Raw genomic sequence first — 72089 nt, 5'->3', positions numbered from 1 at the left:
GGTGCCTCTGCAGGCAAGATGCCCAAAGCTCTCCCCCCCCCCCATCATTCACTGGCACTGTGCAAATGCTACACCCTTTAGATGTTAGGCTTGGGTTCAAATCCTTTCAATACTTTAAACCACCTGGAATGGTGTGTGCAGGTTTGAACAACCCGACTTCCCCAGACCCAGCTCTATCCTGCCAAAGACCAGTGGTCAGTGTGTGCATCTTCCAGGTGCCCGATAGAAACATAGAAAATAGGTGCAGGAGTAGGTCATTCGGCCCATCGAGCCTGCACCGCCATTCAATATGATCATGGCTGATCATCCAACTCAGTATCCTGTACCTGCCTTCTCTCCATACCCCCTGATCCCTTTAGCCACAAGGGCCACATCTAACTCCCTCTTAAATATAGCCAATGATAGGCACAAGGTATTGTTCTTCAGGTGCAATAAGCTGTTATGTCTAACATGTACTCACGAAAACACAACAAAATCTGAACATGTTAGTCAAGAGCAGAATACCGGACAGGTGCTTAACTCTGGAACATGTCTCATGTATTCAGCACATTCATCTAATCAGGTGAACAAAACCGCCCAGCTACTGTATGTGAATGATGACTTAAATGCCAAAACCACAGCACTATCTCCAAAGAACGGGTTGAAACACAGAAACAAGGAACTGCAGATGCTGGTTCATGCAAAGCGACACAAAGTGCTGGAGTAACTAAGCAGGTCTGGCAGCATCTCTTGACAACATGCATAGGTGACGTTTCGGGTTAGAACAACTTTATCTGAAGGGTTCCCACCCGAAACGTCACCTATCCATGTTCTCCACAGATGCTGCCTGACCCGCTGAGTTACTCCAGCACTCTGTGAAACGTCACCTATCCATGTTCTCCACAGATGCTGCCTGACCCGCTGAGTTACTCCAGCACTCACTCTGCGTCCTTTAATGGTACAAAACAAACCTAGCATTTCCAGCCTTTATCCAGAGATTCCAAAGGCATGCAGCTGCTGACTGTCGCTAGGCTGCAGGAAGTCTTGTGGATGGAGAGAGGTCACCTCAGTAGGTGAATTTATAGCCACTCCAACAAGACATAAACCTGGTTAGTGGGGGCAGCTAAACTAATACTGGAATCAACTGCGGCCACCAATTTAAGACAAGGTATCAAACACCAGGACTCACTAGAAATGCGTTTGTCAGAATCTTCCTCCTCTTCGTCTCCACTGTCATCTGGCACGGCATCCTCGGGGATCGACTGCATCTGAACACCCGGCGCATGTGGCAGCATCCGCAGGTTCTCAAACAAACGCTGCCTGGAGATTTACAAACAATTATTGTAGGATGCTGCCTGACCCAGTTACTCCAGCACTGTGTGAAACGTCACCTATCCATGTTCTCCACAGATGCTGCCTGACCCGCTGAGTTACTCCAGCACTCTGTGAAACGTCATCTATCCATGTTCTCCACAGATGCTGCCTGACCCGCTGAGTTACTCCAGCACTCTGTGAAACGTCACCTATCCATGTTCTCCACAGATGCTGCCTGACCCGCTGAGTTATGGTGCAGCAGCATCTATGGAGCGAAGGAAATGGGCAACATTTCGGGCCGAAACCCTTCTGGAAATAGGCAACGTTTCGGGCCGAAACCCGGAAGGGTTTCGACTCGAAACGTTACCTATTTCCTTAGCTCCATAGATGCTGCTGCACCTGCTGAGTTACTCCAGCACTCTGTGAAATGTCACCTATCCATGTTCTCCAGATGCTGCCTGACCCGCTGAGTTACTCCAGCACTCTGTGAAACGTCACCTATCCATGTTCTCCACAGATGCTGCCTGACCCACTGAGTTACTGATTTGTGTTCGCTGGAAAAGTGCAATGTGAATGATCTAAGCCTCTGTCCGTGCATGCTGCAAACTCCCCACTTGCAGCCTTTTGCACAGCCATTTTTCTCCCATATCTTGAGTGTTTTTTGTTCAGCTCTGTGTGACACAGGCTAGGTATCAGTCTTTTACCCTTTCTGCATCACCATGTTGTTTCTATAACGTGGTGCCAACTGTCCAGCGTTCAAGCCTTCACCCAAGAGGCATCACATGGAACTTTGTACCACTCACTGCTTCACCTTTCCTTTATCCTCATCACTTGTTCTATGTACTTTGTCATATCTCTAGTTCCCTTCTCCACTAACTCTCAGTCTGAAGGGTCTCGACCTGAAACTTCACATTCTTTGTCTCCAGAGATGCTGCCTGACCTACTGAGTTACTCCAGCAGTTTGTGTCTATCTTCCCTGCTTCTATACCTGCACTCTGAATATGCCATGTTTTGAACCCCCTGGTCCTTCAGTCAATAGACAATAGGTGCAGGAGTAGGCCATTCGGCCCTACAAGCCAGCACCGCCATTCAATGTGTTCATGGCTGATCGTCCACAATCAGTACCCCGTTCCTGCCTTCTCCCCATATCCCCTGGCTCCGCTATCTTCAAGAGCCCTATCTAGTTCTCTCTTGAAAGTATCCAGAGAACCGACCTCCACCACCCTCTGAGGGAGAGAATTCCACAAACTCACAACTTTGTGTGAAAAAGTGTTTCCTCATCTCCGTTCTAAATGGCTTACCCCTTATTCTTTAACTGTGGTCCCTGGTTCTGGTCTCCCCCAACATCGGGAACATGTTTCCTGCCTCTAGCCTGTCTAAACCCTTAATAATCTTATATGTTTTAATGAGATCCCCTCTCATCCTTCTAAATTCCAGAGTGTACAAGCCCAGCCGCTCCATTCTCTCAGCATATGACAGTCCTGCAATCCCAGGAATTAACCTTGTAAACCTACGCTGAACTCCCTCAACATCTTGAATATCTCAGTATCGTCCCATACAATACTCATGGGGTTTGCCGTTACAGTCCAAGGCACAGATAATAAGAGCAGGGAAGCCAGAATCATCAACGATAGTCTAATGTTATCACACATTTGCACCAGAGACATTTTAACTGCTCTATCTGAGACACAGTTTGCAACTTATTAAGCACAATGCGTTTAGAAAGTGCCGCTGATACTGCTGATGCAAATAACAGGTGTGACACAACAGCACCATTGATTGGGTACATACTTGATCTTCTCCAGATATTCATTGGTGTTCTGGTTGGTCATGTTGGATGGGCTGATGTGCAGCTTGAAGTCAGGTCCAAAGTATTCAAAATAATCGTTGTATGGCAGTTCTGAAAAACAAACCACAATGTAGTCTCCAGCACAAGGTTTAGAAACTGACACCACCCTCTGCTTTTAAACTGGAACAACGTGTTCACAAAACTGGACACACGTCTGGAGAAAATGAACGGGTGGTCCGGCAGTATTTCTCCTCTTCAGCTGGTCAGTGAGAATGAACTTACTGGGCCAACCATCAATCTCTCCTGGCACAAAGTCAAAACATGGCATTATTACAGCATCGGCTAATAGGACATTCATTTTCACCCAAAATCAATAACTCAGGAATTCACAACTCATTGAATGGTTGGAGTGGAGTAAACAGCCATTCTGCCCATCGGTGCATTCGCACCGTGCAAAGATGAACCAGCCTATCCCAATCTCCTGCCCTGTCACAACAACACTGCAAATGCTTTCCCTCCAGAACCTTCCACAGCTCCCTCAACGAACATCAATGGGGTCCGGCTTTCCATTGCACACTTTCACAAATCAGACTATTCCACCCCCACCTCCTCCATACCACCCTCCCTGCTACTGACCTGGAATGAAGCAAGCAAGCAGAGGTGAGGCAGCAGTGGGCTGCACCAACACTGCGACTCACTGGGTTACGCTGGTAACGCCTCTAACTCACTGGAGCGTTTCGTCAGATGATTACAGTCAGACAGGAACTGACCCTTTAGCCTGTTGAGCCCAGGCTGACCATCCATATCCATCCTACTTTCCTGCATGTCCAGTGTTCAATGCTATGGTGTGCATGTGCCTGTCTGGATGCCTCTTACATGTTGTGACTATGTACAATGACCTCACCACCTCTGGCAGCAGGTTCCAGGTGCCCTGTATCCTGTATGATCTGATCCCCTCCCTCACCTTAAACCAACACTCTCTCATTTTAGACACCATTGACTGGGTAGCACACCGATATATTGATCAGATGCCAAACAGAGCTAGTCACATACATGGTGGTCAGTAACAATGAGCAGATAGACAAGGGTTGGTCTTGGCATTAAGACTAGCATGGACAGCGTGGGCTGAAGGGCCTGTTCCATGTGCCAGGGAGCTTGGGGCCATGAATATCCAGATAACTTGCTCCAATCAAACCGGCTTACCATTTGGAATCTCAGAATCCAAAGCAACGGAGGTCTCGTATGTCCAGCAGCGAGCTACATTGCGAATCGTATATCCACCTCCTCCCAGCATCAACAAAGGCAAGTTAAATGTCTTGACAAATTCAACACACTTGGCATGTCCTGGGTAGAAAAACAGCAATTAGCAGTTTCTACTAAACCAAGTGATGTTTCGTTTTCATGAAGCCACACAACGACCTAATGATGATGAAGGCCGTAGTAATCAGCAGCGCAGGTGTGATAAAATGTTGTCCTGATCCACAGGTAGATCAGATACGTCCACATACACCCAGCCCCAGCAAACCTCACTCAGAGGATGCAGCTGCAATTACCTCCAATAACTCACTTACTGGAGAAACTATTCTAGGAACACAAGGCAACAAATCCTGGTGGACAATTCAACGACACCCCAAAATAACTTGCTCTCCACAAGAGCCACAGCAATATATTGTGAACAGCTTGGGATGAATGATAGAAACATAAAAATTAGGTGCAGGAGTAGGCCATTCGGCCCTTCGAGCATGCACCGATAATGATCCAGGTGAGTGGCCACCTTCACAAATACCTGTGGCTGCAAGGTACCTTTACACAGCTCTCCTTAACCACCATGGTCCTGTACTTACATCCCTGGCTAAATAAACGATGGACATCAGCCCAGTATTGCCTCAGCTCATTCATTCATGTGGAACCAAACATGTACATTAAAAAATGATGATGGTACCTTTAATAGTAAGGTTAAAACAACCCAGTCTATCCCCAGACAAAGAGTCGGACCCACACTGCAAGGCAATGGCACTGGGTTGGTACATCTCCATCACCTTGCATATAATCTGGAGAGGAAGAGAAAGGTTTAGGTTTATCATTGTCACCTGTACCAAGGTGCAGCTATTTAGATCAGATAATACTCTACATAAATACAATCGTCCAACCCGAGTTAAATAGCTATACATGCAAACAAATCTCTCATAAAGAAAAATAGCGTTGGAAAATTGTAGTTGGGATTTAATGAAAATACTCACAGGTCTGAATATGGCTTCATACGATTCATCATCGATTCCATCTCTCAATGGGAAATTCACAGCATAGTACTTGCCTTTGCCAGCACCAATATCCTATGCAACAATAAAACCGCAAATCAGCTTCACACAAATGCAGAATACAATCAGAGAAGTTGTCTAGATGCACCGCTAACAAACGTGAAAAGGGATATTCATGTTCATATTAATAAAGAGGCAACACGCTGGGCAGCGGTAGAGTTGCTGCCTTACAGCGCCAGAGACCCGGGTTCGATCCTGACTCCAGGTGCTGTCTATACGTTCTTTCCGTGACCTGTGTGGGCTTTCTCCGGGTGCTCCGGTTTCCTCCCACACTCCAAAGACGTGCAGGTTTGTAGGTTAATTGGCTTTGGTAAAAATTGTAAATTGTCCCTAGTGTGTAGGATAGTGCCAGTGTAGGTGATCGCTGGTTGGCACGGACTCGGTGGGGCCGAAGGGCCTGTTTCTGCGCTGTATCTCTCAGCTAAACACACTAAGTATCCCAGCCAACGTGGAGCACACATTTATTTTTTAATCTAGACCATCCATTTATAAGATCAGATTTCTTTATGGCTATTACACACATACACAATTTTAATCGTGTATTTGGTCTATTAGTTTAATTATAATCTTTTATCATCCATTTTTCCCAGTTTTTCCTCACATATTTCCATGTACATGTCCATTCATTTTAACCTGCAGTAAATATCCTTGTAGTCCCTCATGGCATGTCAACTCCATTACTCTAGCAATCTGGTCACACACCATCCTTCTACCAACCCACTTTCAAAGCATCTGGCCACTCAATTAAATGATTTAAGTTTCCAAATTATTTTCAAAGGATGGATAAAAATTGATATTGGACTTTAGTTATTTGGTTATGGATCACATTGGACGCCCTGGATTTACAGGAACAAATATTTATTCAAAAATGAATTACCATTTAATAAAAGCTAAATATATCCCATCTGCACCGACCATAATACCAAATCAAACTAAGCCCACCTTTTTATAATCCATAATTCCCAGATGCTAGCTAACTGAAATAAAACAAAATACTAGCAAAAAGATTGGCCAGGCAGCATCTGCGGAGATGTACGTACACAGATAATGACGCAATAAATTGACAACTCCCTTTCTTGCTCCACAAATGCTGCCTGACCTGCTGAGTATTTCCAGCATTTTTGTATAATTTCACCTTTTTCTTATCAGCATTATTAGATTCACCTCAAATGTGTAACGTATTGCCCCATATATTCAGCATAAATGATCCACATTTATCATATTTACACCCTGATGCACTCTAATTTGCAAAGATTGGACATATCTTTCACTTTCAAATGACACCCTCTCCCTTCATCTTTCTGTTTCTCCACGCCTATTATTTCACTCGGCAGAGTTTATAACAGCATCTTTTTAGGATTAGCAAAGCTAACTCCTATCAACACCCCTGTCCCCAAATCTGTGCCGTATTTGAAGCAATGGTATTCCTTAAAGAAAGTTACCAGAGGGAAGGAACGGCAGTGCCCATTGAAGAGATTCCAGTGTGAGTCTGAGGCACTTCCCACAATGGTGCTAATATTTATCCATGAATGAGCCAAATGTTGATGTTGTGAGAATCAGCGACAGCACATATGGATGGGACACACATGTCCCATTTATTTTTATATTATCTGGCTATCTCTTTCAGTTTAATCTGAGTTGGATGATCAGCCATGATCATATTGAATGGCGGTGCAGGCTTCAAGGGCCGAATGGCCTACTCCTGCACCTATTTTCTATGTTTCTAATCCTCACCTCCCTCTCCCTTCTCTACTATGCTTTCAGCAGTCCTGATCATTCTCACCACTAATTCTTTAGTGAGAGCTTTAATTTCCTACTTATTCCATGACAGTGAAAAACAACTTTCTGACACACTACAAAACCTTCCATGGTTTAAACCCAGAAATATCAGTTCCCTGATCCAATGGAACTTGCTGTAATATCCTGGGTTTGACATGAAAATGCACACTATGCAATATACTTCTTACCCTGAGATCTCCTGTACCAGGGAAATATTCACCATATTTATGGAACGAGACTGTCATCACTCTGTCAGTTGTATAAAAAGCCTCTTCAACGCCATCGCCATGGTGAATATCAATGTCGATGTACAGTACTCTCTGATGATACCTTCAAAGGCAGAAAATAATTCAAACAAATTGGTTTGATATAAAAAATTGTTTAAAGAGCCTGTCCCACTTACGTGACTTTTCAGCAACTGTATTCGACCTTCAAGCACAGAGGCACTCGCCTTAAAAACCGCGAGCTGGATCGACCATCAGCACACGCACGCACACACTCACACACACACACACACGCGCGCACACACGCACGCACACACTCACACGCGCACACACACACACACATCGCAAAGGCGGGGGCCAGGGAAATCGGGGGAGCTCTGTCTGAAATTCACACGCTGCAAACCCAAGGTGATACCCGCGATGAACAGGAAGGTAAAAGATGGCTGGCACAGTGTACGGTAAGTCCTTTAAAAGAGCGGGGAGAGAAAAGGGGGGGAGAGAAGGGAGGGAGAGGAGTGGAAACACTTTTAAGAAGCCAGACAAGTTTTAATAAAGTTTAGCGGGCATTTAACAGTACCGGTCAGTTTTCCATGGTTCTGAAAACTCGTGTTTACGTTTTTTCCCCCCAATGAGCCAATTAAAATGCCTGGTCAGCAAAGGAGATTGCCTACAGCTGCCTCGACTGCCTATAACTACATGGCGACCCCACTACCACTGCACTACGAGGTCAAAAGAACCATGCCGACCAACTTTTACTCGCGGAAAATTTTTCAGCATGTTGGAAAATTTTCCTTGACCAAACTGAGGCCGCGAGTATGCCAGCCAGTTCCATCATTGGCTGATAACTGGCCTGACTGTGCTCCTATCACTTATTAACGTGCACTACTGTACACAAGTCAAGCACTGGGACAATTCCCATTTTATGCCAACTGAACTGAATTCAACGGATGTTCCTGATGAGAACCGGATGTGGGACTGGCCAAGGAAGGATTGCAAAGTACCTGTAGTTAACACAATACGTGATGTATCAGAGTCCCAATTACATGATGTACTCACTTCAGTAATTCAAGAATGGCTAGGACAATGTCGTTCACATAACAGAAGCCGGACGCCTCCGATTTCTTTGCATGGTGAAGTCCACCGGCCCAATTAACAGCAATGTCTGTTTGTTGCTTGTTCAGTTTGACAGCTCCAGCTGCAGAAATTAGCAAATGTGCATTTATTCCATTTAATATAATTGAACATACATCACACTTGAAATAACAGTAGTTTGTTGATGCAATATTAAATAGGGAAAGAAGTGTTTGGAATCACAATGTTTCAGAGAGCTTCATTCATGAAATCTCTTCAGGCCAACGGATTTATATTTTGACATACACCCTGTCTAAACTAGTCGAGAAACGGCACTGTTCAACGATTAGTTAGCACTAAGTTAATCATTCTTAGAATAGATGTTCCTTTGGGCTGAGTGGAGACAAACAGGGAATTGGTCCAGAGTTCCTGCTCTGCTGGTGGGTTGCTGGAGGGGGTCAATAAACACGAGCAGCATGTTAGCGGTTGTACATTTAGTTCATCGAGCTTACCCAAGTTAGTCCCACTTGTTCACATGCGGCCCATATTCACCCAAACTTTTTCTATCCATGTCCAAGTGTCTTTTGAATGTTGTAATTGCATCTCTGCCACTTTCTACATACATTTCATCTCTGTGTGATAAAGTCGCCCCTCGTCCCTTCTAAATCTTTCCCCTTTCACCACGGCTATTCATCTGATCTGTCCTCTTGTTTAAGAAAGAACTGCAGATGCTGGAAAAATCAAAGGTAGCCAAAAATGCTGGAGAAGCTCAGCAGATGAGGCAGCATCTATGGAGAGAAGGAATAGGATCTGTGCTCTTCATGATCTTTATATTCCTCTGAGAGAGGATGAGGGTGAGAGCGAGATGAGAGGTGAGATGATATGTGCACAGAGCTTCAAGCTGTGTATAACGGCACTTACCGACTGAACCTCCAGTGGACAGCTGACAGAACTCAAAGAGGCCATCAAACACCGGGCAGTCCTCTCCCACATTGACTGGCAAAACACAAGTTTTAAAATGCACTTTTACAAGAAGCTGATCTTTTTCAATGCTGAGCGATAAATATTATAGAATTGGACAAAACACCTCCATTATATTAGTAAGCCACATCTCCTGCCAGAAGTTGGCAGCAGAATTTACTACAAGGCAGATTTGCAAGCCACTACCTCAATGGAAAGTACAGATAATTGCAGCATGAATCAGATTCAACAGGACAACTGATTTGAGTAAAGAAATGGGGAATAATGAAAAGTGCAAGGATTCACTCATCTCCTGTCTGCAGTTAAACGCTCACTCCATATGTTAATTTCCAGGTAGGGGTGAGATGGTGAACTGGCCATTTGATCATCACTTGCAAGATGCAAAATCAAGGTCTGGAAACAAATCCCACATTTCAGTGACTTCAAAAGGAAAACTAAAAACACTGATCATTCTTATACAATGAAATGTTGGCATTCTCATTAATGTTCTTTTCAAAGCTCAGTGAAATCTTTCCAAATCCACAGAGATGATCTGCATACAAAATGCAACTATGCAGAACAATGGTTGGGTAAAGGCATTTTAAATGCTGTTACCATTAAAATGTACTTCAATATTTTATAGAAGCCACTAATTTTGTTGCTATGTCAATAATGACAATTTTAACCGATAGTCACAGGCTGTAATGGAGCAGTATGGAATGGACACCAATAATAAATATAATAATCAGAATGAAACAGAAATGGCACTAGGATGAAAGGGGCAATAATAGCTTGAAACTGTAAAACCGGTCTCCAATATACAATACACAATACAATTTATTTGTCACTTGAACCTCATAGAGGTTCAAATGAAATGTTGTTTCTGCAGTCATACACACAAGAAAAAAAGACCCAAGACACAACACAATTTACACAGACATCCATCACAGCGCATCTCCTCCTCGCTGTGATGGAAGGCAAAAAAACTTATCTCTCCCCTGCACTCCCCATTCCCCTCCCGATGTCAGAGTCAAAGCCCCCAGCGGGCGATGGCAATTGTCCCGCGGCCATTAACGCCGCGCTGGGTGATGCAAGGCCGCGCTCCGGGTCTTGTTGTTGGAGCCCCCGGCGGGCGCTAGCAAAGTCCCGCAGCCGTTGAAGCCGCGCCGGGCGATGATGTAAGGCCCCGCTCCAGGTACTCTTCGACCCCGCGACTCGGGCGGGAGAAGTCATCGTTGCGGAAGCCCCGAAAAGCGGTCTCCCAGCAGGGACCCGCGGGCTCCCGGTGTCACTGTCCACCAGACCTGCGGTTGGAGCCTCCGAATCCTCGGGGTCGGGTCGCAGCAGCTCGCCACCACAGCTCCACCCGCTCCGAACTCGGCCAGCTCCGCGATGGTGAGTAAGTCCGCAGCTCCGCGACTGGAGCCCCGGGTCGTTCCTGCTGGAGGCCGCTCCACGTTGCAGCCCCAAACACAACGGAGACCCGACAGGGAAAAGCTCGGGTTCTCCGTGCAGGGGAAAGATTTTGAATAGTTTCCCCCCTCCCCCCCCGCCCCCCCCCCACACACACATACTCCATCAAAAAATAAAATAAAAACTACATTAAAACGGGACAAAAACTAACAAAAAGACAGACGGACTGCAGAGGCCGCTGCCACCCACCGATCCTTGCCCTGGGCTCCCACTGAAAAATGAAAGCTAATAAGCCACATTTATAAACTGAAAATATTATTCAAATTATCAGGTTTATTTACATTTCCTTGCACCAATTCAATGCAAAATCCTTGAGCTGAAGTAGACAAAGAAATAGCAACGTACATCTCTGCATCTGCTTGCTGTACTCAGACATGTTGTCTGGACGGATGGATCGCAGGAACTTTATGTAGTCATCACTGTGGTACTTTGTCATTTCTTCAGCTGAAGCTTTGTGTGGGCGCTTTGGAAAAATAGAAACGGAAATCTTTGTAATTCAATTACAATTCAAACTTTTTGGATTGTTAGGATCACAAAGGCAGCAAGCAGGGCTTTACTGGTAAAGTTTAAAACATAGGAAATAAGTTTGTTTAGTGGTCTGACAATGTCTTTGCATAAAAGGTAATGGGGAACATAGATTGGAGGGCATTACACTGTTTACCATTCACCCACAACCGATTTGGAATCTCAACCCAAACATTGCACTGGCACAAATTATAAAGCAGTAGGAGTAACTCAGCGGGTCAGGCAGCATCTGTGGAGAACATGGACAGGTGACGTTTCACAGAGTGCTGGAGTAACTCAGTGGGTCAGGCAACATCTGTGGAGAACATGGATAGGTGACGTTTCACAGAGTGCTGGAGTAACTCAGTGGGTCAGGCAGCATCTGTGGAGAACATGGATAGGTGACGTTTCACAGAGTGCTGGTGTAACTCAGTGGGTCAGGCAGCATCTGTGGAGAACATGGATAGGTGACGTTTCACAGAGTGCTGGAGTAACTCAGTGGGTCAGGCAGCATCTGTGGAGAACATGGATAGGTGATGTTTTGGGTCGGGACCCTTCTTCAGCAATATCAATCCAAAAGCTCTTGAAGAGATACAGTATTCTCACAATGGACTCGGAGGTCTTTATGTCCCGACATGGTTCACGACAACAAATCAATCAATGCATTTACCTCCAAAACGCTCATAATTACTGCACCAGAAGTTGCACAGCAACACACGAGTCTGAAGAAGGGTTTCGGCCCGAAACATTACCTATTTCCTTCGCTCCATAGATGCTGCTGCACCCGCTGACTGAGTTTCTCCAGCATTTTTGTGAACACACGAGAAGGCCCTAGCTAGTAGATCATGCAACTCTGTGGTGTGGCGGCACCTAACGGCAGCGGCTCGACTGCAGTCTGTCTGTCTTTTTTTTAATTTTTGTCTCGTTAAATTTATGTGTTGATTCTAGTTTTTATTATTTTTTAGCTGTGTATATGTGGGGAGTGGGGGAAACCGTTTAATCTCTTCCCTGTACGGGGACCGGACTTTTCCCCTGTCGGGTCTCCGATGTCGTTGGGCCTAACATCGTGGAGCCGGCGGCGGCCTCCAGTCGCGGAGCCTGCGGACTCACCATTGCGGAGCTGGCCGACTTCGGAGTGGGAAGAGCTGTGGTGACGCGCGGCTGTGACCCGACCGGAGCTTCGGAGGCTCCGGCCGCAGGTCCAGTGGACAGGAACATCGGGAGCTCGCAGGCCCCTGGTGGGAGACCGCTTTTCGGAGTTCCCGCAATGGCAACTTCTCCCGCTAGAATCGCGGGGTTTAAAGGGCTCGGAGCGGGGCCTAACATCGCCCGACGCTGCTTAAATGGCCGCGGGACTTACCATCGCCCACCGGGGCCTTTAACATCGGGAGCCCCAGTCGCCTCGACGCTGCAGTTGGACTGCTGGACAGCGGGAGAAGAACAAGGGAAGAGATAAGACTATTGTCTTCCATCATAGTGAGGAGGTGTTGGAGATTCACTGTGATGGATGTTTATGTAAATTGTGTTAAATGTGGATCTTGGTTTTTTTTGTAATGTTAAGACTGTAGAAATGCAATTTCGTTCAAACCAAACTGTTTGAATGACAACAAAAGGCATTCTATCCTATTCTAGCTACTTCACTGTGTACTGCTGCTACTATTTAAATCTTTATTGCAAGTAGTAAAACAAATCAAATGCAATTAATTGTTAACGGTGACATGAAGAAAACATGACATTTTGCCAGCTATAAAACCGGTCATCTCCTAAATACTAGTCTCCCTCTGGATGCTTGGCTGCCCTCTGGTCTCAAGAGGAATCCTGCCATTAAATGGCAAATAAATGATGACGGATTAATGGGTAAATGTAATATTTCTGTCACATACATGGTACGACATGGCTAATCAACAACTCAGAACACACTATTATTATTATTATTCATTAGTCTGCTTGTTGTACTGCCCAGTTCGTAAATACTGGGGCAAACATAAATAGGATTACAGTTTAGAAAACTTACATTTCCACTTACCTGATCCACAATTAACCAATCTACGCAAGGAACTGCATAGATTAACCAATTGGACACAAGGAACTGCATATGCTGGTTTACAAATAAAGACACAAAGTGCTGGAGTAACTCAACTGGTCAGGGAGCATCTCTGGAGACATGGATCGGTGACGTTTTAGGTCAGGGCCTTCTTTAAGATTGGTTGTCGGGGGAGGGTGGGAAGCTGGAAGGAAGGAGGGACAGGACAAAGCCTAGCGTGTGATAGGTGGAGACAGGCGAGGGGGAAATCACACTTCCCTTCCCTGCGCTCACACCTGTTCCATCTGTATTCCTGCCCCTGGCTTCACAATCTCTTCTATCCGTATCTCATAGTCTTTTTGTCTTTTCATCTCTGGCTTTTGTCTAACCACCTGCCTCTCAAAGTCCCCTTTACCTATATCCACCTATTACTCACCAGACGTTGCCCTGCCTCTCCTCTCTCTCAGCTCCCCCCCCACCCAAACAAAATCAGCCTGAAGAATGATCCCAGCATGAAACGAGACCTATCAATGTTCCCCAGAGATGCTACCCGACCCAGAGTTACTCCAGCACTTTATGTCCTTTTAAAAATCTACACAGTTGGTTGGACAAACAGTGATGATTTCAATAAACCAGCTGCTTAAAAAGAAAAAAGCTTTTGATTGGGTTTGTAAAAGAGATTACAGGCTTTTGTCTGACGTGACTTAATTATTAGTGTATGGTCAGATTGGTAATGACTTTGTGTGTGTGTGTGTGTGTGTGTGTGTGTGTGTGTGTGTGTGTGTGTGTGTGTGTGTGTGTGTGTGTGTGTGTGTGTGTGTGTGTGTGTGTGTGTGTGTGTGTGTGTGTACGTGTGTGTGTGTGTGTGTGCAGGTGTGCGTGTAAGCGTGTGTGTGCGTGTGAATCTGTGTACGTGTGTGTGTGTGTGTGTGCGTGTGTCCGTGTACGTGTGTGTGTGTGTGTGTGTGTGTGTGTGTGTGTGTGTGTGTGTGTGTACGTGTGTGTGTACGTGTGTGTGCGCGTGTGTGTGTGTGTACTTGTGTGTGTGCGTGCGGTTCCATTTTAAACTGTTACAGCTCCAGCAGCAGTTAGAACAGCATTGTGATCCTTGTGGGCAGATGACTATCTCCACCCCATATCATTACACAAGATGGAACATGGAGTAAGGATGTATTGCACAAACAAAGCTAACCAATTTCTAGATAATGATACTTACATAGATTTCCATTTTTCTGTACAAGCCATAATTTAGCAGCAGGTTGTGGGTCATTCGGATTCTATGTGGCTTCATTGGGTGACCCTGCCCATAGTAGTAATTTCCAACATCACCTGCATGAATAAAAGTAACATTATAACAGGCTCCATGGATTTCACTGCACATCTCGTATGTGTATGTGACAAATAAACTTGACTTGACTTGACAAATGGAAAAGCTCTTCAGAAGCAAGGTTGCAAAAGTATTTTACTGTCATGGGGCGCCCAAATAATTGGGGGTGGGGGGCAGGGGGCGGTGAAGAGAGTCATAGAGTGGTACAGTGTGGAAACAGGCCCTTCTGCCCAACTTGCCCACACCAGCCAACATGTCCCACCTGCCCGCATTTGGTCAGTATCCCTCCAAACCTGTCCTATCCATGGACCTGTTGGGATAGTTCCTGCCTCAACTACCTCCTCTGGCAGCTTGTTCCATGATTATAAGATCACAACTGATAGGGGCAGAATTAGGCCATTTGGCCCATCATGTCTACTCCGTCATTCAATCATAGCTGATCTATCTCTCCCTCCTAACCCCATTCTCCTGCCTATCTCTCCATAACCTCTGATGCCCGTACTAATGAAGAATCTATCTATCTCTGTCTTAAAAATATCCACTGACTTGGCCTCCACAGCCTGTGGCAAAGAATTCCACAGATTCAACACTGTGTGTGAAAAAGTTACCCTCTCAGATTCCTATTAAATCTTTTCCCCTTCACATTAAGCCCATACCTGGCCCTCGATTCACCTACCCTGGACAAGAGACTCTGTGCATCTACCCAATCTAACCCTCTCATATTATACCTCTAGAGAGAGGAACAGGAAAACAATTGTGACTGCAATAATTAGTTGGAGGAGCAGGCAGGCGATCTCATCACAAGCAATTGCATGGTGGTGTGGTGATACCAGTGACAAGAGTGCCTGCAACATGGAGCAATAAGGGTGCATAACTAGACCTCGCCTCTACATTACTACTAACAGCAGGGATGAGTCCAGCCAGCAAATGGCAGACGGCAGGAAACAGTCAGGAGAAGGTACTTTATGAGAGCTGAAGCATCTAGTCTGATTGCTGGGTATTTTCAACGTTTTGTTTTGATTTTGCAACGTCAGGATTGCTTTTCCTGTCTTGCATCACGGAGTACAGGAATCTGACGATAATCACAGTGAATATGTGGGTAAAGGAAAGATGACTAGAAATTCATCTGATAACAGGACCACATTTTGGAGAGAGAAGGATGGGGGGCTGCACAAGCCAGGTGGACTACAACATCCACACCACACAACTGAGCTCATAAAGCATGTCATTGTCTGAGGTTCACCTGAATACTTGAATAATCAACTTATTTACTCCAACATCGCTTGTTAAAATTTCAACCAAATAACAACTCAAAGATTAGTTTATTGTAGGTGGACACAAAATGCCGGAGTAACTCAGCGGGACAGGCAGCATCTCTGGAGAGAAGGGATGCGTGACGTTTCGGATCGGGACACTTCGTCAGACTTCAGTTTAGTTTATTGTCCCGTGTACCGAGGTACAGTGAAAAGCTTATATTAGTGCCAACTACTCAGTGGAAAGACAGTACATGATTACAATCGAGCCATGATAATGGGAATAACGTGAATACTGTTTAGCGCAAGATAAAGTCGAGTAAAGTCTGATCAAAGATAGTCCGAGGGTTTCTAAATGAGGTGGAAGTAGCTCAGGACGTCTTAGTTGATGATATGATGGCCTGATTACAGCTGGTCACTGAATCTGGAGGTGTGCTTTTTCACACTTCTCTACCTTGTGCCTGATGGGAGAGGGGAGAAGAGGGAGTGGCCAGGGTGAGACTCATCCTCGATTATGCTGCTGGCCTTGTCGAGGCAACGTGAGGTACAAATGGAGTCAAGGGAAGAGAGGTTGGTTTGTGTGATGGTCTGGGCTGCATCAACAAAGTATGAAAGTACTTTGGAAGAAAAGGGCATCCCAACCATTTAAGTCCATTTCTGGCACAAGCTATTGACTCTAGACCAGTGGTTCCAAACAGGGGGCAATTTGATTTTTAAGGGGGGCAATTTCCACCTAATGTTTTTTTCTTTTTTTTTAAATATTTTTTTAGTAATTTCTTGCTCAGAACTTTAACTGTCTTTTGTTTATTTCATTTTTCTTTTTCCTGGATGCCATGTTCTTTTGAAGCTTGTTTAAACGCAAGGTATTGGCGTTTTAAGCTTCTTCAGCTGAAACGGAGTTCACTTTTTAAATTATAAGAATTATATATCACCACTGTGGGGGGGGGGGGGGGGGGGCAAACGCCTCCGGGGCCATCAGGTAAGAACGGAGAGGTGATTAGGGTGGGGCATCGGCCAAAAAATGGTCTCACCAGGAACCACGAACGTTTGCTCTATTACCCAGTCGGCCAATGTGTTCAATAGTCTCCAATTTGGTTTTTCCAATCCCTGAACATCTCAGCACTTTTTCCAGCTCTCTCCACACAGCAGCTCAATACAACACAGAATCTCCAGCAGCATGGATGACACCAACTCAAGCACAATATCTCAGCAAAAAGAGACTGCCGATGCTGGAATCGTGAGTAAAACAAATGGCTGAATGAAATCAGCAGGTCAAGCAGAATCTATGGGGACAGGAACTGCTGATGTTTCAAGTTGAAGCCCGGTATTAGTCTTGATGCAGGGCCTTGACTTGAAACATTGATAATTTCCCCCCCCCCCCCCCCCCCCCCCGCCAGATGCCCCACGATACACTGAGTTCCTCCAGCAGTTTATTTTGTGCTCCAAGACTCCCAGACACTTGTAGCGGTATCTCAGATTGAATATTAGCAGGCTCTACGACAAAAAGTAACACAGCAGGAACACGCATTTCTCAATATCAATCACATATGGAAATTTGAGCTCTATTTCTTCATTTGGGACCACAGATCCTGGGACCAATCTGAATCCATCCAAATATAATCTTTTGGAGGAACTCATCTCTGAAGGGAGATGTACAAGGTTATCAGGTCAAGACCCTTCTTCAGAGGGGTCGTCTAAAGAAACATTCTGTCCCAAAATAACGTTTCCATTTCCCTCCCACAGATGCTGCTTAGCTTGAGTTCCAAGTTTGTTTTTGCTTAAGACTTCAGCATCTGCCATCTCGTGACTTTCTGAATCTCTATGAGTGACAACAGCAAGCACTGCTTTTACCCTCAGTGCCACTACTTTGCCATCAATTAAACACTGACTAGACAAAATATTGCTCACATTTGCCAAACTCAAAACCGTCAAAATATTTTACTAGTATCTCTGTACATTCCACAGTTGACTCCGAACCAGAAATAATCTAAAGGCACAAGGGCAGGAGAAAATTCAGTTACATTTAAGACTGACACTAAATATCTAAAAGAAATCCAAACCTGCCAACAAGATGAAAGAAAATTAGATTGTTGCTTAAATTTATCTTCTTGAATTCATGTCCTTCAAACTTTGTCCCTTTCACCTTGAAGTGGAGTCCTCTAGTCTTTGACATTTTCACCAGGGAGAAAGGTTCTGACTGTCTACCCTAACTTTACATACATCCTCAGATTTCCCAAAACCTCCGTCGCTCCAAAGAAAATATTGCAGATTTATCCAACCTGGTGAGCATGTACTGTGCCCTCCCCAAAGGCTACACATCCGTGGTCCACCGCTGGTGAACACAAACCCATCACGCTCAGCATTGTGCACCAGCTTTAAACGCCACCATTTGCTTCATTCATCTGAACTAGAAAGGTCAGAACAAGGGTCTCAAACCGAAACATCATCCATTCCTTCTATCCAGAGATGCTGCCTGTCCCGCTGAGTTTCTCCAGCATTTTGTGTCTATCTTAATTAGAAGCAAACTTTGGCTGAGATGTTCTTGAAGCAGGCACTCCAAAATATGAGGTAGACGAGGTACAATTTAGTTGCTGCAGTGTTTGCTTATGTGTCTTTAAGAGCTAGATAGGGCTCTTAAAGATAGCGGAGTCAGGGTATATGGGGAGAAGGCAGGAACGGGGTACTGATTGTGGATGATCAGTCATGATCACATTGAATGGAGGTGCTGGATCGAAGGGCCGAATGGCCTCTACTCCTGCACCTATTGTCTATTGTTCCAGCTGCCCCTTAAACTGTTGTCCTCATCTCATCTTCTCTCTTGTCCCATTCTATTTCTCATTCACAGACCAATGTCCCCATGTGTACCTCTCCTCACACGGACCCACACACACGGACCCACCCACAGACCCACCCACGGGCCCACCCACGGACCCACACACACACAGACCCACACACACACAGACCCACACACAGACAGACCCACCCACACACACACTATTATTTACCTCGACCCTAACGTGATTGGCACTGAAGAGTGGATCAAGGAAACTCCTTCCACTACACTTCTGCGTTATCTATCTATCTATCTGCAGTTCATAAGTGATAGGAGTAGAATTAGGGAATTCAGCCCATCAAGTCTACCCCGCCATCCATTCAACACAACTTTAATTTCTACATGGTGAAATCAAAATGTATAAAAATGGCCTTTATTAAAATCTGACAATGTGCATTTTAACCACATGTGATTTTTTTTCTATTACAAATCTCAAATTGTGGAGTACAGAGGCAAATAAATAAATGATGGGTCTTTGTCCAAACATGAGGAGGGCACTATATATCTTTCACTCAATTCCCCACAGGCAGAGATCGTCTTTCCAGGGCTTCCTTGATTAAGAAACCAGGAACAGCAGATGCTGGTCTATACCAAAGATAGACACAAAGTGCTGGAGTAACTCAGCGGGTCAGGTGCCTCTCTGGGGAGAGAGGATGGCTGCCGTTCTAGGTGGGGACATCTTCAGCAGGAGCCCAAGCTCCGGACACACTTCACCCAGTAACAAAACTGTAGAAGGCAGCAGACTCCTTTAAATGCAGCGCAATATTCAAACCTGCTCAATATGAATATTGTAGACAAAGAAAGGCAGCCCACACCTGGGGCCCGGGGGAGAGGGGGGTGGGGGGCGTGGGAGGCATGGGGAGGGGTGATGTGGGGGGGGGGAGTGTGGGGTGAGGGGAGGGTGGGGGGAGGGAGGGCGTGGGGGAGAGGGGGGGTGTGGGGCATGGGGGGGGGGGGGGGGGGAGGTGTGGGGGGGGGGGGTTGTTTGTGGGAGGGGGGTGTGGGGGAGGGGGAGTGTAGGGGGTGGGGTGTGTGTGGGGGGGTGGGAGAGGGGGGGTGTGTGTGGGAGTGTGGGGGTGGGGTGCAGGTGGGGTCCCTCTCTGCATCAGGCCGTCGTGCTCGTGCTCGGGCCCTGCTCCTCACCCCCACCCCCACCCCCACAACCGGCGGCCTCCATTTCCCGGGCTCCATCCCCCGGCCTCACCGTCATAGTAGTAGCAGACCTTCTTCTTGCCGCCGCCCGCCAGCGTGAACGCCATCTTGCCGCCGCTGCTCCGCCCGCGTCCGCTCCACGCCTCCTCCCCCCCCGCGCGCGCGCAACCAACAACCCTGCTGCCCCCCGCCCCGCCCCCCCTCCCCGCGCTGAGTGGCGGCGCCTCCTCCAATCCCCGCCCCAACCCACCTCGCCCCGCCCCGCGTCCTCTGTGACGTCAGCCCCCGGTAACAAATGGCGGCAGGGGGCGGGGCTTCGGCGCCAGCGAGTTTGGTTGACGGCGCAAAGTTACCGCCCCTCCCCCCCACCTCCCTCACCCTCCCCCCTCCCCCCCCCCCACACCTCCCCCTCCCCCCACACACTCCCCCTCCCCCACACACTCCCCCCCCTCCCCCACACACTCCCCCCTCCCCCACACACTCCCCCCTCCCCCCCACTCCCCCCCCCCCTTCCCCACCCCACTCCCCCCCTACCCACTCATTTCCCCTCCTCCCCACCCCCTTCCCCCTCTCCCCCCCCACCCTCCCCCCCCCCCCCCCCTCCACCCCCCCCCCACTCCCCCCCCCCACCCACCCCCCCCACTCAACCCCCCCCTCCCCCCCCACCCACCCCCACCACCCCCTCCCCCCCTCCTCCCCCTCTCCCTCCCCTCCCCCCCCCCTCACACCTCCCCCCCCCCCCCCCTCCCCCACACTCCCCCCTCCCCCCCACACCCTCTCTTCCCCACCCTCCCCCCCCCCTCTCTCCCCCCCCCCCCTCCCTCCCCCATCACTCCCCCCTCCCCCACACTGCCCCCCCCTCCCCCACACACCCCCCTCCCCACCCCCCCCCCCCACACTGCCCCCCCCCCTCCCCACACACCCCCCCTCCCCCACACCCCCCCTCCCCCACACTGCCCCCCCCCCCACACACTCCCCCCCCTCCCCCACACACTGCCCCCCCCCACACACGGCCCCCCCTCCCCCACCCCCCCCCCCCCTCCCCCACACTGCCCCCCCCCCCCACACACCCCCCCCCCTCCCCCACACTGCCCCCCTCCCCCACACCACCCGCCCCCCCCACACTCACCCCCCCCCCCCCCTCACCTCCCCCCTCCCCCACACCCCCCCTCCCCCCCCACCCCCCACACCCCCCCCCCCCACACTGCCCCCTCCCCCACACTCCCCCCTCCCCCCACACTCCCCCCTCCCCCACACACTGCCCCCCTCCCCCCACACACTCCCCCCTCCCCCACACTGCCCCCCTCCCCCACACTGCCCCCCCCCCCCCACCCCCTCACAATCCCCCCCCCCACACTGCCCCCTCTCCCCCTCACCCCCCTCCCCCACACTGCCCCCCCTCCCCACACACACTCCCCCCTCCCCCACACACTGCCCCCCCTCCCCACACACCACCTCCCCCCCCTCCCCCACACTGCCCCCCTCCCCCACACTGCCCCCCCCCACACACTCCCCCCCCCCTCACACTCCCCCCCTCCCCCACACTGCCCCCCCTCCCCCACACAATCCCCCCTCCCCCCCACTGCGCCCCCCCTGCCCCCACACCCCCCCCCTCCCCCACACTCCCCCCCCCTCCCCCACACTGCCCCCCTCCCCCACACTGCCCCCCCTCCCCCCACACACTCCCCCCCCCCCACACCCCCCCTCCCCCACACACTCCCCCCTCCCCCCACACTGCCCCCCCTCCCCCACACACTCCCCCCCGCCCCACACTGTCCCCCCTCCCCCACACTCCCCCCTCCCCCACACCCTCCCCCCTCCCCCACCACCACCCCCATCCCCCCCACCCCCCCCCTCCCCCACACCCTCCACCCCCCCCGCCCCCCCCCCCCCCCCCCCCCCCCACACCCCCCCCCCCCCCTCCCCCACCCCCCCCCCACCCCCCCCCCCTCCCCCCCCACACTCCCCCCCCCCCTCACACCTTCCCCCTCTCCCCCCCTCCCCCCCTGCCCCCCTCCCCCCCCCCACACCTCCCCCACCCCCCCCCCCCACACACCCCCTCACTCCCCACCCCCCCCCCCCCCACTCCCCCCCCTCCCCCCCCCCCCCCCACCCCCCCCCCCCCCCCCCCCCCCCCCCCCCCCCCCCTCCCCCACCCCCCCCCACCCCCCCCCCCCACACCCCCCCTCCCTCCCCCTCCTCCCCCACACACTGCCCCCCTCCCCCACACCCCCCCCCCTCCCCCCTCCCCCACCCCCCCCCCCCCCCCCCCCCCCCCCCCCCCCCCCACCCCCTCCCCCCCACCCCCCCTCCCCCCCCCCACACTCCCCCCCTCACCCCCACACTCCCCTCCCCCCCCCCTCCCCCCACACCCTCCCCTTCCCCCACACACTCCCCCCCACACACCCCCTCCCCCCCCCTCCCCCCCCCCCTCCCCCCCCCCACCCCCCCCCTCCCCCCCACCCCCCCCCTCCCCACCCCCCCCCCCCCCCCCCCCCCCCCCCCCCCCCCCCCCCCCCCCCCCCCCCCCCCCCCCCCCCCCCCCCCCCCCCCCCCCCCCCACCCCCCCCCCCCCCCACCCCCCCCTCCCCCCACCCCCACCCCCCCCCCCCCCCACCCCCCCCCCCCCCCCCCCCCCCCCCCCCCCACCCCCCCCCCCCCCCCCCCCCCCCCCACCCCCCCCCACCCCCCCCCCCCCCCCCCTCCCCCCCCCCCCCCCCCCCTCCCCCCCCCCCCCCCCCACCCCCCCCACCCCCCCCCATCCCCCCCCCACCCCCCCTCCCCCACACTGCCCCCCCCCCCCCCCCCCCACACTGCCCCCTCCCCCACACTGCCCCCCCCCCACCCCCCCCCCCCCCTCCCCCCCCCCCCCCCCCCCCCCCACACTTCCCCCACACCCCACACACTCCCCCCATCTCCCGTCCCCCCCTGATTGCTCTGGACTAGTGAGGAGTGATCCCACAATGTTTGTGCAGAACACTATGCTGTTAAACTGATCTTATCAGCGTGTACATGATACATATCCCTCTAGTCCCAACCTATGTGCCCATTCAGAAGCCTCTTCAACACTACGATTGTATCTGCCACCATCACCCCCACCCCCCCTGGCAGTATGTTCCAGGCTCTCAACAATCTTTGTGTAAAAATACGTGCACACACTCACATCTGCTTTAAACTTCCCCCCTGCTCACTTTAGAGCTCTGCCCTCTACTGTTGGATATTCCCATCCTGGGAAAAAGATTCTTCTGAATTCTCTTTCTCTGCCTCACATCTTGAACCACTGCAGTTCCCATCAAAGATACCAGAGTTGCCAAGTTGTTGGGGGGGGGGGGGGGGTTCCAAAGTCTCGACCAGTGACAAATGAAGATGTGTAGGAAGGAACTCCAGATGCTGGTTTAAACCGAAGATAGATACAAAATGCTGGAGTAACTCAGCAGGACAGGCAGCATCTCTGGAGAGAAGGAATGGGTGACGTTTCGGGTCGAGACCCTTCTCCAGAACAGAAACAAATCTAGTAACAAAACCTCGACCAGTAACAGATGTGGATGTGATGGGACCAACAGGAAGAGAATCTCTGGTTACCAAGTGGATTGTGCTTAAAACTGCAAAGATGTTTGAAAACCTGGAAGGAGCTTTAAGAACCAAAGGGCCATGAGTCCCAGAGAATCAACATGAGCAGGAGGAGCGATTGGGAGCACTGGGCACATGTTGACCTGTGTCGGTCGAGTGTTGCTACATTGTGGGTGAACACCAAGCAGAATTTGCTCTTTATTTCCTTTATTTATTTTCTTAAAAAAAGACTCAAAACTACAAAAGATTTAAACTGAAATATAATTTCACAAAATCACTAATTATTATTTTGCATCCTTATCTGTACAAAACGTATATGTGCGAAAACAAAAATGAAAACTGTCGTTTTAGCAGAAATCTGACATTTAATTCTGTTTAAAAGATTCTATAAAAGAGAAAAAAAAACTTAAAACATGTAAACTATCAGCTGGCACTGATTGTGCCCGGCTATTGATGCCAGTCAGAGCGGCATTGGAGAGGGTCTGCAGGAGGGAGAGATGGAAGGGCAAGGATGGAGGCATGGAGGGCAGGAAGAGGGATGGAGGCTGTAGGATGGACGGCAGGAGGCATTGTGCAGGAGGGAGGAATGGAGAAGCGAGGATGGAGGGAGGGAGGGAGGGAGGGAGGGAGGGAGTGTGCAGGAGAGAGTATGCAGTGCCATATCACCAACCCAAGCATGATCATGCTCCTGCCACAAACTGGTGCAACTTGCTACACATCAGATTATTTCCACATATTCATACAGAATGGAAACAAACATCCATAATTTATTTTCTCATGAAATACGATCTGCAGAATAATAGGAGTTTAGAAAGACGATTAGCTATCGATCATTGTGACATCCTCGTTGTTGGTTTGCCTTGTGGTGAGCAGGTAATTGTTTGAATTGGCACAACACGTGGGTATTTCTGGAAAGTGGAGGAGCACACCTGAGACAAAAGGTGCAGCAATGTACAGGTTCACAATGCGAATAACTGCTTTTGATCAAGAATATTGTTCCGATTGATGTAATCCCTATTCCCCACAGATAATGATTTAATGTAGATAGACACAAAATGCTGGAGTAACTCACTGGGCCAGGCAGCATCTCCGGATAGAAGGAATGGGTGACATTTTGGATCAAGACCCTTCTGCTGACTGAGAGCCAGGGGAGAGGGAAACGAGATATATGGAAGGGTAAGGTGTGAAAACGTGGGATCAAAGGGAGAGAATCGAGAAAAATGTAGAATCGATAATTGTTAGCTAGGGGAAGCTGACAACGAAACATACAATAGTAAACTTTAATCAGGTGGACAGTCAGACTGGCCAGAGAACTAGGGTGGGAGAGGGACTGAGAGAGAGAGGGAAAGCACGGGTTAATTGTCAATGTTCATACCAATGGGGTATAGCTTAATGTGATGAGCTACATGATATCCGAGTGCAGATCAAACATCCACCTACAGTATATGACAGATAACATCAAGGGACAGGGATGACGGATGCACAGTGCCAGAAATATTCAGCAGGACCGTTGCAGACAGCTTTGTGTCCGTCGCTCATGAACTCCAGTGGGCGAGTCTTGATTTGAAAGCCAGAACGAGATCGTTAAACTGAGAGAGCATCACTAATTTAAAATCTACTTCAAATAAAATTGCGTATCAGAGTTGTAGCTTCAAAATAACGTGGACCTTTCAAAGAATTTAGAAAATGTAGCAAAATATTTCTGATGAATTATGTTCAGGTTTGGAAATTTTGGCTTTGCACTGTAACGATTCCCAAGGACTACTAATGATCAATTTAACTGTATTATTGATTGTTGCAATGTATTTTGTGTTCTTGTATTAGTGGGGCTGCTAAGCTGCAGCGAGTATGAATATCATTGTTCCGTTCTGGGACATATTACACACTCTTGTAAAGAGAGCATCACTGGATAAGTTGAGATAGAAAGACAGGCATGTATCCAAGGACCAGTCCCAACCCGGTCACTCCCTCTTCTCCCCTCTCCCATCGGGCAAGAGGTACAGAAGTGTGAAAATGCACACCTCCAGATTCAGGGGCAGTTTCTTCCCAGCTGTTTATCAGGCAACTGAACCGTCCGCTCACCAACTAGAGAGCGGTCCTGACCCCCCCATCCATCTCATTGGAGACCCTCGGACTATCTTTAATCGGACTTCACTAGAAGTTATCTTACACTGAACATTATTCCCTTGATCATATATTTGTACACTGTGGACGGCTCGATACTAATCATGTCTTTTCACTGACTGGATAGCACGCAACAAAAGCTTTTCATTGTACTTTGTACACGTGACAATAACAATAATAAGCTAAACTAAACTAAACTAAACATCCCTGTGGGGCATGGGCAAGTGCTGTGGGGTGGGGGAAGGAGCGAGTGGAGGGGTTGGGGGAGGGGGGCAGGGGGGGAGGGGGGGGGGGGGGGGGAAGCGAGTTGGCAGGTGAGGGTGGGGTGGGGGGGGGGGGGGGGGGTGAGTGAGAAGAGATGCGAGTTTCCCAGAACTTCCAGTGATGGAATGTCACACAGGAGGCTGTGTTTCCAGGGATGTGCCCAGGACATGACTACACTGTCTTGGTCAATATTTATACATTGTTCAACATCATTAACCATCCATCTGGTCATTATCTCACAGAGAGTGGCGAGTCCGTGGAATTCTCTGCCTCAGAGGGCGGTGGAGGCAAGTTCTCTGGAGGCTTTCAAGAAAGAGCTAGATAGGGCTCTTAAAAATAGCGGAGTCAGGGGATACGGGGAGAAGGCAGGAACGGGGTACTGATTGGGGATGATCAGCCATGATCACATTGAATGGCGGTGCTGGCTGGAAGGGCCAAATGGCCTCCTCCTGCACCTGGTGTCTATTGTTGTTTGTGGGAGTTTACTCTGCACTAGTCACCTGCCAAACTTCCTATTTTGCAGCATTTTCTGGGCTGTATCGCACTGTGAGATACTATCAAAGTGTGTGGAAGGCATCATCTCTGTCTGCGTTGTCCATGTCAACATTATCAAGGTTGCTTCTGGTACTGGGCTTCAGTGGCAGTGAAGAAGTCCTCCAGGACACTCTGGAGAAACTCAAATGTTGGCCGATCTTCAGGCTTGTCACTCCAGCATTGGTTCATCACATCGTACAGTTCCTCGGTGCAGTTGTCCGGTTGAGGCATGCGGTAGCCACGCTCCAGGTTCTGGATCACTTCAGGGTTGGACATTCCTGTGGACAGTCACAAAGACTCATGAAGACTTAGTGAGGAAGAAGGTTAGCCACGGAGTCTCACGGCACGGAAACAGGTTCTTCGGCCCCACTCACCCATGCCGACCCAAGCGCCCCATGTATAACCAAAGACTCGTCCCACCCTGATCATGCCTTCTTCTCCCTGCTCCCATCTGGTAGAAGGTTCAGAAGCTTGAAACCAGACTCAGGAGCAGCCTGTGTGTAGCAAGGAACAGCAGAATCTGGTTTAAACTGAAGATGGACACAAAAAGCTGGAGTAACTCAGCGGGACAGGCAGCATCTCTGAAGAGAAGGAATGGGTGACGTTTCAGGTCGAGACTGAGTCTGAAGAAGAGTCTCGACCCGAAACGTCACCCATTCCTTCTCTGCAGAGATGCTGCATGTCCCGCTGAGTTAATCCAGCATTTTGTGTCTATGTCAGGAACAGCTTCTTCCCCTCTGTTATCAGGCTTCTGAACGGCCCTTCCATAAGCTAGGGTACTGTCCGATTCACCTCTACCCCATTGCGGACATTGGACTTTGTCTGTGGAACTGATGCTACAATGCTGAGAACTATATTCTGCACTCTGTATCTTCCCCTTTGCTCCACCTGTTGTACTGGAATTTGTCATGATGTATTAGCCTATTGGATTATCTGATCTTCAAAGGTTCATAAGGTCATAAGTAATAGGAGCAGAATTAGGCCATTCGGCCCATCAAGTCTACACCATTCAATCATGGCTGATCTATCTCTCCCTCCTAACCCCATTCTCCTGCCTTCTCCCCATAACCCCTGACACTCGCACTAATCTGTTGGATATCATGCAGAGCAGAGCTTTCTCACCACACAGTGCAATAATAATATACCTAACCCCAAACCTGCATGTCCCATCTCCAACATCCCACGGTCCCAGTGATGGGTCAAGGAGAGAGGGACAACACTGACCGGTCAGAGAGCTCTGTCCTTCTGCATTCACACCTGGCCCCCAGCAATGATCCGTACGCTCCAATCTGACCCTTGCCTGCAAACATTGTGCAGAACACTGGTAATTTATTAAAAAAATACCCCTGGAAAACCACAGCTATTATGGACAAAGACCAGAGGTTTGTCCCCTCTCAACAATGACAGTGAGGAAGGGTCTTGACACAAAACATAACGCATTCCTTCTTCAGAGAATCTGCCTCTCCCACTGAGTTACTCCGGCATTCTGTGTCTATCTTTGGTTAAAGCCAGCATCTGCAGTTCCTTCATACATACTAGTTTAGTTTAGAGATACAGCGCAGAACTGGCCCTTTGGTCACCGAGACCACACCGACCAGCGACCCCTGTACACCAACACTATCCAACACACACTAGGGACAATTTACATTTATACCAAGCCAATTAACCTACAAACCTGTTCATCTTTGGAGTGTGGGAGAAACTGAGGTCTCGGAGAAAACCTGACATTGATTGTGGAGTTTGTCAGGTGGTGGTGAACTACCAGGGTAGTGTAGATGCCAGGATGTGAGTGTACATGTCCATCAACACAGGTGTATCCTGGATAGTGTATCTGCCCATATCTGGATAGGGTATCTGTACAGTGTGTACCTGGATAGGGTATCTACCCATCAACAGTGTGTACCTGGATAGTGTATCTGCCCATCAACACAGGTGTACCTGGATAGTGTATCTGCCCATCAACAGTGTGTACCTGGATAGGGTATCTGCCCATCAACACAGGTGTACCTGGATAGGGTATCTGCCCATCAACACAGGTGTACATGGATAGGGTATCTGCCCATCAACACAGGTGTACCTGGATCAACACAGGTGTACCTGGATAGGATATCTGTCCATCAACACAGGTGTACCTGGATAGGGTATCTGCCCATCAACACAGGTGTACCTGGATAGAGTATCTACCCATCAACAGTGTGTACCTGGATAGGGTATCTACCCATCAACACATGTGTGTACCTGGATAGGGGATCCGCCCATCAACACAGTGTGTACCTGGATCAACACAGTGTGTACCTGGATAGAGTATCTGCCCATCAACACAGTGTGTACCTGGATAGGGGATCCGCCCATACGTCACGATCTCCGTCAGGAGGATTCCAAAGCTCCAGACATCCGACTTGATGGTGAACGTTCCGTAGTTAATGGCTTCCGGAGCCGTCCATTTGATGGGGAACTTAGCACCTGAACAAACGGAGGATTAGTATAGTTCGGAGATACAGCACGGAAACAGGCCGTCCAGCCGACCAGCGATCACCGCACGCCAACACCGGTCTGAAGAAGGGTCTCGACCCGAAACGTCACCCATTCCTTCTCTCCAGAGATGCTGCCTGTCTGTCCCGCTGAATTACTCCAGCATTTGTGACTATCCTACACCCACCAGGGACAATTTACATTTATACTAAGCCAATTAACCTATAAGCCTGTGTTTAAGAAGGAACTGCAGATGCTGGAAAATCGAAGGTAGACAAAAAAGCTGGAGAAACTCAGCGGGTGCAGCAGCATCTATGGAGCGAAGGAAATAAATAGGCAACGTTTTGGGCCGAAACCCTTCAGGAAGGAAATAGGTAACGTTTCGGGCCGAAACCCTTCCGGGTTTCGGCCCGAAACGTTGCCTATTTCCTTCGCTCCATAGATGCTGCTGCACCCGCTGAGTTTAACCTATAAGCCTGTACGTCTTTGGAATGTGGGAGAAAACCGGAGCACCCGGAGAAAACCCACGCAGGTCACAGGGAGAACGTGCAAACTCCGTAGAGACAGCACCTGTAGTCAGGATCGAACCCAGGTTTCCGGTGGTGTGAGGCAGTACTACAGCTGCCCCTAACTTACGCCAGCCCCTACCGTAACCTACAGTGTCCCACTCCGCCACTAGATGTCCTCAGTGTGCCACCGTACAGTTCGATACACTTGATGGGTCAGGCAGTGTCTCTGGATAAGTGACCATGTATTAGTGGGTCCTGTCCTGCTCACCTCTCCATGATCCCCACAGATGCTGCCTGACCTGCTGAGTTACTCCAGCACTCTGTGAAACGTCACCTATCCATGTTCTCCACAGATGCTGCCTGACCCGCTGAGTTACTCCAGCACTCTGTGAAACGTCACCTATCCATGTTCCCCACAGGTGCTGCCTGACCCTGAGTTACTCCAGCTGAGTTACTCCAGCACTCTGTGATATGTCACCTATCCATGTTCGCCACAGATGCTGCCTGACCCGCTGAGTTACTCCAGCACTCTGTGAAACGTCACCTATCCATGATCCCCACAGATGCTGCCTGACCCGCTGAGTTAGCATTGCCTTGACATGCAGAGCGTTAGAAGTCTGAGGAAGGGTCCCGACCCAAACCGTCACCTGTCCGTTCCTCTCACTGATGCTGCCTGGTGGTACTTTAGGAAGGAGATGAGGAGAAATGTCTTTACCCAGAGGGTGGTGAATCTGTGGAATTCTTTGCCACAGAAGGCTGTGGAGGCCAAGTCAGTGAATATATATGAGATAGATTCTTGATTAGTACAGGTGTCCGGGGTTATAGGGAGAACGCAGGAGAATGGGGTTAGGAGGGAGAGATAGATCAGCCATGATTGATGGGTCGAATGGCTTAATTCCATTCCTGTCACTAATGAATTGATGACCCACTGAGTTCCTGCAGCACTTTGTGTGTTGTTCAGGTTTCTGCACTTGCTTGTGTGTCCCTGCATGAGATGTGACTCGGGTGGTGTGGGGCAACAGAGTAGATGTTGCTCGTGCTTGTTGTAACCAGCAGCTGCAGCAACTACAGCAACACTTCCTGTGCTACTTTCATTCCTGTGTTATCTACGCTGAGCTCGTGTACATCGTCAAAGATGGACACAAAAAGCTGGAGTAACTCAGCGGGACAGGCAGCGTCTCTGGAGAGAAGGAATGGGTGATGTTTCGGGTCGAGGCCCTTCTTCAGACTGAGAGTCAGGGGAGTGAGAGACTAGAGATATAGAAGGGCAAGGTGTGAAAACGAGAGATCAAAGGGAACGAAGGTCATGGAAATGTTGAACAGATCATCGTACGTTAGGGGGAGATTACAACGAGGATACAAAGTAAAATTTAATCAGGAGGACGTTCAAACTGTCCCAGCGGTACGAATATTAATTTCTCCAAATTCAAGTAACCCCAACATTCTCTCTCTCTCTCTTTCTCTCTCTCTCTCTCTATCCATCTCGCACCCAAGTCACACCGGCTCGATTTCACTCAACAAACAACTAACAATGGCCTGTTTCATTTATCATTGTTACTTTTTTGCAGATAGACAAAAATGCTGGAGAAACTCAGTGCGTGAGGCAGCATCTATGGAGCGAAGGAATTAGGCGTTTTGGGTCGAGACCCTTCTTCAGACTGATGTGAGGGGGCAGAGGGCTGAGGGAGAGCTGAGAAGGGGAGGGGAAGGAGGGAGAAAGTAGGGACTACCTGATATTAGAGAAGTCAATGTTCATACCGCTGGGGTGCAAACTGCCCAAGCGAAATATGAGGTGCTGCTCCTCCAATTTACAGTGGTCCTCACTCTGGCCATGGAGGAGGCCCAGGACAGAAAGGTCGGGTTCAGAATGAGAGGGGGAGTTGAAGTGCTGAGCCACCGGGAGATCAGGTTGGTTATTGCGAACTGAGCGGAGATGTTGGGTGAAGCGATCGCCAAGCTTACTCTTGGTCTCACCGATGTAGAGCAGCTGACATCTAGAGCAGTGGATGCAATAGATGAGGTTGGAGGAGATGCAGGTGACCCTCTGCCGCAGCTGGAAAGACTGCTTGGGTCCTTGAATGGAGTCGAGGGGGGAGGTAAAGCGACAAGTGTAGCATTTCCTGCGGTTGCAAGTGAAAGTGGCCGGAGAGGGGGTGGTTTGGGTGGGAAGGGATGAATTGACCAGGGAGTTACGGAGGGAGCGGTCTCTGCAGACAGGGGAGGAGATGGGAAGATGTGGCCAGTGGTGGGATCCCATTGGAGGTGGCAAAAATGTCGGAGGATTATCTGTTGTATGTGACGGCTGGTGGGGTGGAAGGTGAGAACAAGGGGGACTCTGCCCTTGTTACAAGTGGGGGGATGTGGAGTGAGATCAGAGTTACGGGGTGTAGAAGAGACCCTGGTGAGAGCCTCATTTATAGTAGAAGAGGGGAACCCCCCTTCCCTGAAGAATGAGGACATCTCCGATGCCCTGGTTTGGAAAACCTCATCCTGGGAGCAGATGCGGCGTAGACGGAGGAATTGGGAAGTAGGGGATGGAGTCCTTACAGGAAGCAGGGTGGGAAGAAGTGTAGTCCAAGTAGCCATGGGAGTCAGTGGGTTTATAGTGGATGTCTGTCAGTAGTGGTGAAATGGATGAAGCAGTGAGTTGTGTGTGGGTGCAGGAGGTAGCACTTATTCCTTATCCCAAACCAGTCTGCAGAAGGGCCTTGACCCATTCGTCCCCTCTAGAGATGCTGCCTGTCCCACTGAGTTACTCCTGCTTTATGTGTCTATCTTCAGACAGTCAGACTAGTTGGAGAGCTAGGATTTGGGGGGGGGGAGGGATGGGGAGAAAGGGAAAGCAAGGGTCACTGTGTACATTGCTATTGCCCAGCCAGGGTTGTGAGGTTTAGCAGCACATGGTGCTGGAGTACAGCCGTCTGCCAATGTCGTGCAGGCGTTCACCGTCACCAGCATCCTGTACATTGTCTCCCACCCTCACACTGAAACAATGCACTCTGACAACGATGACTGCGTGAATCATTGGAGCTGAGCATAAAGACAACATGTCCTGTACTAATACTCTTCAGGGACAAAGTTCAGCAAAGCTTAGTTTTAGTGCATCAGTCGGCACATCTCTGGCCCTCTTCTGCATATTTCTCTGACAAAACTGACAGCTTTATTCATTTTGAACGGGTTTCAAACTATATGCAGGTGGGTCAGGAAGTGCACTGCTGATCAAACAGTGCAGTTTCCCCCATGTTAGGGAGGTGGTGAGAAAAACAACTCTCAGGCAAGTGTGACAGTGAGTGAAATGTTATTTCTAAATATCCTAGATATCCTGCTTGTGCAAAACGCCAAGTGCTGGAGGAGCTCAGCAGGTCTGGTCGGACTTCAGTCTGTAGAAGTGTCCCGACCTGAAATGTCGTCTGTCCATTCCCTCCGCAGGGAGTTCCTCCAGCACTTTACCTTTTACTCAAGATTCCAGCATCTGCAGTTTCTCATGTCCCTGTTAGAAACATAGAAAACATAGAAAATAGGTGCAGGCGTAGAGGCCATTCGGCCCTTCGAGCCTGCACCATTCGCCATTCAATATGATCATGGCTGATCATCCAACTCAGTATCCTGTACCTGCCTTCTCTCCATACCCCCTGATCCCTTTAGCCACAAGGGCCACATCTAACTCCCTCTTAAATATAGCCAATGAACTGTGGCCTCAACTACCTTCTGTGGCAGAGAGTTGCACAGATTCACCACTCTCTGTGTGAAAAATGTTTTTCTCGTCTTGGTCCTAAAAGATTTCCCCCTTATCCTTAAACTGTGACCTCTTGTTCTGGACTTCCCCAACATCGGGAACAATCTTCCTGCATCTAGCCTGTCCAAACCCGTAAGAATGTTGTAAGTTTCTATAGGATCCCCCCTCAATCTCCTGTTTTAAATGTCCAATATGTGATTCTGCTGTTGTAGTGGCACCTAGTGGTGAAGCTGGGCATTCAGAACCCTCGTCATTAGTTAGTGCCGTGTCACCAGCACCATTTCTGCTCAAGGCTCATTTTATGATTCACTTTATGCTTTTCCAGTCGGTTTCAGAGCTGAAAACTGTGAGCTCCAGGTTGAAGAACAGCTTCTTCCCAACAACCATCAGGCTGTTGAACACTGACCTCAGCAACTGTGATCTACAGACTGCAGTTTGGCCACCAACTATTACTGATGATTACATATTTATCAGTGTGTTATTGTATTAACGGTAAAGCTGCATAAAGAAGAATTTCATTGCTCTGATGTCAGTAAATAGGACAATTAAACACACTTGATCCCGATTCAGAGTTGGGGTCTTACCCTCTCTGGCAGTGTAATGCAGATGTACAGAGCATCCTTACCCTCTCTGGCAGTGTAATGCAGATGTGCAGTGCATCCTTACCCTCTCTGGCAGTGTAATGCAGATGTACAGTGCATCCTTACCCTCTCTGGCAGTGTAATGCAGATGTACAGTGCATCCTTACCCTCTCTGGCAGTGTAATGCAGATGTGCAGTGCATCCTTACCCTCTCTGGCAGTGTAATGCAGATGTACAGTGCATCCTTACCCTCTCTGGCAGTGTAATGCAGATGTACAGAGCATCCTTACCCTCTCTGGCCGTGTACTCGTTGTCCTCGATCAGGCGTGCCAGCCCAAAGTCTGCGATCTTGCAGCACAGTTCCTCAGACACCAGGATATTGGCCGCACGCAGGTCGCGGTGGATGTAGTTCCTGTGTTCGATGAAGGCCATTCCCTCTGCTATCTGCGCAACAGAGACAGGGCTCAGTGGCAATCACAGTCACAGAGCAACACCACCCTGCCTGCCCTCAGTGTGGGGACTCCAGTGTAACAGCTAGTGGGGTGGGGGTGCAACACCAGTGACACATCTCCAGTGTGGGACACATCCAGTGTGAGACACATCCAGTGTGAGACACATCCAGTGTGAGACACATCTGCAGTGTGGGACACATCTCCAGTGTGGGACACATCTCCAGTGTGGGACACATCCAGTGTGGGACACATCTCCAGTGTGGGACACATCTCCAGTGTGGGACACATCTCCAGTGTGGGACACATCCAGTGTGGGACACATCTCCAGTGTGGGACACATCCAGTGTGGGACACATCCAGTGGGGGACACATCTCCAGTGTGGGACACATCCAGTGTGGGACACATCTCCAGTGTGGGACACATCCAGTGTGAGACACATCTGCAGTGTGGGACACATCTCCAGTGTGGGACACATCTCCAGTGTGGGACACATCCAGTGTGGGACACATCTCCAGTGTGGGACACATCCAGTGTGGGACACATCCAGTGTGGGACACACCTCCAGTGTGGGACACATCCCGTGTGTGACACATCTCCAGTGTGGGACACATCCAGTGTGAGACACATCTGCAGTGTGGGACACATCTCCAGTGTGGGACACATCTCCAGTGTGGGACACATCTCCAGTGTGGGACACATCTCCAGTGTGGGACACATCCAGTGTGAGACACATCTGCAGTGTGGGACACATCTCCAGTGTGGGACACATCTCCAGTGTGGGACACATCTCCAGTGTGGGACACCTCCAGTGTGGGACACATCGAGTGTGAGACACATCTCAAGTGTGGGACACATCTCCAGTGTGGGACACATCCAGTGTGAGACACATCTGCAGTGTGAGACACATCTGCAGTGTGGGACACATCCAGTGTGGGACACATCTCCAGTGTGGGACACATCTCCAGTGTGGGACACATCTCCAGTGTGGGACACATCCAGTGTGAGACACATCCAGTGTGAGACACATCTCCAGTGTGGGACACATCTCCAGTGTGGGACACATCCAGTGTGGGACACATCTCCAGTGTGGGACACATCTCCAGTGTGGGACACATCCAGTGTGAGACACATCTGCAGTGTGAGACACATCTGCAGTGTGGGACACATCTCCAGTGTGGGACACATCTCCAGTGTGGGACACATCTCCAGTGTGGGACACATCTCCAGTGTGGGACACATCTCCAGTGTGGGACACATCCAGTGTGAGACACATCCAGTGTGAGACACATCTCCAGTGTGGGACACATCTCCAGTGTGGGACACATCCAGTGTGGGACACATCTCCAGTGTGGGACACATCTCCAGTGTGGGACACATCTCCAGTGTGGGACACATCCAGTGTGGGACACATCTCCAGTGTGGGACACATCTCCAGTGTGGGACACATCTCCAGTGTGGGACACATCCAGTGTGGGACACATCTCCAGTGTGGGACACATCCAGTGTGAGACACATCCAGTGTGAGACACATCTGCAGTGTGAGACACATCTCCAGTGTGAGACACATCCAGTGTGGGACACATCTCCAGTGTGGGACACATCCAGTGTGAGACACATCCAGTGTGAGACACATCTGCAGTGTGAGACACATCTCCAGTGTGAGACACATCCAGTGTGAGACACATCCAGTGTGAGACACATCTCCAGTGTGGGACACATCTCCAGTGTGGGACACATCTCCAGTGTGGGACACATCTCCAGTGTGAGACACATCCAGTGTGAGACACATCTGCAGTGTGGGACACATCTCCAGTGTGGGACACATCTCCAGTGTGGGACACATCTCCAGTGTGGGACACATCTCCAGTGTGGGACACATCTCCAGTGCGGGACACATACAGCGCGAGACACATCCAGTGTGAGACACATCTCCAGTGTGTGGGACACATCTCAGTGTGTGGACACATCCAGTGTGGGACACATCTCCAGTGTGAGACACATCCAGTGTGGGACACATCCAGTGTGGGACACATCTCCAGTGTGAGACACATCCAGTGTGGGACACATCTCCAGTGTGGGACACATCTCCAGTGTGGGACACATCTCCAGTGTGGGACACATCTCCAGTGTGGGACACATCTCCAGTGTGGGACACATCTCCAGTGTGAGACACATCTCCAGTGTGGGACACATCCAGTGTGGGACACATCTCCAGTGTGGGACACATCCAGTGTGAGACACATCCAGTGTGAGACACATCTGCAGTGTGAGACACATCTCCAGTGTGGGACACATCTCCAGTGTGGGACACATCTCCAGTGTGGGACACATCTCCAGTGTGGGACACATCCAGTGTGAGACACATCCAGTGTGAGACACATCTGCAGTGTGAGACACATCTCCAGTGTGGGACACATCTCCAGTGTGGGACACATCTCCAGTGTGGGACACATCTCCAGTGTGAGACACATCCAGTGTGAGACACATCTGCAGTGTGGGACACATCTCCAGTGTGGGACACATCTCCAGTGTGGGACACATCCAGTGTGGGACACATCCAGTGTGGGACACATCTCCAGTGTGGGACACATCCAGTGTGAGACACACATCCAGTGTGAGACACATCTGCAGTGATCCTGGTGCACATTAGCTGCAGGCCCCACCCCCTCCCTGGAATTGTAACTTGGCATTTTGCAGCGGGAAAACAGAACGATGTCCGTGTGCTTCAGGTTTGGTGGGTCCTGCCCCACTGCCCCACCTGCCCACTGCCCACCTGCCACCTGCCCAACTGCCCACCTGCCCAACTGCCCACCTGCCCATTGCCCACCCTGTACCAGGCTGACATGTTGCTGCTCTGTGATTCTGAGCTGCCCGTCCCTCTGCACCCTGAGTTAAACGCCCCTCACCCTGAGACTGCCCCTCTCCCTGTCCGCCTCTCAAGCCCCCTCACCCTGACCCTGCCCGATCCATCATGGCGCTGGCTCCGGCCGGGCAGTGCCGTTTGACACCGTATTTTCTGTTGGTGCTGGTTTTGCACCAGTTTGGATCCTCGTCAATCTGTCACGAGATACACCACGAGACCTCTGGTCTACAGCACGCTGCCTGCTTCTCTGCACTGAAGTATCTGCAGGCTGTGGTGAAAGGATTGTTATCTCTGTCTTGCCTTTGTTAGCGTTTGTTCGCAGAGACGGGATGTGGTTGAGGGCACACCTTGTACTTGTTCATGTGCTTGCTGTCGCCCCAGTGGAGAGAGAACACTGACTGGATGTATCACCACCTTGTTCAGTAACTCAAACGCCCAGAAATGATGGAGACTATAGAGAGTGGTGGACACTGCCCGGTCCATCACGGTACTGACCCCCCCACCCCACCACACACCCCCCCACCCCACCACACACTGCCCGGTCCATCACGGTCCATCACAGATACTGACCCCCCCCCCCCCACACACTGCCTGGTCCATCATGGTACTGACCCCCCCACCACCACACACTGCCCGGTCCATCACAGATACTGACCCCCCCACCATCGAAGGGTCTACAGGAGGCAGCCAGCATCATCAGAGACCCACACCACCCTGGCCCACGTTCCCATCTCGCTACTACCATGGGGAGAGAAGGTACAGGAGCCTGAAAACCGTGACCTCCAGGTTCAAGAACAACTTCTTTCCAGCAACCATCAGACTCTTGAACACTGCACAACACTGACCTCAGCAACTGTGATCTAACACGGACTGTGTCTGTGCTTGCTCCATGGATGAGTTTTGCACCGTTAGGGTCACCGAGTATAACTTTATTAATTTATTGGATTATTGACTATTATACATTTTTCTGTGTTACTGCATTTATGGGCTAATGTAAACCTGCAGCTGTTTCATTGCCAGGACATGTGACTATTAAACTCTCTAGACTCTGAAACAAAGCATTAAACAATTGTAATGAATGTTATGGATGCGATGCTTTATGTGTGTTTGTGAATCTTTCAGTCTGACAGCAGCTGGATCAACATGTGACACGGGTGCTGAGGACAGGAATAAACTGCAGACACTGGAAACCTGAAACAAAATCAGAAAGTGCTGAAATGCTCATTAGGTCAGTCAGTAGCTGTGGAGAGAGCTCCATTTACCCATCCACACCTGCAGGTGAATACCTGGCTTGGAACAGTAACCTGATTGGTCATTGGTGAAATGTTTCACCCTGAACATCACTGGCTGCTGACTCACTTCAGTTTCCTGTTCTAATCCCACTGCCACACAGGTACAGGGCTCACCTGAGCTGCCCTATCCACCAGGTACAGTAACTCACCTGTACTGCCCTATACACCAGGTACATTACCTCACCTGTGCTGCCCTATCCACCAGGTACAGTAACTCACCTGTACCACCATATGTACCAGGTACCGTAACTCACCTGTGCAGCCATATCGATCAGCTTGAATATGTTGAGCGATGATCCTACTGATGTCTTCAGGAAATCAACCAAGCTGCCTAAAGAGGAGAAAACAAAAAGCTAAATACCACAGAGGTACAAAGAACTACCAGCAAAAGCACACGCGATGTATTAAGCATCAAATACATAGTGTTTGCAACTGAAGAAGGGTCTCAACCCAAAACGTCACCTATTCCCTCGCTCCATAGATGCTGCCTCGCCCGCTGAGTCTCTCCAGCATTTTTGTCTACCTTTAGTGCTTGCAGCAATGTTTTATGTTTTAGATGGATCGTATCTATACTGCGTGAGAAGATCAACATTGAGAGACCAGTCTCACCCGTCGCAATGGACCCAATGCCATTGTTGTTCAAGCGTTTACATTTGGTTAATGTCCACACACCAACATGGCAGTGTAGACGTGTTGGAACTGCAGATGCTGCTTTACACTAAAGACAGACACAAAGTGCTGGAGTAACTCAGCGGGACAGACAAGATCTCTGAAGAAAAAGGAAGAGGGGACCTTTGGGGTTGAGACCCTTCTTCAGACTGGGGGTCTCGAAGAAGGGTCTCGTCCCAACATGTCACATATTCCAATTTTTTCCCCAGAGATGTCAGTGTAGATGCTGAGTTTAGTTTAGTTTATTGTCACATGTACTGAGGTACAGTGAAAAGCTTTTTTGTTGCGTGCTATCCAGTCAGTGCAAAGATGAATGATTACAATCGAGCCGTCCACAGTGTACAGATACAGGATAGAGAGAATAGCATTTTGTGCAAGGTAAAGCCAGGTAGAGTCTAATTATAGGTTAAATTAATTAAAGTCCGAGGGTCTCAAATGAGGTCAGGACCGCTCTCTAGTTGGTGAGAGGATGGTTCAGTTGCCTGATAACAGCCGGGAAGAAACTGTCCCTGAATCTGGAGGTGTGCGTACGTTTGTTTTCACACTTCTGTACCTCTTGCCCGATGGGAGAGGGGAGAAGAGGGAGTGGCCGGGGTGAGACTGGTCCTTGATGATACTGCTGGCGGAACTGTGGGGGATCGGAGTGAGTTTCAGCTGCAATTTTCCCCATGCACCGTCCCGCCCTCTATCATTCACATTCACCAGCGCCTCGAGCCTTGGCCTGCCCACCCATTGTTGCAAGATGAAGGACAACTGTGGGAAATGGAACATGGTGACTCTGAGCTCCACCCAGGGCACCAGCGGCTGCAGTCATCAGGCAGTGAGCTGACGGTTCCTCCCTGACTATATCCCAAATCCACACAGAATCACCCTTCCGACAACAGGCACACCATTATCCTGAACAATATTCCCAGTTTGTCTTTTGTCGGTGATGGTGCCAGAATGGAGTTGTTTAGCAGATTCAAGGTCGGTGTTATTCTCTGGAACATGTCCACGGGGATCTGAATGTGTGGATTTACTGTAATTTTAGATCAGCTCCGACCAGCGGGAGCCTGGAACACCGTGACCTCTCTCCGAACTTGGCGTCAAATCCTTTCCAGCATTGGTTTGGCATCAGAGACCAGGCTGGGCCAGTTTGAGAGTGAAGCTGAGACTCTCCATGCTGAGCCTGGCTGCTTGGCACAAGGTTCACAATGAACACGGATTAGGGTCAAGATTCATCAGCTCGACACAGCACAAGAGGAGCCTCAACTCAGATAACCCGACTTCAACCCGGTCCACAGTTTAGCAATTAGCAGAGAATTCTTTGATCTCGTGTTTGTATTCAGCAGAGCAAGAGTGTAATATTGAAGAGTTGGCTCGTGGCCACAGCTCAAACCGATCGACAATGAACATTCTCACATCACCAAACTGCTCAGCTGCTCATTCTTCTCTGTAAAAATCTGAACGTTTAATCAGCCAGTGTGGTAGAGAGAATACTGACAGGTTGCACCCGTGGATGGACCCGGGTCTCTGGCGCTGTGATGCAGCATATCTACCGCTGCACCACCGGGCAGCTTAACTCCCTCACGCAAACTTGGTACACAATGGTTAATCTCCAAAGGAAACAAATAAACAAATAATAGATTTCTATCCGACTTCCACAGGTGTAGAGTAGAGAGCACTCTGACCGGTTGTTTCCCAGCCTGGTTCAGTAACTTAACGTCCAGGAATGAAGGAGATTACAGAGAGTGGTGGACACTGCCCGGTCCATCACAGATACTGACCACCCCACCCACACTGCCTGGTCCATCACAGATACTGACCCCCCCACCATCGAAGGGTCTACAGGAGGCAGCCAGCATCATCAGAGACCCACACCACCCTGGCCACGCTCCCATCTCGCTGCTACCATGGGGGGGGAGAAGGTACAGGAGCCTGAAAACTGTGACCTCCAGCTTCAAGAACAGCTTCTTTCCAGCAACCATCAGGCTCTTGAACACTGCACAACACTGACCCAAGCAACTGTGATCTAACACGAACTGTGTGCCGTTGCTCTAACGACTGGTTTTGCACTGTTATGGCCACCTCGTATTACGTTGTTATGTATGTATTGTATATTTATCTGCATGTTACTTTATAGTTGCGGAAGGTAAGAATGTAATTGGTCCTTTGTCGGTAGATCTGACAATGAAACACTCTGGACTTATGGCTTCCTGTACGTTCCCAAGATGCAGGAACATGGTGCCCGCGTACATCGACAGGGTGGTGCACCTGGCAGGTGTTTATTACCTGTTCTACTACACCTGTCCTGTCCGCTTGGCGGAAACACTTTGAGGCCGGTGCAGTTGAGCCAGTTGTGTACATGCTGGGAGATTGGGCTGAGTAAACTCAGTCGTGTCAGTCCGTGAATATTGGTGTCAGTCCGTGAATCTTCCCCGTGGATTGTCACCTTGTTGTGGTGGAGAAGCTTGTGTGGACCTGAGATCCTGAGAGCGATGCCGTCTGGAGCTATGCTCCAGGTAGGGCCACCCATGGCGGTAAGGTCGAGGGGGAGGTCTCTGACAAAGAGCAATCCAACCAAGACCTCAACGGTGGAACAGGCGGAGGACGATGGCTGACCTTAGTGGAGCTAACGTCACAACGGCTGGGAAGGCGGATGAAGGCTGCAGCAGAAAAGGGTCTCCGGTCTCTTTTCTCCACGCCACTGGATCCCGACCCAGATCTGTCAAGGACCATGGGGTGGCTGTCTGTGCACCAGTCTCCCCACGTTAAACAAAGTCATGCACAGGTGTCCTGCATATAGCACCCTGGAAGGGTGAAGGGAAACACCAAATGCAAACCTTGTGGCTGTTTCCTTATTCAGGAAAGATGAAGACTGGATCCGGCGGAATACGTGGAGGAGACCACCATTTGGCAGCCAACGGGTAGAAGGCAAAACCCAGCAACGCGTGGTGAAGCGCAATTCGGGCGCAATGTTCCCGCAGAACACTGGTGGCCATCCATCGCATCCTGACCCATCACCAGCCTTCTTGATTATGTCTTGCCCCTGGATCCAGATAGGCCGGGACAAGGGAGCGAGGCTGAGGATTTGCGCAACTCTCCCTCACTTTAATCACAAGTCAAGCACAAGTCATGACTTCAGGACCTGCACCGGCCAACTGGACAACTGGACAACTGGACAACTGGACAACTGGACAACTGGACAACTGGACAACTGGACAACTGGACACAACTGGACAATTGGACAATTGGACAATTGGACAACTGGACAACTGGACAACTGGACAACTGGACAACTGGACAACTGGACAACTGGACAAGGCAGGGTCACCACAGGAGCGCGTGCAGCTGAGATGAAGCTCAGAGGGATGCTCGATCCACCACAACTTCTCCTGCACCGGCCAACTGGACCCAACTGTGTCCCATATGCGGGCTGGTCTCCAGGCCAGCAGTAGTCTCACGTCACCTCCAGACACACAAACACTGAAGTCATGGTCTTGTTCGACTATGAAGGACCAACAACAGCGTGAACATTGGTGTCTATCCGTGAACATTGATGAACGAAGGGATTTGATGACAGGCTGGTGGTTTCATATTCACTCTTTGTTCTAGGTTTAATGAATCACTAACATTTAAATTCCTCAGATGAATCAAATGACAGACAATTCTGAGCTCTTGTGATTCACAATAGGTGACATCAATCATACGGCATGGAAACAGGCCCTTCGGCCCAACTAGTCCATGCCGACCAAGATGCCTCACCTACAGTAGGATGTGGTTATTGTACCGGCCAACATGCATTTCCTCTGGCAGCTCGTTCCATTTACCCAGCGGGTCCATTCATGTGCCAAATGTCCTCACAGTTGGAGCAACGAGAATCTCTTTTCAACAATCTGACATTTCCATTTAACCAAGTACATCTAGACTGAGTTATCGGCTGAAACCTGGGCCAGTTTAGTGTCTGGGAGGTTGCTGGACTCTGTTAATGTTTTCTCTCTCACATTTAAAAATAGTTTGCAATGACCTTAGTATTTCTGACCATTGTTACAAAAGATGCATCTGGTCTTTGGCATCTCTGGGACATAAACTACTCGACAAACTGGGTGCAACTTCCTGAAGGACTTGGCTCCATCATCTTCCTTCATTCAGGAATGAAGAGATTTCCATGGCTACATTTACAAGGGTGGAAAGGACATCTTGAGTATGTCAAATAACTTAATAACTTTAAACTATTTATCTGGAGCTGCAGGAAATGTCACTTGTACTAAGAGATATAGATCTTTGCTCACGAGAAAAGATCGACACACAATGCTGGAGTAATTCAGTGGGACAGGCAGCATCTCTGGAGAGAAGGAATGGGTGACGGTTCGGGATTCTGCGTGTCCAAACCCTTAACAATCTTATATGTTTTGATAAGATCATCCCCTCATCCTTCTGAACTCCAGTGTGCACAAGCCCAGCTGCTCCATTCTCTGATAAAAGAATATCATGAAACGCAGAGATCGGGGCCCAGATAAACAAGATAGACAGTTATCTTGCTCCCAGTGTGAAAACACCATGGTCTGAAGAGCGTAGGATTAGAATGTGCAGGCAAAACTAAAGGGAGATTTGTGGGGCATGGTTTAATACAGAGAGTGACGGGTGCCTGAAACTGCCAGGGAAGGTAGAAGCAGGTACTGCAGTGTTGAAGAGATACAGACATGGTGGAGAGAAGGGCCTGTTCCTGTCCCGTACAGTTCTATATTCTGTGTTATATGTACGAGTGTCTCATGAGACTTCATTTCCAAAACGGACATTCCTCATCAAGACGACACCCCTGGGCTCCAAACTGTCATCTACCTGAATTGTGATTAAAATCATTAATTGACTAAAAGGAAAATGATGTTTTCCTTTGGCAATTGTTTCAGTCCAAATCATTTATATAAAGTTTGTTGTTGTGCCAAAAACGTTCTAACACAAACACGTGTCCCCAGAGGCATTTACTTCCCATGGAAACAAAACATCAGCCGTGGTTCTCAAAGCAAATCAGAGTTCAGAGCCTTGAACTGTTCTGGCAACATTGGAGCAGGAACAATACAGTATCCGGACACTCCCACTGTGAGCCACAGTGTTGTGGAGACATGGTCATGGTGGTGTGGCTCCGCACAGCTTCACTGAGTACCATCACCATACAAGCATCCCGATTCCTTTATCATCAATACTTTTTTGCATATCTTTCATCCATTATTCTTTCTCTCTCCACATCACCGTCTATATTTCTCATTTCCCTCATCCTCAACCAGTCTGACGAAGGGTCTCGACCTGAAACGTCACCCATTCCTTCTCTCCAGAGATGCTGCCTGTCCCGCTGAATTACTCCAGCATTTTGTGTCTATCTTCGGTTTAAACCAGCATCTGCAGTTCCTTCCTACACTTGGTTCAGAGCTCAGATACAGTGCGGAACCTTGTGTAGTCAGTATAATGGGAGCGTTGTGTGTATTTCAGCGCTGTTCCAGCACGGGATGGGGGCTGCTCACTGCCCGCGGACACTCACCATTCGCCATGTACTCAGTGATGATGAAGATCGGTTCCTCCGTCACCACCGCGTTCAGCTTCACCAGTTTGTGATGTTGCAGCGTCTTCATCAGATTGGCCTCAGCAAGGAACGATTCAGGAGACATGCTGCCCTGTTTCAGGCACTTAATGGCCACTTTGGTGTTGTCATTGTAGTAACCTGCCAGGTGAATGAAGGGGAGCATTAGTACACCTGTCCCTTAATCTGTCCCGTGATCAGTACACCTGTCCCGTGATCAGTACACCTGTCCCGTGATCAGTGTTACAAAATAATAAACTGGCCAGTGAGGTTTCACTGAATTAACAATTAGAATTATGGTCAGTGTGGGCTAGAAGGGCCAAAGGGCCTGTTTCCATTAACTGGGTGGTGGGTGTACGGAACGAGCTGCCAGAGGAGGTAGGTGAATATTATATTCAGTATGTAGATATATATGGTAGTATACAGGTACTCAAACAATATTTAAATGACATTTGTACAGGTACATGGATAGGAAATGTTTAGAGGGATGTGGGCCAAACGCGGGTAAGTGTGACTAACTCAGGAAGGCTAGCATGGACGAGGTGGGCCGAACTACCTGTTTCCATGCTGTACAAATCTTCCCATGTACCACCATATACTACACTCCATGTACCACACCATACGCAAAGAGTAGGAGTAAAAACGGGTCCTTTTCACAATGGCAGGCAGTGACTAGTGGGGGTACCGCAAGGCTCAGTGCTGGGACCCCAGCTATTTACAATATATGCTTTAATGATCTGGATGAGGGAATTGAAGGCAATATCTCCAAGTTTGCGGATGACACTAAGCTGGGGAGCAGGTGTTAGCTGTGAGGAGGATGCTAGGAGACTGCAGGGTGACTTGGATAGGCTGGGTGAGTGGAAAATGGGGGTTTGGAGAGAAAGCAGGTACGGGATACTGAGTTGGATGATCAGCCATGATCATATTGAATGGCGGTGCAGGCTCGAAGGGCCGAATGGCCTCTACTCCTGCACCTAATTTCTATGTTTCTGTGTTTCTATACCACACACCATGTGCTACCTACCCATCCACACCTCTCCAAACTGCCCAGCCCCCAGTTTATCCACCAGCTTCAGTGATTCCCGTGACACCTCCCACTCATCGTGCCACCACGGCCTCTGTGGTTTGTGCGTCTGGCACGGTTTCCTCAGCTGCTGGCACAAGCCGTCGACATTATCTGTAACAGAGCGAGAGAGAGAGAGCTGGGTGAGTCCAGGGCATCGACACTTCCACCTCCGCACGGCCTCTGGACCAAGGCCGGACTGTCCAAGGGGGCACCAGCCACACAGTGCTCCCTCTCCACTACAACGCCCTCCCCCCCCCCCCACACCCCCCTCCATCCCCCCCCCCCACCCCACTCCCTCCCCACCCCCCACACACACACCCCCTCCCCACACACACCCCGCTCCACCCCTTCCCCACACCACCCCCCATCCCCCCTTCCCCCCACCCCCCATCCCTCCCCCACCCCCACCGCCAGCCTGTTTTAAACACCTCTTTGGCTGGAGGGTGGTGAATCTGTGGAACTCATTGCCACAGACGGCTGTGGCCAAGTCAATGGATATTGTTGACAGAGATAGATAGATTCTTGATTAGTACGGGTGTCAGGGGTTATGGGGAGAAGGCAGGAAATGGGGTTAGGAGGGGGAGATAGATCAGTTCACGATTGAATGGCGGAGTAGACAAACCTCCTTGTCAGGATAGCGGTTCCCCCAACCCCCCCCCCCCCCCCCCCCCCCCCTCCCCACCCCACATCCCTCTTGTACAGGTCACCCCTGGCCCAGAGTAGATCCCAATGGTCTCCATCTGTGAATGGCCACCTCCTGCACCAACTGCTCAGCCACACATTCATGACCTCGTGTTGTTGGCGGCAGCACCGGCAATAATCCCCCGAATGCAATAAACACACAGAGAACTTGCGGCACGGTGGTGGTGCAGCGGGTAGAGCTGCTGCCTCACAGCGCCAGAGACCCGGGTTCTATCCTGACTACGGGCGCTGTCTGTACGGAGTTTGCACGTTCTCCCTGTGACCTGCGTGGGTTTACGCCAGGTGCTCCGGTTTCCTCCCACACTCCAAAGATGTACCAGGTTTGTAGGTTAATTGGTTTCGGGAAAAACTGTAAATTGTCCCTAGTGTGTGCAGGATAGTGTAAGTGTGTGGGGATCGCTGGTCAGTATGGACTCGGTGGGCCGAAGGGCCTGTTTCCACGTTGTATTTCTAAACTAAAAAGATATATTTTGAAGGGAAGCCGAATCACTAGTGAAGCTTCTGGGACTACGGTACTGAGAGAGTTGTTTGCAAGAGTGATCTTACAGGAGTAATGGTCGACAAGTTCGTGCAGAGTACCAAACGAGATCCTGGGCGAGATGTAATATCCTCCATTGTCCAAGGACCGGATCTTGTAGTGTTTCACCACATCTCCATGCTGTGGGTCCATGTCTCTCACAGACAGTGAGTACGAGCCTGTGTCCACCATAATGGTATAAATATCAGTAACATAACAATACCTGACAGATGGAGTAACAAAGGAACTAAAGATGCCTGAGCATATGGGCCAAACGCGGGCAGGTGGGACATGTTGGGCCGAAGGGCCTGTTTCCGCTCTGTATCACTCTAAAACAAAGCTCCTCACTGTACCTCGTTACACATGACAATAGTTACAGGCGCTGGTTGGCTGGTCGGTTACACCAGTGATTATCGAAGCCCGAGACAGATCCACACCAGGTCAGCACCTCACCTTGACCACAGTGGTCCACAGCTCCGTGGACCAGGCTGCTGTAGGTGTGACCTATAATGGGCACGGTGTGAACTCCCCCTCCCCCCCCCCCCCCCCCCCCCAGAACCCTCCACCCTGCCCCCCCAATACCTCCCCCCTCCCTCCCCCCCCCCTCTCCCTCACCTCCGACCTCCTCCCCGACACACCCAGCACCCTCCACCCTGCCTCCCCCAATCCCCCCCCATACCTCCCCTCCCCTCACCCCCTTCTCCCTCACCTCTGACCCCTCCCCCCGACACCCAGCACCCCTCTCCATGCCCCCTCAACCCTCCCCCCTCCCCCCCTACCCTCCCCCTGTCCTTTCCCCCCCCCCTCCCTGCCCCTCCCCCCCCCCGCCCCAACTCCCACCCCCTTGCCTCCCGCCCCCCTGTCACGTACCCTTGGTGGTCTCGCTCTCACGGACCAGGTAGGACCCGTGTGTGTTCCCCGTGGTCAGCAGCTGCCGTTCTGCATCCTTGCGGCCGAGACTCTGGAAGAACCAGCTGTCCACAGAACAAGAGAGAGTGCAGTTTGTCGTCACGTGTATTGAGCTACAGTGAGAAGCTTAGTGTTGTGCGCTAACCAGCCAGCGGAAAGACAATACATGATTACAATCGAGCCGTTTACAGTGCACAGGTGCAGGATAAGGGAACAATGTTTAGTGCAAGGTAAAGTCCGATCATAGATAGACCAAGCACTATCTGGGTTAGACAGAAAGGGTGTGGCAGATCAGGGAGAAGGTTCGGGTCTGATCGGGAACAGACAATGGCAGAGAGAGAGAGGCAGCGAGTGAGCAGGTGAGCAGGTGAGCAGGTGAGCAGGTGAGCAGGTGAGCAGCTTACGGTTCGATCCCCAGCGAGTGGGCCTGAGCCACAAAGTTGTATGGGATGTATCCTTCTTCTCCAGTCACTATCAACACAGCCTTCCACCACTCGCCCTCCCTGTACACACAGGACATGGTGTTAATGGGTCATCCAACAATCAGTGACACGCGCTTCCCCCCACACACTAGATTAGAGATACAGCTCGGGAACAGGCCCTCGGTACAGAGAGCTCACACTGACCAGCGACCCCGACACACTCACACTGACCAGCGATCCCCACACACTCACATTATCCTACACACACTATGGACAACTTTACATGTACACCAAGCCAATTAACCTACAAATCTGCACGTCTTTGGAGTGTGGGAGGAAACCGGAGCTCCTGGAGAAAACCCACGCGGTCTCGGGGAGAACATGCAAACTCCACACAGACAGCACCCGTAGTCAGGGTGGAGCCCGGGACTCTGGTGCTGCGCCACCGGGCCACATAACTCCCTCACACAAACTTGGTACAAAATGGTTAATCTCCAAAGGAAACAAATAAACAAAAGATCGATCTCCATCGGACTTCCACAGGTGTAGAGTAGAGAGCACTCTGACCCGTTGTTTCCCAGCCTGGTTCAGTAACTCAACGTCCAGGAATGAAGGAGATTACAGAGAGTGGTGGACACTGCCCGGTCCATCACAGGTACTGACCCCCCCCACCATCGAAGGGTCTACAGGAGGCAGCCAGCATCATCGGAGACCCACACCACCTAGCCCACGCTCCCATCTCGCTGCTACCATGGGGAAGAAGGTACAGGAGCCTGAAAACCGTGACCTCCAGGTTCAAGAACAGCTTCTTCCCAACAACCCTCAGGCTCTTGAACACTGCACAACACTGACCTCAGCGACTGTGATCTAACGGACTGTGTCTGTTCTTGCTCTACAGACTGTGGTGTGTTACAGGCACATTATACAATTAGTTATTCTAACTAAACTAGATCAAGGCAGTGCAAAAACCAAAGTATGTGGAACAATGGTAGTAGTGTTAAGTCAGTTGCTGAGGTCAGTGTTGTGCAGTGTTCAACAGCCTCATGTTGTTGGGAAGAAGCTGTTCTTGAACCTGGAGCTCACAGTTTTCAGGCTCCTGGACCAATGTGTTTTGTGATTTTTGCAACTCTCTTCCTGTTTCAAGGAACTGCAGTAATGTTTACAATCCCTCCTCACGTTCTACGCCTTGTTCCTCAGTCAGAGTGCTGGCTGCTGTAATCTCAGCGTGGCGTCTGCCCGACACAACTCACCGACTCGTCACCTTTATCTGGTCGCCTTTCTTCAACTCCAGGTCATCCTGATGTTGTCGTTCGTAGTTGTATAAGGCGACAAACAGATCATCAGCTGAAAACATACAGAAGAGTGAACGGCCTGGATAGAGTGGATGTGGAGAGGATGTTTCCACTAGTGGGAGAGTCTAGGACCAGAGGGCACAGCCTCAGAATTAAAGGACATTCCTTCAGGAAGGAGATGAGAAGAAATTAATGTTTTCAGAGGGGCGGTGAATCTGTGGGATTCTTTGCCACAGACGGCTGTGGAGGCTAAATCAGTGGATATTTTGAAAGCAGAGATAGATTCTTGATTAGTACAGGTGTCAGGGGTTATGGGGAGAAGGCAGGAGAATGGGGTTAGGAGGGAGAGATAGATCAACCATGATTGAATGGTGGAGTAGACTTGATGTGCTCCTGTTACTTATGACGTTATGAAATGAATCAAAGCAGCCCAGATCATGAGCAAGGTCATTCATTTATTGGAGGATACGGTCCAGACAAGCCAACTACAGATGCTGGTTTACAACAAGGATGGACACAAAATGCTGGAACCAGCAGGGGACACTGATAAACTTTGTCCTTTATGTGGCAACCCTTTGCATACTTTGTGACTCATCACTGACTCATCGCTGTGAGAATATGAAATATTCATTCATACATTTACTCATTATACATTAATTCATTCATTAATTCACTCATTAATTCACTCATTCATTCACTCATTCACTCACTCATTCACTCACTCACTCATTAATTCATTCATGCATTCACTCATTCATTCATTCACTCACTCATCCATTCACTCACTCATTCATTCATTCACTCACTCATTCATTCACTCAATCATTCATTCACTCAATCATTCATTCATTCTATCATTCATCATTCACTCATGCATTAATTCACTCATCGTTAATTCACTCACTCACTCACTCATAATTCACCCACCTGCTTCATTCACGCCAGGATCGCACGGCCATGCTGGTTACGACCGGCCTGGTGATAACTTACCCGGAAAGGGAGAGGTGGGTGGAGAATGATGCTCATATTCCACCAAGGGATCTCGAACTTCTGGATAGTTCTAGAGTAAAATGGAAAGCAGTGATAGCCTGTGTAGTGCCACATTGAGCTTCACCATATGTTACTGAAGGAAGTAGAGATATTGTTCTCGGGCAGCCACTGTTGTGGATCTGTTCGATGGGAACAAACATGTTGGCAATCTCCATTCTTTCAAACTCTCCCAGTAAAGTCTATTCAGTTCTATAGAAAAGCCCAGGTCGTTTTGACTCCATGCTGATGGGTAGAATCTTCCAGAACTGGACGTTCCTTCGTAAACTTCATCCCGAACCTCTCCTGTGTCTGTAGACCCTTTTCACACGACACAGAGCCAGTCTGTTACAGCATGGAAACAGGCCCTTCGGCCCAACTTGTTCATGCCATCCATGACATCCCATCTAAACCTGCCCCAATTGCCTGCATTTGGCCCATATCCCTCTAAACATTCAAGGACATGGTGTACGGGCGTAACTCAACAGGTCAGACAGCATCTCTGGAGGACATATGATGATAGATGACGTTTTGGGTCAGAATCTTTCTTCAGTCAGAAGAAGTGTCCTGATATGAAACATAGTTGTCCATGTTCTCCACAGATGCTGCCTGACCCGCTGAGTTACTCCAGCACTCTGTGAAACGTCGCCTATCCATGTTCTCCATAGATGCTGCCTGACCCGCTGAGTTACTCCAGCACTCTGTGAAACGTCGCCTATCCATGTTCTCCACAGATGCTGCCTGATCCGCTGAGTTATGGTGCAGCAGCATCTATGGAGCTAAGGAAATAGGCAACTTTTCGGGCTGAAACCCTGGAAATAGGCAACGTTTCTCCACCCACGGGTTTCGGTGAAACGTTGCACCTAGCTCCACAGATTCTGCATGACCCGCTGAGTTACTCCCAGCACTCTGTGTAACGTCACCTATCCATGTTCTCCACAGATGCTGCCTGACCCGCTGAGTTACTCCAGCACTCTGTGAAACGTCACCTATCCATGTTCTCCACAGATGCTGCCTGACCCGCTGAGTTACTCCAGCACTCTGCATTTACTGGGCTTGGGTTTGGTTATCCTGCTACAGAAAAGTTGCCATAACGTTATATACTGATGACAGGTCTCCACTCAACCTCCACGCTCCAGAGAAAACAATCCCAGTTTGTCCAATCCCTCCCTCTAGCTGATACTCCCTAAATCAGGCATCATTCTGGTAAATCCCTTCTTTCCAAAGCCTCCACATTCTTCCTGTAATTGGACAACTTGAATGTAGAATTGGACGAAATGCCTGTGGCAGTAGATGACCCTTCGGCCCAATGCTTCTGTACTATCTGGTGACAGAGGGAGCTGCTCTATTGTGGGTCTGAGCACCAGAGGCATCACTGGTCACTGCACCAGAGGCATCACTGGTCACTGCACCAGAGGCACCACTGGTCACTGCACCAGAGGCATCACTGGTCACTGCACCAGAAGGCATCACTGGTCACTGCACCAGAGGCACCACTGGTCACTGCGCCAGAGGCAACACTGGTCACTGCACCAGAGGCATCACTGGTCACTGCACCAGAGGCACCACTGGTCACTGCACCAGAGGCATCACTGGTCACTGCACCAGAAGCACCACTGGTCACTGCACCAGAGGCACCACTGGTCACTGCATCAGAGGCACCACTGGTCACTGCATCAGAGGTCATCACTGGTCACTGCACCAGAGGCACCACTGGTCACTGCATCCAGCACTGTGTAAATGCCCCAGTGCTTGGCTTTGATACAGAGGCAGCTCTGGGAAACACCACCTTGGGGTCTGATGGGAAAGGAGTTAAAGATTAACTGAAGGCATTGCAGGCTGGCACCAGCTGGTTTACAGTCACTGTGTTACTCCAGCACTCTGTGTCTGCTTCTGTAAACCAGCACCTGCAGTTCCTTGTTTCCTCATTCTTCACTCAAAGCTGACTACACGGGATATTGTAGGGGTGAGTAGGTTGCCATCTCTGCACCAATGCCCCTGGAACATCGCCCCCTCTGTAGGGGTGAGTGGGTTGCCTTCTCTTCACCAATGCCCCTGGAACATCGCCACCTCTGTAGGGGTAAGTAGGTTGCCTTGTCTTCACCAATGCCCCTGGGACATCACCCCCTCTGTAGGGGTGAGTAGGTTGCCTTCTCTGCACCAATGCCCCTGGAACATCACCCCCTCTGCCCTCATTTTGCTTTTAGCTTCTCATTTCAACTCCTCTCTTTTACAGACTTCACCTTGTGGTCAGATCCTACCTAATGGGAGAGGGAAGAGTGGGCCCAAATGTGGGACTAGTTTAGATCAGCATGTTGGTTGGCATGGGTGAGTTGGGCCGAGGCATGTTACTGTGATGCAGCTTAGCCCACAGACACAACATGGAAACAGGCCCTTCAGCCCACCGAGTCCATGCTGACCATCGAACACTAGTTCCATGTTATCCCACTTCCTCATCCACTCCCTACACACTAGGGGGTCAATTGACCTACAAACCTGCCCGGCTTTGGGATGTGGGAGGAAACCGGAGCACCCGGAGGAAACCCACGTGGTCACATGGAGAACGTGCAAACTCCGTACAGACAGCACTCGAGGTCAGGAACGAACCCGGGTGTCTGGAGCTGCGAGGCAGTGGCACTACCCGCTGCACCACCACTCTACCTCTGGAGCATCCTGTCAATCACCAGGACATTGAAAGATATCCCTGTGTGATGAATCTGATTGTCACCCAGGTGCAAGGAGGAGACTCACTTGTTGCTGATACTGCTTCTGTTCATGCTCATACTCCAGCTTGCATTGTTCACACATGTCCTCAATCCAGTTGTCCTCATCATAATCCGAACTGCAGCTGCAGCCCATGGTTGCTGGAAAACAAACAGAGCCAACAACTTCAACCACAGAGACTAACGTCTTCCCTGAGGTTATGCTTCACACCTGCAGGTGTGTACTGATGCTCCCCTCACTCACTGCTCTGCGCAGTCACTTTAGTTTAGTTTACAGGACAGGAACAGGCCCTTCGGCCCACCGAGTCCATGCTGACCAGCGACCCCTGCACACAACACTATCCTACATCCACCAGGGACAATTTACAATTTTACCCAAGCCAATTAATCCACAAACCTGTACGTCTTTGGAGTGTGAGAGGAAACCAGAGCACCCGGAGAAAACCCACGCAGGTCACGGGGAGAACGTGCAAACTCCGTACAGACAGCACCCGTAGTCGGGATGGAACCCGGGTCCCTGGCTCCATGCCAGCTAAACCCTCTTGATGTGAAGGGATTACCACTGCCCCTGTTACACGTTCCGTTGTCTTGCTTGTCAGGAACTGGAGTCACTTGCATCTAACAATGTTGCACAGTTCATCATTCACAACAGTATCCGTTACTCTGAGTGACAAAGGGTGTTTATTTGGAGGATTTTTACATCAGCATTGATCAAGGTTTCAGAGGGATATGGGTTGAATGCAGGTGAATGGGACTTGTTTATCTGGGGCACATTGGTTGGAATGCAAACGCTGGGCTGAAGGGCCTGTTTCCATGCTGTACTCCTCTACGGCAGTGCCCAATGGGCCTAGAACTTCAGTCTTCCAAAATTTGTTATTTACCAACGTGAGGAAAGTACTGATGAGGTTTATTGCCTTAACAGATTAACAATTCCTCTCTCCACAGAAGCTGCCCGACCTGCTGAGTATTTGTTTTATCTCCAGCATCTTGTAGGATTTTGACGTATGGACAATTTCTTGTTTCCTTTACATGAACCTGGCTACACACATCCATGGTACCACTCGGCCCATCCACTCTATCCTAGCCCTGTTCTCCACCGTAAGTATCCAGCATCATTGCCGCTCGGATGGGAACGTTGCAAGGTTTGGCTCACTCTCTGCACAGTTGGGGTACAACGTATCATTGTATTCAGGCAACTGAACCATCCTACTGCAACCAGACAGTGGGCTTGTGCTACTATCTACCCCACCAGGGACTGTTGGACTATCCTTGATCGGACTTTACTGGCTTTACCTTGCACTAAACGTTATTCCCTTATCATGTATCTGTACACTGTGGACGGCTCGATTGTAATCATGTGTTGGCTTTCCTTGACTGGTTAGCGTGCAACACTGTACCTCACTACACGTGACAATAAACTGAACTGAAGTCGCATTGGCCAGGGTCCAGATTTAGCCTGATGTGACACGTTAAGCTGCAGCATCATGTGAACATGCTTATTCCGGGTGAAAACACGCAGAGGCTGCACGGTTCACATGTTTAGGTCACATTCTGCCGCAGACTCTCACACATTCCCAGAGATGATTTTATTGCTCAGCTGAAACTAATAGAAGAGGTATTTGTGGAACTGTGCACCATGCCACTGGGAAACATATTTCCCTGGGTAGCTGTCTACAGAGTCACAGAACTGTACAGCATGGAAACAGGCCCTTCAGCCCACTTTGCCGACCAAGTTGCCTACTGGGCTAGTCCCAATGCCTGTATTCAGCTCATAGTCCTCTAAACCCTTCCTATCCGTCTGTATCCGTCCAAATGTCTATCTAAAAGTTGTAATTGTATCTACAGCTTCCTCTGGCAGCTCATTCCAGATACGGACTACACTCCGAGTGAAAAAGTTGCCCCTGAGGTCCCTATTAAATCTCTCCACCCTCTCACCTTAAACCTGTGCCCTCTGCTTTTAGAATCCTCTACCGGACTCAAACCTTTCTCCGTTAAAATATTGTAAATTAATCTTGTAAGATTATCAAGGAGACAATGTTTCTGTTTTCCTTTGACATTTTCATCTGCTTGTGATGTTATCATCACCTCACGCACTAATTCTACCATGGAATGTCCGTGACTAACGTGTTTGGTTCAACAGAAGAGAAAGTGATCCGTGCAAAATAACCTTTCAAACAAAACCACCCTCTGGTGAAGCAACAACAACAAATCAGTATTCATTCTATTAAATAAAACCTCAGGTTATAAAAACACACATATCTGAGTTTTATATCACTGAGTGCAAATATTCAATTCACTGGCCAAGAACTTTGCCAAAAGTAAGAAGTGACTGAAGAAGGTTCCGGAACTGAATCGTCACCTATCCATGTTCTCCACAGATGCTGCCTGACCCGCTGAGTTACTCCAGCACTCTGTGAAACGTCACCTATCCATGTTCTCCACAGATGCTGCCTGACCCAGAGTTACTCCAGCACTCTGTGAAACGTCACCTATCCATGTTCTCCACAGATGCTGCCTGACCCACTGAGTTACTCCAGCACTCTGTGAAACGTCACCTATCCATGTTCTCCACAGATGCTGCCTGACCCGCTGAGTTATGGTGCAGCAGCATCTATGGAGCAAAGGAAATAGGCAACGTTTCGGGCCGAAACCCTTCTGGAAATAGGCAACGTTTCGGGCCGAAACCCGGAAGGGTTTCGACCCGAAACGTTACCTATTTCCTTAGCTCCATAGATGCTGCTGCACCCGCTGAGTTACTCCAGCACTCTGTGAAACGTCACCTATCCATGTTCTCCACAGATGCTGCTGCAACTGCTGAGTTACTCCAGCACTCTGTGAAACGTCACCTATCCATGTTCTCCACAGATGCTGCCTGACCCAAAATGCTGGAGTACCTCAGTGGGACAGGCAGGCAGCATCTCTGGAAAGAAGGAATGAGTGATGTTTTGGGTGGAGACCCTTGTTCACACTGAAAGGGAAACTAGAGATACAGATATAGATGATGATGTAGAGAGATAAGGAACAAATGAATGAAAGAATAAGCAAGAAAGTAACAATGATAACGGAAAGCTGTTTGCTAGGTGAGAATGAGAAGCTGGTGTGACAGGTGGGAGAGGGATGGAGAGAGAGGGAATGCAGGGGTTACATGAAATTAGAGAAATCTATATTCATGCCCCTGGGCTGTAAGCTGCCCAAGCAAAATATAAGATGCTGTTCCTCCAATTTGCGTTTAGTCTCACTCTAACAATGGAGGAGACCTTGGACAGAAAGGTCTGTGTGGGAATGGGAAGGAGACAATACATGATCACAATCGAGTCGTTCACAGTGTATAGATCCATGATAAGGGAATAACGTTTAGTGCAAGGTAAAGCCAATAAAGTCCGATCAAGGATAGTCCAAGGGTCACTCACCACTTGGGTCGCTAACACATTCATCCTGGGATATACATTCGTCACAACACCGAGAGCAGCCCCCGTGACTCTGACAACTGCCTTGCTGCAAGAAGGAGGCAGAGCTGTCAATCTACCAGTGCAGCGGTGTTTTGTGGTGAGCATGTTGCTTGGTTTGTGTGTCACTGTGTGGTCAACCTGCACTGAAACAGTTTCCATGCTTTGGCCATTCTTTGAGGTTTTCATAACTCAAGAAGTATGACAAAGCTGTTCATAACTGTGGTTGTGTAAACTTTCCATGCAGGGGGTTGGTCAAACATCGGCAGTCATTAGAGCTCTACCCATGCGTCAGTCTGTGAAGCCCCCTGCCACCCCCACCCCACCCCCACTACCCCCCCACCCCCACCCCCACCGACCCCACCCCCACCCCACACTGTCACCCCCCCCCCCCCAGACACCCCCCCCCCCACCCCCACCCCTGCCACCCCCTGGTGCACTGGCAACAAGGCCACCATTGATTGTCCATCCCTGGACCAGTAGAGTGGGTGGAGTCACCTTGCTGATTGCTGTAATTCTTCCACTGAAGGTGGGCTGATGGGGAGGATGTCCCAGGATATCGGCTCGAGTGTCAGAGAGGACGTGGGGGGGGGGGGGGGGGGGGGGGGGCAAAGCTCCAGCTCACGATGGCTTGTGGCTTGGAAGGGAATATTTATCGGCCATTTACAAGGGACAAGGGAAATTCGACAAGGGAAACAAGGGAAATGATCAGATATGGGGCATCTGAGAGCTGACAGTATATCAGGGGCATCTGAGAGCTGACAGTATATCAGGGGCATCTGAGAGCTGACAGTATATCAGGGGCATCTGAGAGCTGACAGTATATCAGGGGCATCTGAGAGCTGACAGTATATCAGGGGCATCTGAGAGCTGACAGTATATCAGGGGCATCTGAGAGCTGACAGTATATCAGGGGCATCTGAGAGCTGACAGTATATCAGGGGCATCTGAGAGCTGACAGTATATCAGGGGCATCTGAGAGCTGCCAGTATATCAGGGGCAGTCTCTCTCAGCACATTGACTGACGCACTTGGTTTGAAGTACGTTCGGTCTTTATTGAGGAGGGAAATACTGTTGGATTCTCAGTAAAGGAAGTGGAACAGATTCAAGATGAACTAAACCTGTCATAGTGGAGGTGGGAGAAATTGTTGATAGATGTGGCATCGTTTATAATTGTAACGTTGACCCACATCCATCTGTCCGCCACTTACTCCAGACGTTTTCCAAGCAGCCGAGGAGTGTTTCACCCGACGCCGGAGTTTCAGCTTTCTGGCAAAGAGGGCCTGAAAACATCGGACTGGCTGCAGAGGCCACAATAGGGCCCGACCTCAGGTGATTCACAGAGGAAGAGGACGTCACTTTTTGATGCCTTTCCCCACAGTGGAAAATTTGATTTTGATGTGGGGGGGGGAGGGGAATGTTCATGTTGAATTCTCTGATGTCATTTTTCTGATTTTTAATTTTTCGATGGATGTACGGAAACTGAATTATTTATTTTATGTAAAGCACTTTGGTTTCAACGCGAGTTGATTTAAAACTTACTAACACTGTCCATACTGATGGGAAACACAATACCTGGTTCTGGGGGTTGGATCACAGCTCATGGCACGGAGTAAAGATTGAAATTGTGGGTGTTGGCCACAAATGTCACGACATCGACAGAAACGGGAACAAGATCCACAAAGTACTGGAGGAACCCAGCGGGTCAGGCAGCATAGAAACATAGAAACATAGACAATAGGTGCAGGAGTAGAGGCCATTCGGCCCTTCGAGCCTGCACCGCCATTCAATATGATCATGGCTGATCATCCAACTCAGTATCCCATACCTGCCTTCTCTCCATACCCCCTGATCCCTTTAGCCACAAGGGCCACATCTAACTCCCTCTTAAATATAGCCAATGAACTGTGTCCTCAACTACCTTCTGTGGCAGAGAATTCCACAGATTCACCACTCTCTGTATGAAAAATGTTTTTCTCATCTCGGTCCTAAAGGATTTCCCCCTTATCCTTAAACTGTGACCCCTTGTTCTGGACTTCCCCAACATCGGGAACAATCTTCCTGCATCTAGCCTGTCCAAACCCTTAAGAATTTTGTAAGTTTCTATAAGATCCCCCCTCAATCTTCTAAATTCTAGCGAGTACAAGCCAAGTCTATCCAGTCTTTCTTCATGTGAAAGTCCTGACATCCCAGGAATCAGTCTGGTGAACCTTCTTTGTACTCTCTCTATGGCAAGAATGTCTTTCCTCAGATTAGGAGACCAAAGCTGTACGCATCCGTGGGGGGAATGGACAGATGATGTTTCGGGTTGGGACCCTCCCTCTCTCTCTCCGTGTCTACAGATATGCGGTGCGATGGAGGGATGGGGGAACTGAACATGTTTTGCTCCTGATCAAAGAATGTCCAGCAACGGTACGTCAGTCAACTACACCTGGGTAAAGATACAAATCATGAAAGCACAACCCACCAGATTCAGGAATAGCTACTTCCCCCTGCTTTCATACTCTTGAATGCATCTTTCATATGCTATGGATGTAATCCCAATCCTCCAATCTACCTCACTGCAGCTCTTGCACTTTTATATCTGCACTTTATCTGTAGCTGTACCTCTATATTCTCCACTCTGTTCCCTTTCTCTCTGCTGTATGATTTAGATCTAGACAATAGACAATAGATCTACTCAATCATGGTATGATTTACCTGGGTGGCTTGCAACATAGCTTTCATTGTATCTCAGTGCACTTGACAATGATAAACCGACACTGACACCGATACCGACACCGACACCGACACTGACACCGACACCGACACTGACACTAATACTGATACCGACACTGATACCAACACCAACACCAACACTAACACCAACACTGACACCGACACAGATACCGACACCGATACTGACACTGACACCGACACTGACACTGATACCGACACCGACACCAACACTGACACCAACCGACCGACACCGACACCGACACTGATACCGACACCAACCGACACTGATACAAACACCAACACCAATACTAATACTGATACCGACACCAACCAACACCGATACCGACACACCAATACCGACACCAATAGACACCGGCCAAAAGTGACCTATGATTCCACACTGACAAGATTGATATGACTATACCGAATATACGACTACACACTGGAACCCACATACCACCGATACTAATACTGATATCGATACCAGATACCGACACAATAGCACATACAGATTACCGACTAGGTCTGTACCTCAGGCTTAGAGGAAATGCGATCTTTCCACCTTCCATGATAAAACAAATCTTCACTGCCACACTTGGATGACTAGTAAGTCAGGACAATAATACATTCAGTCTGGAGAAAGGTCTCGACCCAAAAAAAACGTCACCCATTCCTTCCCTCCAGAGATGCTGCCTGACCCGCATTTTGTGTCCAAATCAGGAGAAATGTTGGCGGCTGAATTTTTGTTGATGGTTTTGTAAAAAATTGACCAAAAAAAAAAGCAAAGTCTTTCGTCAGAATATGGTGAATCTGTGGAACTCATCGCCACAGAGGGCTGTGGAGGACAAGTCAGTGGATATATTAAGGCAGAGATAGACAAATTCTTGATTAGAACGGGTGTCAAGGGTTAAGTGGGAGAAGGCAGGAAAATGGGATTAGGAGGCAGGGATCAGCCATGATTGAATGGTGGAGTAGACGCGATGGGCCGAATGGTCTAATTCTGCTCCTATAACTTGTGAACTTGTGAAATATGTTTAAACCAAAAGCTGAATAAGAAATATAGCATGCCAAAATAATTCCTAGTGTAGACACAATGTGGATGTTCTCACGGTACTTTACACTTTGATCTTTAACTCCAACAAACAGTAAATGCAACGTTCCCAGTTGGAGATACCAGGATGTTTGGAGCCTGGAGCAACTAAACTACAATCCACAGGCCATGTGGGAAAATCATTACTCATCTTCAGCACCGGGTTATTTGCACAATTCTGCTTGAACCAACACTGGGCAAATCCTCGCGGTTTCAAAATGATTTAAAAATGTTTGCTGTGGGATTGTGAATATCACACTGGGTGCCGGTGAGATTGTGTTTAGCCAACCCTCAATGATGTGTGGTGACATTACCCCAGTCCCTCTACACACGTCTGTGTGTGTCCCGGTGAAGTCTATGTGATGCAGGGCGGTGCAGCGAGTAGAGCTGCTGCCGCACAGCGCCAGAGACCCGGGTTCCATCCTGACTACGGGTGCTGTCTGTACGGAGTTTGCACGTTCTCCCCGTGAGCTGCGTGGGTTTGCCCCGGATATCCGGTTTCCTCCCACACTCTAAAGACGTGCAGGTTTGTAGGTTAATTGGCTGTTGGCACGGACTCGATGGGCCGAAGGGCCTGTTTCTGGGCTCCATCTTTAACCTAAACTAATAAAAACTATTCACGAGATTTAAAAACTCTTAGAATTATCAAATTTAACTATTTTTTCAAGCAAGTTAGTTTCTGTAATTCACTGGAAAGAACCTTCTCGTGGTGTGGAGCTGAAACTGCCCATGTTTCCATATTTGTCTATCACAAGTGTTGTGTGTCTGGAATGTTCCAATTGTCACAGATCATGCTCCAATCAGTGAGACAGCAATGTATGTATGTATCAACCAACAGAGAAACGTATACAACATAGAACAGTGCAGTACAGGGTCAGGCCCTTCAGCCCACAATGTCCGTGTTAAACATTTAAATAAATCTCCAACTATGTATGTGATCCATATCCCTCCGTTCCCTGCATATCCATGTGCCTATATAAAAGCCTCTTAAACGCCACTATCACATCTGCCCCCACCCCCACCCCTGGCCGTGTGTTTCAGGCCCCCAACACCCTCTGTGTACAAAACCTGTCCCGCACAAATGTGTCCATCTTATGTTTAAACTCTGCCTTCCAGTGTTTGACATTTCCACAATGGGGATAAAGGTTCTGACTAAACCTTTCATACAACCCGACCTCGACCTCGACCAGGTCTCCACCCAAATGTCAGTGAAGCCACCTCACCGTTACGGAGCATTGGTTTAATAAAAACATTGCAGTATACTCTGTGTTTCAGCATCATTTTTAGATTTTACTATTTGTTATTTAATTCTCAAGTTGATGAAATCTTCCCCCAGCCACGGCCCAACTATCGCAACGTTTTTCTGACAAGATTCAAATCTTCAGCACAAACTTCCTCAACCGACTGTCGTCCATTTTCTGCTAGTTTTCTTACAGCACCGAGCCTCACTCACTGCGCGAGTGCCACCATCTTCACTGATCCACGTCGCTTCCTGGTCCGCAGATACTCCAGTCTTAAATGGATCTCGACCCGAAGCGTCACCCATTCCTTCTCTCCAGAGATGCTGCCTGTCCCGCTGAGTTACTCCGGCATTTTGTGTCTGTCTTCAGTCTTATATGGGTCCTGTTCTGATCCACCTACCACACCATGGTTCCTGCCTCTACCCTGGCCACCACTCAATGTTCCTCCAGGCCTGGGTCCTTCCACAGTCCCTTCATCCCATCAATGGCGACACCACATTCACTCGTTTGAGTTCCAAACTCTCTCAGTCACTCCAACTTTCCCATCTTCACCTCCCTTCCCTAAACCAATGCTTTGCCCAAGATCCAAAACTGTTTTCTTGTGTTTTTATTTTTGTCAAGTGTCAACTCTTTGTCTCCTCCATCACTGTGAAGGGGCCAAGAGATGTCAACATTACTGCCACTAAATAGATGCTATTGTTCAGACAGTCAACCATCAAATAAACTCCTCAAAACATCACTCGCAAGGTGAAGTTTAACATCCTTCATTTTCTACCCAGTTTGGGATTATGATACAGATTCTAAAACCAAGTACTCTTGTTCAAACTGCAAAATAGACACAAAATGCTGGAGTAAAAACGGGACAGGCAGCATCTCTGGAGAGAATGAATGGGTGATGTTTTGGGTTGAGACCCTTCTTCAGACTGCAGTTGTTCAAACTGCAATGGAAGGTATTTATACCTTTATAATCTAAAGTATAGTCTAAATCGTCCTGTAAACTGGGTCATTGCATTGGTGAGTGAGTGCAGGAATCACAGTCTCTTCTGGATTGGACCTAACCAAACCATGCCTGGACCTGGTGTGAACCAGGAATGAGCCAAGACTAGCAAAGTCCAGGAAGATCTGGATAGCGGGTTCTCCAAAATGTGAGGTTATCCACTTTGGTGACAAGAACAGGAAGGCAGATTATTTTCTGAATGGTATCAAGTTGGGAAAAGGGGAAGTACAATGAGATCTGGGTGTCCTTGTACGTCAGTCATTGAAAGTAAACATGCAGGTACTGCAGGCAGTGAAGAAAGCTAATGGCATGTTGACCTTCATAACAAGAGGAGTCGTGTATAGGAGTAAAGAGGTCATTCTACAGTTGTACAGGGCCCTAGTGAGACCACACCTGGAGTATTGTGTGCAGTTTTGGTCTCCAAATTTGAGGAAGGACATTCTTGCTGTTGAGGGAGTGCAGCGTAGGTTCATGAGATTAATTCCCGGGATGGTGGGACTGTCATATGTTAAAAGAATGGAGTGACTGGGCTTGTGTACACTGGGATTTAGAAGGATGAGAGGGGATCTTATTGAAACATATAAGATTATTAAGGAATTGGACACGCTAGAGGCAGGAAACATGTTCAGGATGTTGAGGGAGTCCAGAACCAGGGGCCATAGTTTATGAATAAGGGGTAGGCCATTTAGAACAGGGATGAGGAAAAACGTTTTCACCCAGAGAGATGTGAATCTGTGGGATTCTCTGCCTCAGGAGGCAGTGGAGGCTAATTTTCTGGATGCTTTCAAGAGAGAGTTAGATATAGCTCTTAAAGATAGCGGAGTTAAGGGATATGGGGAGAAGGCAGGAACGGGGTACTGATTGTGGATGATCAGCCATGATCACATTGAATGGCGGTGCTGGCTCAAAGGGTCGAATGGCCTCCTACTCCTGCACCTATTGTCTATTGTAATTTCTGGAGTCTTTGACAAAACAAGACTATAACTGACGGAATGGAACACTCTAACCACCATGTATAGCGAAGCTTCACAAGAATAACTCTCTGCTAGGTAATGAACCTGCAACGCTGCAGTTAGGCACATTGCTCCTCTCCACATGACAATGAAACTCCTCTCTCTCTCTCTCTCTCTCTCTCATTGTTTTATGTGTAACTGCATAGTTACAGAGTGAAGCCTGTCCTGGAAACACAATAATGATCATAGATTTTTCTCGTCAACTAGGTGGAACCTGTAATATTTTCAGCTTGGATTAAAAGTGGTGACGATGTTTGATTTAGAATATTCTCCATGTTTGTCTCTACGGGGAAGCCATTTTCCTTCATCATTGGGTGATCTGGTGAAACACATTCCGATTTTAAACTTTACAACTCACCTGCGGTCCTGAAACTGGGAAAGTTTTCTCATTTCATTAAGTTGTATTAAAGGAAGAATTGTCAAAATCACAGTAATGAAATCTATGATCTAATGTTACTGGTTAATATGTTAATGTACGGGACAATTCAAAGAGTTTGAACGTCTGTATGTTCACTGAAAGATAATGTTATTGATGAGCAGGTTTTGTTTGGTGGATGTAGATGAATAACCGGCCTGCGTTGAAGTTTAGAATACTCTGGTGCATTGGTGGATGTGACTTGCTAACATGGTGGAAGGAAGTAGCAGAGAACAGGACTGGGGTAAATAACAGAGAGAAACTGGGGGAACAACATTTCCCAACTCCATGGACACTGTTGACACCATCCAAAACAACATGACATTCCTTCAACTAAATGCTGCAAGTGGAACACTGTACCTCGGTACAGGTGACTATAAACACCATTAAACCCAATGGATCAAGTGCCCAGATTGGGTCAGATACATCGAACTACAAAGATATTACCAGCTCCAGAAAAGACCAAAGCACACACTGACTAACATCCCTCATCACAGTGGAGAGAGCAGATTCACCACAGGGTCTACAAGAATGTATGTACCTTCGTATTGGCTTGTTGATGAAGTCTCCTCTACATGGTATGGATCACAACAGATGGTGAGAAGGTCCAGGCGTTGGTCCCAGCCAGGGCAGTGGTATGAAGCTTCAGTGAAGGAACACCATTGAGTTCATCTCCCTCCCTGTCTCCGTCCCACAAGATGCTGCTGCCGGTGGCTGCTTCACAGCGCCCTTCTCAGAGAGCAGCTTCACCTCAGGAAGAGAAGCTTTGTCTTCATCTGAGGAGGCATGCGGCCAGCAACCACTTCCTGTTGCAGTGAACAATGCCGAGCGACGGAGAAGGTTGCAAAGCCTGGTGCAGGTGCATGCCTCACCTCACGGGTACCGATACACGAGCACTCAGGCAGCTGCTGAAGGAGCAGGGAGCTGAGCAACAAATCGCCCGACAACTGGGGAACTCATTGCAGGACAATACCGAGTAACACAGTCCCCCAATACCCAGGCATCAATAACCCACATAGACACACGAGAAACTGCAGGGGCTGGAATCTTCAGCAAAAAACAAAGTGCTGGAGGAATCAGCATGTCAGGCAGCATCTGTGGGCAGGTGATAATTTGGATCAAGACCCTTCTTCAGACAGATTGGTGAAGGGGGAAGAAATCTGGAAGAGAGAGGTGGGGATGGAGGGGGGGGGGGGGGTGAAGCCAGGCATGTGATCTGTAATCACCCCCTCCCCTTCACCTATCTTCACCTATCACTTGCCAGACGGCTCTTTTCCAGCTTTCTACACCCCCCCCCCCACCTTCAGTAAGAAAAAGCAGACCTCACCTGAAACCTCACCTGAAACCTCACCTGAAACGTCACCTGTCCATTGCCTCCACACATGCTGCCTAACCCGCCAAGTTCCTCCAGCACTTTGTGTTTTGCACAAGTTGTACAAAGAGTGTGTGGGCACCAGGGGGCGCCACCCCCAGGTGTGGAGAGGGGTACCTGCCTGAGGCTGCCACTGGCTCTTGTAGAGAACTCGTTCCTTGTGGACAAGTTGAAATTCAATGCTGAGAATGTGGATGTGAAATAGACAATGTCCCTGACAATAAACTCTCTTGACTTGACTCCTGACTCTCCTCATGGACCATACACGTGTGTGTGCCACACTGTTTAGTTAGTTGTTGACTTTAGTTTAGTTTATTGTCACATCTATCGAGGTACAGTGAAGAGCCTTTGTTGCGTGCTCAGCAGCTAATCAGTGCTAACAAGAGTGTAGGAAGGAACTGCAGATGCTGGTTTAAACCGAAGATAGACACAATATGCTGGAGTAACTCAGCGGGACAGGCAGCGTCTCTGTAGAGAAGGAATGGGTAACGTTTCAGCTCGAGACCCTTCTTCAGACTGAACTAGTTAACAGGTCAGCCTCCGACAAATCACAAGTAACAAATTACTTTCTGAAACGTACGGCCCCATTCCCAAAGCACATAAATGCAGCCCAACTCTGGAGTTTTGTGCCAGTTCCTCATGCCTCTGGCGACCCAGTCTTGGCCCAGTGCTATCCGGCCCCTTTCTGTCATTGCCAAGGCTCATGGGTGAGAGTGTAGAACCATCACTTGTCATTGTGTGCCTGTCTGGGGCCTGAACACAGGTGTACGCTCCAGGTAAGTGTTCCAGGTGCTGAGATACCTAACCAATTTGTATCAATGCTAAATGCCTTTAGTTTCCACGCAGTGAAGCACAACATACAACTGTCCAGGTTATGGGCGGGTGGGTGGGCAGGCGGTTCTGGGGCCACAACTAGCTGTTGAATGTTGGCGAGGTGTAGTGGGCCTAACTCAATGAAACACCAGTGAAGGGAGGTGCCCACTTGATAATCCCAACGATATACTCTGCATGTTAACATGTGTGTAGCTTCCTGCATGTTGATGAATGTTTACTCAGCTTGGGAACAGGCCATTCAGCCCCTCCACAATGTGCCAGTCTTTACATTTCACTGGAGCCTCTTAGTTTTTAGTTTAGTTTAGAGATACAGCATGTAAACAGGCCCTTCGGCCCCTCACCGACCTGCGATCCCCGCACATTAACACCATCCCACACTAGGGACAATTATTCCAAGTCATTTAACCTACAGTGTGGGAGGAAGCTGAAGATCTCGGAGAAAAGCCACACAGGTCATGGGGAGAAAATACAAACTTCGTACAGACAGCACCCGTAGTCAGTATCGAACCCGGGTCCACACTCTCACCTCCACCCCCACCTAGCGTGAGGACGTTTACACTGATCTTCCTCGGGAAGCGCCGAATCTTCATTGATCAACTCCAGCTTCACTTCCCCAGAGCTGACAACTTGGCCTCTGCACCACTCATCGCAAAAGGGCGCAGCAGGTAGAGCTGCTGCCTTGCAGCGCCAGAGACCCGGGTTCCATCCCGACTATGGGTGCTGTCTGTGTGGAGTTTGCACGTTCTCCCCGTGACCTGCGTGGGTTTTCTCCGGGTGCTCCGGTTTCCTCCCACACTCCAAAGACGTGCAGGTTTGTACATTACTTGGCTTGATTAAATTGTAAATTGTCCCTAGTGTGTGTCGGATAGTGTTAGTATGCGGGGATCCCTCCCTCCATCCCTCAGCTTCCAAAAATACTTGAATAGAAAATGTGTAAATTACCAACACATTATTCTGCAATAAACATTCTGCAACTTGAGCTAAATGAAACTAAATGAACGCTATTGGTTTTGTTTTCCAGCAACTGGAACATTGACCTTGGAAGCTGAATAATGTTCAGGACACATGGCCAGTACACAGTGAGACTATAGTGGGTTTTACAGGAACCATTGACTCATTCAGTTATACCTTTGACAGTTCCGTTCTCACTGCCCAATAAAACCTGCGTTCAGACACGTCTCCCCTGCGATGATTCAGTTGCTCCCCACTCGCTCGAGTCTGCACCCCACCACAGTTTAATTCTTGTGGTTTCTTTGTCAGTAACTTAGCAGTCAGTCATTACGTGTTTGAGGTGGAGCTGGTGCAGGATGTAGGGAGGAGGACATTAACTCCATGTATGCAGGGGGGCTACGACTACATGTCTGAAACCTCCAGAGGAACGAGAGGCACCAGACACTGTAGCTGCTGCTGGAATTGATGTGACATTACTGAGGAGTGTGAAGGCTGAGCAGTGTTGCAGACGGCAGTCGATAGACAATAGGTGCAGGAGTAGGCCATTCGGCCCTTCGAGCCAGCATCCCCATTCAATGTGATCATGGCTGATCATCCACAATCTAGAAGGATCATGCTGCTATCATTATTTACAGCTGCTTTTTACAACCAGCTATGCAGAGATGATTTACAAGGATGTTGCCAGGACTCTAGGGCCTGAGCTACAGGGAGAGGTTGGGCAGGTTAGGACTTTATTCCTTGAAGCGCAGGAGGATGAGGGGTGATCTTACAGAGGGTATATGATCACGAGGGGATTAGATAGGGCAAATGCACAGACCCAGTGAGGGGGAGGAATCAAGAAGCAGAGGATTTAAGATGGGATGGGAGAGATTTAATAGGAACCCGGGGTATGCTCAGAAGGTAGTGGGTGTATGGAACGAGTTGCCAGAGGAAGTAGTTCAGGCAGGGTCTATAACAACATTTAAAATACATTTGGACAGGTACATGGATAGGAAAGGTTGAGAGGCATATGGGCCAAACTGAAGTAAATGGGATGAGGATAGATGGAGCATCTTGGTTGGCAGGGATAACTTGGGCCGAAGGGCCTGTTTGTGTACTGCATGGCTCCGTTTACTCTGAGCTTTCAGCCTCCACTCCCCCAGCCAAACCACCAGGAAATACAGCTGATGATAAGCCCCATGTGATGTAGCAAAGTGATCATAATGAACGATCGCCAGCTCTCGTGGGATATGTAGAATAAGCCGGAACGGAGTACTCAATTCAGCCATGATCATATTGAATGGCGGTGCTGGCTTGAAGGGCCGAATGGCCTCCTCCTGCATTTATTGTCGCTGTTTCTACATTTCTCCACTGGCACAAGTAGACACATTTGATGCAAAATCGTCTTCTTGTGCTCTTCTGATTTACGAGGTTTATCGATTTACACAACAAAGGTTCACGATAGCGCTAAGATTTTTCGTTATCTCACTCATCGTTATCCTGTGCTGCGGGTCCAACACGTTTCTTTCCGATTGGTAGTATATTGTAAAAGTTAGCGAGGTTTAAAAATCTTAAAGACCGTGCGTGCGTAGATCGATCGATCTCCAGTCCGGCCAGTCTGCGGAGCGTGGATTAGTCTCTTTTCCCGTCATTCCCCGGATGGTCCACCCCTTCCTGCACCATCGCATCTTTACTGGAGCTGAGGGAGGCTGCGGGTGGCCTGGGGAGGTCTCCAACCGGAAGCGGACCGGCCCAGCGTGGCCCGGAGTCAGAGTGTCCAGCGCCCGCTGTGAGTCCCAAACGTACCGCCATCCCAATGTCCAGCAGCTCCAGCCCCTTCCCCTCTGGTCCCCCTCGCTGGCTCCAGCCCCCCCCCCCCCCCAATGTGATACCCCCCTCTCCCCCATGGCTCTTCCCCCACCCCCACCCCCCACCCACATGCCGGCGTGACTACCTCCCTCTCTTCAATAGCTCTCCGCCCCCCCCTTCCCCCCAAATTTATCAGTGTGTCTCGACCAGAAACATCGTCTGTTCATTCATTCTCTCCATAGATGCTGCCTGAACCAATGAGTTCCTCCCGCACTTTGTTTTCTGCTCAAGATTCCAGAATCAGCAGTTTCTTGTGTCTCGTTTGTTAAAAATATTGTTCATTACCTTAAAAAAAAGTGAGCTTATCAGCAGAGGAACCAAATCTTTGTGAGAAAAGATGATGTGAAGTTTTCCATAACAGATGAGACAGTGTTCAGTTCAGCTTTTGATGTGCCATTCTGATTAGATGTTGTCTCTGTGTTTGACGTAGTCTAGTTCAAGTTACTACCTGCATCTATTGGGCATTGAAAGCTGCTTCTCAATCCGGGTTACAGGAGAGAATCATCTTTAGTTTAGTTTAGAGACACAGCACTGAAACAGGCCCTTTGGCCCATCAAGTCCATGCCGACCAGCGACCCCCGCATACTAACACTATCCTACATACACACATTAGGGACAATTTTACACTTATACCAAGCCAATTAACCTACAAACCTGTACGTCTTTGGAGTGTGGGAGGAAACCGGAGGCACCCGGAGAAAACCCACGCGGTCATGGGGAGAACGTGCAAACTCCGTACAGACAGCACCCGTAGTCGGGATGGAACCCGGGTTCTGTGACACTGTGAGGCAGCAGCACTACCCGCTGCGCCACCGTGCCGCCCATTGTTTAACTGTACTTGATCAAAACCACAGAAATATAGAAAGAGGCCCTTCAGCCCATCGTGTATCCGTTGACCTCTCTCTTGCTCTACCATGGTGCCATCACTTCCCTTCCAGGCATTAACCCAGTGAATGAACAGAGCTGGTTGTATATTTCACACATGCAAGCTAACAGTGCACAGTGCCTAACCTGTAGCTGCCACCGTTACTTTAACTCCCTGCCCTCCCGCTCCCAGCCACGGGGGAACAGTGCAGCCTTGTTTAGCAAAGTCTCTCAACACTTTGAGCAGTTTTATCACAGTCCTCGTGATATTATCGACCTTGAGAACATATTTTTAGATTCACTGATATCTCACAGCTTTGTTAAAATTCTTCGAACTCAAGTATGGAGTTCTCCCCGTGACCACATGAGTTTTCCCCGGGGCCCTGGTTTCCTCCCACACTCCAAAGATGTGTTGGTTTGTTGGTTAATTAGTTATGTAAAGATTGTAAATTATCCCCAGTTTGTAGGATAGTGTCATTGTATGGCAATCGCTGGGCGGTCTGGACTCGGTGGGCCGAATGGCCTGTTTCCATGCTGTATCTATAAACTAAACATGTGGCAGTACAGAACCAGGCCATTCGGCCCTTCCTTGTCCATTCCACCCAAGTTGTCATATTGGGCTGGTTCCACTCCTGCATTTGGCCCATTGCCCTCGAAACCCGGTCTGTCCATATACCGGTCCAAATGGGGTTTTAAATCAATCAACCTCTCCACTTCTACAACTTCTTCCAGCAGATCATTTCAGAAGACGTTCTACGCCTGCTAGCTTTAGAATCCCGGTAGGTTCAAACATTTGAGTGTACAAACCTGGGCCTTATCAAAACCTAATCATCAGTGGTAAAAAATCACATCTATTAAACTGCAAAATGTTTAAAATAGAGGAAGGAGTGAGAGTGTGGGGGTGTGGGTGTGTGGGGGTGTGTGTGGGTGTGTGTGGGTGTGTGTGTACGTGTGGTATGTGTGTGTGTATGTGTGGTGTGTGTAGTGTGTGTGTGCGCGTGGTGTGGGTGTGCGTGCATGTGCGTGTCTAGTGTGTGTGTGAGTGTGTGTGTGTGTGAGTGCGTGTGTGCATATATTTCATGCTCCAACACTTTTTCCTGCATCAACAAGGGCTGAATCACAAAGGTTTCCGTCCGAGCAGGAAACGTAGTTGATTGGAAGGGCCGGGGTTATTGGGTCGTTTTAATTCTGAAATGTTAAATTATATTTCCCCTCATAACAAAATGAAGACAGTTACACAATCGCATTACACATGAGGAAGTTTTTCTAAAGCTGTGGAGACATTTGGTGTTACAAATGCAGACTATGCCTCTGGGTCAAAGTGCAGGATGGATCCAAGATGATCCTAGTGACTGGAAGTAGAAAGAGGATGGTCCTTCATCAAAGCTGTACGTAGAGAGCAGACGGTTTCTTCCCAGAGTAGAAGTCAAAGGTTTAGGAGGGATCAGAGGAAGCATTTTGGCAACCACCTCGTCTCACCTGCGTCCACCTGTCTCACCTGTGTCCACCTGTCTCACCTGTGTCCACCTTGTCTCCACCTATCACGTGCGTAGTAGGAAGGAACTGCAGATGCTGGTTTAAATCAAAGATAGACACAAAATGCTGGAGTAACTCAGCGGGACAGGCAGCACATGTGGAGAGAAGGAATGGGTCAGTCTGAAGAAGGGTCTCGACCCGAAACATCACCCATTCCTACCGTTCAGAGATGCTGCCTGCCCCGCTGAGTTACGCCAACATTCTGTGTCTATCTTCAGTGTAAACCAGCATCTGCAGTTCCTGCCTACACTGCTGGCTTTACATCCTGCTATGTTCTGCCTGCACCCTCTGGCCACTGGGAGGTCCATGATACAATCTCACAGTCGAGAGCCCATTGCACCTCCCCATGTCCCACCCACATTGTAGAAACAAGATAGACACAAAAAGCTGGAGTAACTCAGCCAGACAAGTAGAAACAAGGACCTACAGAATCTGAAGAATCCCGACCTGAAACGTCACCCATCCACGTTCCCCAGAGTTGCTGCCT

The 72089-nt window shown here is 49.4% G+C and overlaps 2 protein-coding genes across 2 annotated transcripts in view; both read right to left on the bottom strand.

Annotated features, from left to right (window-relative positions):
- hdac1 (histone deacetylase 1) overlaps positions 1-20166 on the bottom strand; it is a 24964-nt gene extending 4798 nt beyond the window's left edge. Inside the window, exons 1-11 of the mRNA XM_055656674.1 lie at positions 20052-20166; positions 14651-14763; positions 11253-11370; positions 9396-9470; positions 8460-8598; positions 7368-7509; positions 5323-5415; positions 5025-5133; positions 4286-4426; positions 3085-3193; positions 1169-1299 (exon numbers count right to left, since the gene is read on the bottom strand). Of these exons, the coding sequence (XP_055512649.1) occupies positions 1169-1299; positions 3085-3193; positions 4286-4426; positions 5025-5133; positions 5323-5415; positions 7368-7509; positions 8460-8598; positions 9396-9470; positions 11253-11370; positions 14651-14763; positions 20052-20106 (1225 nt within the window). The 5' untranslated portion in view covers positions 20107-20166. The remainder of the gene's footprint in view (positions 1-1168; positions 1300-3084; positions 3194-4285; positions 4427-5024; positions 5134-5322; positions 5416-7367; positions 7510-8459; positions 8599-9395; positions 9471-11252; positions 11371-14650; positions 14764-20051) is intronic.
- Positions 20167-26037: 5871 nt separating this feature from the next.
- On the bottom strand, positions 26038-65243 carry lck (LCK proto-oncogene, Src family tyrosine kinase). The gene is made up of 13 exons (XM_055656670.1): positions 64739-65243; positions 53306-53418; positions 50519-50588; positions 49487-49580; positions 48219-48317; positions 47776-47879; positions 46935-47084; positions 45645-45797; positions 44582-44761; positions 38652-38728; positions 34080-34233; positions 28823-28954; positions 26038-26769 (listed from the first exon to the last, which is right to left on the bottom strand). The coding sequence occupies exons 2-13, from the start codon at positions 53411-53413 to the stop codon at positions 26567-26569; spliced, it is 1524 nt and encodes a 507-aa protein (XP_055512645.1). The 5' UTR covers positions 53414-53418; positions 64739-65243; the 3' UTR covers positions 26038-26566.
- Between the last annotated feature and the right edge of the window lie 6846 nt (positions 65244-72089).

The sequence above is a fragment of the Leucoraja erinacea genome, chromosome 26 (genome assembly GCF_028641065.1).
Source record: "Leucoraja erinacea ecotype New England chromosome 26, Leri_hhj_1, whole genome shotgun sequence".
Lineage (NCBI taxonomy): Eukaryota > Metazoa > Chordata > Chondrichthyes > Rajiformes > Rajidae > Leucoraja > Leucoraja erinaceus.
This window is presented reverse-complemented; position numbering and strand designations above follow the sequence as displayed.

Excerpts from the sequence above, each read along its gene's own strand:
- lck (XM_055656670.1), bottom strand. The coding sequence starts at position 53,413 with ATGGGCTGCAGCTGCAGTTCGGATTATGATGAGGACAACTGGATTGAG. Across the intron at positions 48,318-49,486 it reads CAGATAAAGGTGACGAGTCG|GGAGGGCGAGTGGTGGAAGG; the intron begins GTGAGTTGTGTC and ends CTGTGTGTACAG. Across the intron at positions 45,798-46,934 it reads ACTTGTCGACCATTACTCCT|ATAATGTCGACGGCTTGTGC; the intron begins GTAAGATCACTC and ends GCTCTGTTACAG.